Source organism: Triticum aestivum, chromosome 1A (assembly GCF_018294505.1).
Source record: "Triticum aestivum cultivar Chinese Spring chromosome 1A, IWGSC CS RefSeq v2.1, whole genome shotgun sequence".
NCBI classification, from domain to species: Eukaryota; Viridiplantae; Streptophyta; class Magnoliopsida; order Poales; family Poaceae; genus Triticum; species Triticum aestivum.
Window position 1 is genome coordinate 547,217,295 of NC_057794.1, and position 72,089 is coordinate 547,289,383.

The 72,089-nt window shown below is 41.6% G+C and overlaps 2 protein-coding genes and 1 long non-coding RNA gene across 5 annotated transcripts; 2 read left to right on the forward strand and 1 right to left on the reverse strand.

The window, feature by feature from the left end:
• The first annotated feature begins 25,194 nt into the window (after window positions 1-25,194).
• On the forward strand, window positions 25,195-31,715 carry LOC123065674 (phosphatidylinositol/phosphatidylcholine transfer protein SFH8). Of its 2 annotated transcripts, none has more exons than XM_044488914.1 (15): window positions 25,195-25,469; window positions 25,591-25,677; window positions 26,613-26,904; window positions 27,117-27,213; window positions 27,312-27,578; window positions 27,671-27,748; window positions 27,897-27,998; window positions 28,094-28,143; window positions 28,225-28,324; window positions 28,425-28,523; window positions 28,611-28,727; window positions 30,060-30,189; window positions 30,593-30,996; window positions 31,130-31,204; window positions 31,329-31,715. In XM_044488914.1, exons 1-15 carry the CDS (start codon window positions 25,250-25,252, stop codon window positions 31,347-31,349), a joined length of 2,139 nt encoding a protein of 712 aa, XP_044344849.1. In that variant the 5' UTR covers window positions 25,195-25,249; the 3' UTR covers window positions 31,350-31,715. The 2 variants fall into 2 exon arrangements, with proteins under 2 accessions (XP_044344849.1, XP_044344857.1); XM_044488922.1 differs by having other exon boundaries at window positions 28,614-28,727.
• Window positions 28,735-30,053, forward strand: LOC123065691 (uncharacterized). The gene is made up of 3 exons (XR_006431113.1): window positions 28,735-29,228; window positions 29,341-29,410; window positions 29,486-30,053. It is a non-coding gene; the product is annotated as an uncharacterized lncRNA (long non-coding RNA).
• A 497-nt stretch (window positions 31,716-32,212) lies between the features above and the next one.
• Window positions 32,213-38,430, reverse strand: LOC123065658 (PH, RCC1 and FYVE domains-containing protein 1). 2 transcript variants are annotated; one of them, XM_044488900.1, is made up of 11 exons: window positions 38,065-38,430; window positions 37,919-37,967; window positions 37,332-37,399; window positions 37,132-37,218; window positions 36,956-37,045; window positions 36,695-36,781; window positions 36,461-36,577; window positions 33,852-35,957; window positions 33,597-33,743; window positions 32,905-33,296; window positions 32,213-32,710 (listed from the first exon to the last, which is right to left on the reverse strand). In XM_044488900.1, exons 3-11 carry the CDS (start codon window positions 37,347-37,349, stop codon window positions 32,620-32,622), a joined length of 3,135 nt encoding a protein of 1,044 aa, XP_044344835.1. In that variant the 5' UTR covers window positions 37,350-37,399; window positions 37,919-37,967; window positions 38,065-38,430; the 3' UTR covers window positions 32,213-32,619. The 2 variants fall into 2 exon arrangements, with proteins under 2 accessions (XP_044344835.1, XP_044344841.1); XM_044488906.1 differs by having other exon boundaries at window positions 37,805-37,967.
• Between the last annotated feature and the right edge of the window lie 33,659 nt (window positions 38,431-72,089).

Genomic DNA, 72,089 nt, shown 5'->3' on the forward strand with positions numbered 1-72,089 from the left:
TGAGCAGGCTTTCGAATTAGGGGTATATCTGATTAGGTGGTTCGAGTTAGGGACAGAAATGCAAATGGCCCAAATATTTTTGGTATTTTTGTGGTATATATTGGAAAATAAAGATTGCAAAAGAAATAGTAAACTAGAATTGTAGATAGGAAACTTATATGATGTAAAGTAGACCCGAGGGCCATAGGTTTCACTAGTGGCTTCTCTCAAGATAGCATGAATTACGGTGGGTGAGCGAATTACTGCCGAGCAATTGATAGAAAAGCGCATAGTTATGATGATTGCTACCTCTTGAGCACTGCGTTGGTTTTCCCTTGAAGTGGAAAGGGTGATGCAGTAAAGTAGCGTAAGTATTTCCCTTAGTTTTTGAGAACCAAGGTATCAATCCAGTAGGAGATCACGCTCAAGTCCCACGCACCTACACAAACAAATAAGAACCTCGCAACCAACGTGGTAAAGGGGTTGTCAATCCCTTCACTGTCACTTACGAGAGTGAGATCTAATAGATATGATAAGATAATATTTTTGGTATTTTTATGATAAAGAGAAATAAATATGCAAATTAAAATAAACGGCAATAGAAATAACTAAGTATTGGAAGATTAATATGATGGAAGATAGACCCGGGGGCCATAGGTTTCACTAGTGGCTTCTCTCAAGAGCATAAGTATTACGGTGGGTAAACAAATTACTGTCGAGCAATTGATAGAATTGAGCATAGTTATGAGAATATCTAAGTATGATCATGTATATAGACATCACGTCCGAGACAAGTAGACCGAAACAATTCTGCATCTACTACTATTACTCCACACATCGACCTCTATCCAGCATGCATCTAGAGTATTAAGTTCATAAGAACAGAGTAATGCTTTAAGTAAGATGACATGATGTAGAGGGATAAACTCATGCAATATGATATAAACCCCATCTTTTTATCCTCGATGGCAACAATACACTACGTGTCGGTTCCCTTTCTGTCACTGGGATCGAGCACTGCAAGATTGAACCCAAAGCTAAGCACTTCTCCCATTGCAAGAAAGATCAATCTAGTAGGCCAAACCAAACTGATAATTCGAAGAGTGCAAAGATAAACCAATCATACATAAAAGAATTCGGAGGAGAATCAAATATTGTTCATAGATAATCTGGATCATAAACCCGCAATTCATCGGATCTCGACAAACACACCGCAAAAGAAGATTACATCGAATAGATCTCCAAGAAGATTGAGGAGAACTCTGTATTGAGATCCAAAGAGAGAGAAGAAGCCATCTAGCTAATAACTATGGACCCGAAGGTCTGAAGTAAACTACTCACACATCACTAGAGAGGCCATGGAGTTGGTGTAGAGGCCCTCCATGATCAATGCCCCCTCCTGCGGAGCTCCGGAAAAGGCCCCAAGATGGGATTTCTCGGGTACAGAAGGTTGCGGTGGTGGAATTAGGTTTTTGTGGTGCTCCTGGATGTTTGGGGGTACGTGTATATATATAGGAGGAAGAAGTACGCCGGTGGAGCAACGAGGGGCCCATGAGGGTGGAGGGCGCGCCCAGGGGGGTAGGCACGCCCCCTGCATCGTGCCCTCCTCGATCGTTTCTTGACGCACACTCCAAGTCTCCTAGATCACGTTTGTTGAGAAAATCACGTTCCCGAAGGTTTCATTCCGTTTGGACTCCGTTTGATATTCCTTTTCGGTGAAACTCTAAAATAGGCAAAAAAACAGCAATTTGGGTTGGGCCTCCGATTAGTAGGTTTGTCCCAAAAATGATATAGAAGTGTAAATTAAAGCCCATTAACATCCAAAATAAATAATATAATAGCATGGAGCAATCAAAAATTATAGATACGTTGGAGACGTATCAATGATATCTAAGGCAATGATCATGAATATAGGCATCACGTCTGTGACAAGTAGACCGAAACGATTCTGCATCTACTAATATTACTCCACACATCGACCGCTATCCAGCATGCATCTAGAGTATTAAGTTCATAAGAACGGAGTAACGCATGAGGCAAGATGACATGATGTAGAGGGATAAACTCAAGCAATATGATATAAACCCCATCTTTTTATCCTCGATGGCAACAATACAATACGTGTCGTTTCCCTTTCTACCACTGGGATCGAGCACCGCAAGACTGAACCCAAAGCTCATCACTTCTCCCATTGCAAGAAAGATCAATCTAGTAGGCCAAACTAAACCGATTATTCGAAGAGACTTGCAAAGATATAAAATCATGCATATAAGAATTCAGAGAAGAATCAAATAATATTCATAGATAATGAAGTTCATAAACCCACAATTCATTGGATCTCGGCAAACACACCGCAAAAGAGTTACATCGAATAGATCCCCAAGAAGATCAAGGAGAACTTTGTATTGAGATCCAAAGAGAGAGAAGTAGCCATCTAGCTAGTAACTATGGACCCGAAGGTCTATGGTAAACTACTCACACATCATCGGAGAGGCTATGGTGTTGATGTAGAAGCCCTCCGTGATCGAATCCCCCTCCGGCAGATCACTGAAAAAGGCCCCAAGATTGGATCTCACGGGTACAGAAAGTTGCGGCGGTGGAAAAGGTGTTTCGTGGCTCTCCCCAAAGGTTTCGGGGTATAAGAGTATATATAGGCGAAAGAAGTAGGTCGGTGGAGCTGTGAGGGGCCCACGAGGGTGGGGGTGTGCCCACTGCCCTGGGGCGTGCCCTCCTGCCTCGTGGCTTCCTTGCTGCTTCCTTGACGTCCACTCCAAGTCTCCTGGATTGCATTTGTTCCAAAAATGATCCTCGCGAAGGTTTCATTCCGTTTGGATTCCGCTTGATATTCCTTTTCTGCGAAACACTGAAATAGATAAAAAAACAGCAATTTGCACTGGGCTTTCGGTTAATAGGTTAGTCCAAAAAATAATATAAAAAGGTATATTAAAGCCCATTAAACATCCAAAACAGATAATATAATAGCATGGAACAATTAAAAATTATAGATACGTTGGAGACGTATCAATAGGTTTGTCCCAAAAATAATATAGCATATTAATACATATAAAACATCCAAATATAGATAATATAATAGCATGGAACAATAAAAATGTATAGATACATTGGAGACGTATCAAGCAACCCCAAGCTTAATTCTTGCTCGTCCTCGAGGAGGTAAATGATAAAAACAGATTTTTTTATGTGAAATGCTACCTAACATATTTATCCATGTATTCTCTTTATTGTGGCATGAATGTTTAGATCCGTATGATTCAAAATAAAAGTTTAATATTGACATAAAAACAATAAAGGTTCAGGCATACTAACAAGGCAATTATGTCTTCTCAAAATAACATGGCCAAAGAAAGCTTATCCCTACAAAATCATATAGCCTGACTATGCTCCATCTTCATCACACAAAGTATTCAAATAATGCACAACACCGATGACAAGCCAAGCAATTGTTTCATACTTTTGATGTTCTCAAACTTTTTCAACTTTCATGCAATACATGAGCGTGAGCCATGGACATAACACTATAGGTGGAATAGAAGGTGGTTGTGGAGAAGACGAAAAGAAGGAGATAGTCTCACATCAACTAGGCGTATCAACGGGCTATGGAGATGCCCATCAATAGATATCAATGTGAGTGAGTAGGGATTGTCATGCAATGGATGCACTAGAGCTATAAGTTTATGAAGCTCAAAAAGATACTAAGTGGGTGTGCATCCAACTCCCTTGCTCATGAAGACCTAGGGCAATTTGAGGAATCCCATCATTGGAATATACAATCCAAGTTCTTGAAGGAAATATGCCCTAGAGGCAATAATAAAGTTATTATTTATTTCCTTATATCATGATAAATGTTTATTATTCATGCTAGAATTGTATTAACCGAAAACATAATACTTGTGTGAATACATAGACAAACAAAGTGTCACTAGTATGCCTCTACTTGACTAGCTTGTTGATCAAAGATGGTTATGTTTCCTAGCCATAGACATGAGTTGTCATTTGATTAACGGGATCACATCATTAGGAGAATGATGTGATTGACTTGACCCATTCCGTTAGCTTAGCACTCGATCGTTTAGAATGTTGCTATTGCTTTCTTCATGACTTATACATGTTCCTATAACTATGAGATTATGTAACTCCCATTTACCGGAGGAACACTTTGTGTGCTACCAAACGTCACAACGTAACTATGTGATTATAAAGGTGCTCTACAGGTGTCTCCGAAGGTACTTGTTGGGTTGGCGTATTTCGAGATTAGGATTTGTCACTCCGATTGTCGGAGAGGTATCTCTGGGCCCACTCAGTAATCCACATCACTTAAGCCTTGCAAGCATTGCAACTAATGAGTTAGTTGCGGGCTGATGTATTACGGAACGAGTAAAGAGACTTGCCGGTAACGAGATTGAACTAGGTATTGAGATACCGACGATCGAATCTCGGGCAAGTAACATACCGATGACAAAGGGAACAACGTATGTTGTTATGCAGTCTGACCGATAAAGATCTTCGTAGAATATGTGGGAGCCAATATGAGCATCCAGGTTCCGCTATTGGTTATTGACCGGAGACGTGTCTCGGTCATGTCTACATAGTTCTCGAACTCGTAGGATCCGCACGCTTAAAGTTTCGATGACGGTTATATTATGAGTTTATGAGTTTTGATGTACCGAAGGTTGTTTGGAGTCCCGGATGTGATCACGGACATGACGAGGAGTCTTGAAATGGTCGAGACATGAAGATTGATATATTGGAAGCCTATATTTGGATATCGGAAATGTTCCGGGTGAAATCGGGATTTTACCAGAGTACCGAGGGGTTACCGGAACCCCCCGGGGGCTTAATGGGCCATAGTGGGCCTTAGTGGAGAAGAGGAGAGGCGGCTAGGGTAGGGCCGCGCGCCCCTCCCCCTCTAGTCTGAATAGGACAAGGAGAGGGGGGGTGCCCCCCCCCCTTTCCTTCCTCTCTCCCTCCTCTTTCCCCCCTTCTCCTAATCCAACAAGGGAGGGAGGGAGTCCTACTCCCGGTGGGAGTAGGACTCCTCCTGGCGCGCCTCCTCCTGGCCGGCCGCATCTCCCCCTTGCTCCTTTATATACGGGGGTAGGGGGCACCCCATAGACACAACAATTGATTTGATCTTTTAGCCGTGTGTGGTGCCCCCCTCCACCATAGTCCACCTCGATAATACTGTAGCGGTGCTTAGGCGAAGCCCTGCGTCGGTAGAACATCATCATCATCACCACGCCATCGTGCTGACGAAACTCTCCCTCAACACTTGGCTGGATCGGAGTTCGAGGGACGTCATCGGGCTGAACGTGTGCTGAACTCGGAGGTGCTGTGCGTTCAGTACTTGATCGGTCGGATCGTGAAGACGTACGACTACATCAACCGCATTGTGCTAACGCTTCCTCTTTCGGTCTATGAGGGTACGTGGACAACACTCTCCCCTCTCGTTGCTATGCATCACCATAATCTTGCGTGTGCGTAGGATTTTTTTTGAAATTACTACGTTCCCCAACAGTTCTATAATGAAAAATTCCCACTAGTATATGAAAGTTGTCACGGCTAAGTGGTCTATAGGCGCGCGGTGGCTGTCTCGCCTAGGCCCGGTCTCGGGGCGTGACAAAAGTGACAATATAGGAGACTCTCTATCATCAAGATCATGGTGCTACTTTGAAGCACAAGTGTGGTAAAAGGATAGTAACATTGCCCCTTTTCTCTTTTCTCTCATTTTTTCTTTTTTTTATTTGGGCCTTCTCTCATTTTTTGGCCTCCTTTTTTCGTCCGGAGTCTCATCCCTACTTGTGGGGGAATCATAGTCTCCATCAGCCTTTCCTCACATGGGACAATGCTCTAATAATGAAGATCATTACACTTTTATTTACTTACAACTAAAGAATTACAACTCGATACTTAGAACAAAATATGACTCTATATGAGTGCCTCCAACGGTGTACCGGGATGTGCAATGAATCAAGAGTGACATGTATGAAAGAATTATGAATGGTGGCTTTGCCACAAGTACGATGTCAACTACATGATCATGCAAAGCAATATGACAATGATGGAGCGTGTCATAATAAACGGAACGGTGGAAAGTTGCGTGGAAATATATCTCGGAATGGCTATGGAAATGCCATAATAGGTAGGTATGGTGGCTTTTTTGAGGAAGGTATATGGTGGGTTTATGGTATCGACGAAAGTTGCGCAGTACTAGAGAGGCTAGCAACGGTGGAAGGGTGAGAGTGCGTATAATCCATGGACTCAACATTAGTCATAAAGAATTCACATACTTATTGCAAAAATATATTAGTTATGGAAACGAAATACTATGCGCATGCTCCTAGGGGGTAGATTGGTAGGAAAAGACCATTGCTCGTCCCCGACCACCACTCATAAGGAAGACAATCAATAAATAAATCATGCTCTGACTTCATCACATATCGGTTTACCATACGTGCATGCTACGGGAATCACAAATTTTAACACAAGTATTTCTCGAATTCACAATTACTTACTAGCATGACTCTAATATCACCATCTTAATATCTCAAAACAATCATAAGGAATCTAACTTCTCATAGTATTCAATGCACTTTATATGAAAGTTTTTATTATATCCCTCTTGGATGCCTATCATACTAGGACTAAATTTATAACCAAAGCAAACTATAATGCTGTTTACAAACTCTCAAAATAATATAAGTAAAGCATGAGAGTTCAAAAACTTCTATAAAATAAAACCACCGCCATGCTCTAAAAAGATATAAGTGAAGCACTAGAGCAAAATTGCCTAGCTCAAAAGATATGAGTGAAGCACATAGAGTATTCTAATAAATCACGATTCATGTGTGTCTCTCCCAAAAGGTGTGTACAACAAGGATTATTGTGGTAAACTAAAAGGCAAAGACTCAAATCATACAAGACGCTCTAAGCAAAACACATATCATGTGGTGAATAAAAATATAGCCTCAAGTAAAGTTACCGATAGATGAAGATGAAAGAGGGGATGCCTTCCGGGGCATCCCCAAGCTTAGGATCTTGGTTGTCCTTGAATATTACCTTGGGGTGCCTTGGGCATCCCCAATCTTAGGCTATTGTCACTCATTATTCCATAGTCCATCAAATCCTTACCCAAAACTTGAAAACTTCACAACACAAAACTCAACAGAAAATTCGTTAGTATCAGAAAATAAATCACCACTTTTGGTACTATTGTGAACTCATTCTTTATTTATATTGGTGTAATATCTACTGTATTCCTACTTATCCATGGTTCATACCCCCCGATACTAGCCATAGAATCATCAAAATAAGCAAACAACACATAGAAAACAGAATATGTAAAAAAGAGAACAGTCTATAGCAATCTGTAACTATAGAATACTTCTGTAACTCCAAAAATTCTCAAAAATGAGGACGACCTAAGAATTTTTTATTAATCTTATTCAAAAAGAATCAGTATTTTAAAGCACATCTTCTAGAAATGAAAATTTATTTCTTACATGCAAAAGTTTCTGTTTTTGAGCAAGATCAAATCAACTATCACTTTAAGCTATCCCAAAGGTCTTACTTGGCACAAACACTAATTAAAACGCAAAACCACATCTAACCAGAGGCTAGATGAATTATTTAATGCAAAACAGGACCTAAAAAGTAAGAACAAAAATAAAATTGGGTTGCATCCCGACAAGCGCTATTGTTTAACGCCCCTAACTAGGCATAAAAACACGAATAGATCTAGGTGTAGTAGTAATAATGATACGACAAATCTCGAAAACTCATCTCACACTCTCTTCGTTTAGCAGCAAGTTTTCTTTATGGTAAGCAAAAGTAATCAAAAGGGCTAAATTTAATGGGATAAAAATCCCCAAGATCGATCTCGGGTGGAATTGGTTCCTCCTTCGGCCCTTCATATTGTATGACCAACTCATCATTATAAGCATTCTTTTGGAAAAAAGTCATGAGCTTGTGTCCAAGAGAGAAACCCAACCCGTTGTTTTGTATAGCGAAATTATCATTAAGCTCAGAAATCTTATCAACTAAAACATCAGTGGGGACTCTCTTTCTTAAATTTTCATTACAAGCAACATGATCTAGAGCTCGTAAACGCATTGTGCCCTCTTGATTAAAAAGAATTCCCTCTATGGGAGGACCACCACCATCTACTTTATAATGCGCAAAAATTTCACTAGCTTCTTTCATAATAAATCTAAACTCATGAGCTAGAAATATAGTGGCGGCACGCTTAACAGAAGAATGCTCAATATTAGAAAACTCTAGAAAGATCCTTTGTATTGAAGGATGCATATGAAAAAATTGTCTTTCAAGTTCAACTATGAGCAAAGATATAGCATCCGCAAGGATACTAGTTTTATGGAGAATAGATCCACCCAAAGTGGGAAGCGCACCGGCACAAGTAAAGAAATCTTGAAAAAAACATTTTCCAATAATATTGTCGCTACCTATGCGAAGCTTTTTAGTGTGCAGAATAGTAGATTCTTCATGATGATTAGTATTGGCAAAAGCATCAAAGTTTTCCTCATCGTTACTAATATCTTTTTCAGCAATAACCTCACCAATTTCAGACGTGGTGGCAGCAAGCAAATCTAGCAAACGAGCAACCAAAAGGAAAACGAAGAAGATGAACGAAAGAGGGGCAAAGAAAAGGCAAATCTTTTCGAAATTCGTTTTCGAGGTGGGGGAGAGGAAAACGAGAGGTGAACGGTGAATAATGTAATGCAAGGGACGAGAGTGTATGATGGGTACTTGGTATGGCTTGACTTGGTGTAGATCTCCCTGGCAACGACGCCAGAAATTCTTCCTGCTACTTCTTGAGCTTGCGTTGGTTTTTCCCTTGAAGAGGAAAGGGTGATGAAGCAAAGTAGAGATAAGTATTTCCCTCGGTTTGAGAACCAAGGTATCAATCCAGTAGGAGACAACGCACAAGTCACCGAATGCTTGCACAAACAAACAACAACTTGCACCCAACGCGATAAAGGGGTTGTCAATCCCTTCACGGTTACTTGTAAACATGAGATCTGATAGAGATAGATAAACGGTAAAGTAAATATTTTTGGTATTTTTGGTTTATAGATCAGAAAGTAAAAGATTGCAAAAATAGTAAATCGGAAACTAAAATTATAGATCGAAAACTTATATGATGGAAAATAGACCCGAGGGCCATAGGTTTCACTAGAGGCTTCTCTCAAGATAGCAAATAATACGGTGGGTGAACAAATTACTGTCGAGCAATTGATAGAAAAGCGCAGAGTTATGAAGATATCTAAGGCAATGATCATGAATATAGGCATCACTTCTGTGTCCAGTAGACCGAAATGATTCTGCATCTACTACTATTACTCCACACATCGACCACTATCCAGCATGCATCTAGAGTATTAAGTTCATAGAAAATGGAGTAACGCATTAAGCAAGATGACATGATGTAGAGGAATTAACTCAAGCAATATGATGAAAACCCCATATTTTTATCCTCGATGGCAACAATACAATATGTGCCTTGTTTCCCCTACTATCACTGGGAAAGGACACCGCAAGATTGAACCCAAAGCTAAGCACTTCTCCCATTGCAAGAAAAAACAATCTAGTTGGCCAAACCAAACCGATAGTTTGAAGAGAATTACAAAGATATCAAATCATGCATAAAATAATTCAGAGGAGATTCAAATAATAATCATAGATAAGCTGATCATAAATCCACAATTCATCAGATCTTGGCAAACACACCGCAAAAAAGTATTACATCGAATAGATCTCCAAGAACATCGAGGAGAACATGGTATTGAGAATCAAAGAGAGAGAACAAGCCATCTAGCTACTAGCTATGGACCCGTAGGTCTGAGGTAAACTACTCACACTCCATCGGAAGGGCAATATAGTTGATGTAGAAGCCCTCCATGATCGAATCCCCCTCCGGCAGGATGCCGGAAAAGGTCCCTAGATGTGATCTCACGGGTACAAAAGGTTGCGGCGGTGGAAAGGTGTTTTCATGGCTTGTTCTACTGGTTTTGGGATATAAGAGTATATATAGGCAAAAGAATTAGGTCAGTGGAGTCACGAGGGGCCCACAAGGGTGGGGGCGCGCCCTCCATCCTTGTGGTCGCCTCGTAGCTCTTCTGACTTCATCTCTAAGTCTCTTGGTTGTCTTCTGGTCCAAGAAAAAACATCGTGAAGGTTTTATTCTGTTTCGACTCCGTTTGGTATTCCTTTTCTGTGAAACTCAAAAACAGGGAAAAAACAGGAACTGGCACTGGCCTCTAGGTTATTAGGTTAGTCCCAAAAATAATATAAAATAGCATATTAATGCATATAAAACATCCAAAATAGATAATATAATAGCATGGAACAATCAAAAATTGTAGATACGTACGTTGGAGACTTATCAGGAGACACTATGGGAGCAATCGTAGATGCAATAGTTGGAGTTGAAACTATAACTCTGGAAGTGACTGGAACTGCAACTAATTTGGGCATAGTCTGAAACTAAGTGGTGGTGTGGAGGCCCGCACCCTAGTGCTCATCATCATCATCACTAGAAGACTATGCTCTGGCTTCATCCACATCTCTCTTCAAGTTCTCAACTTTGGTCTTGAACCTCTGTCACCTTGACATCCATATCGTGGAATTTTTTCTAAAGAATCCTCTCAATGGTGATATAGTGAACTTCTATACAAATGTTTTTAACCCCTTCTCGCAATGGCATTTTAAACCATCGCCCTAGTGAGTGTGTGCAATAGGGGTTCCTTACCACACGACCCAAAAACCATTGCGGATAGGGGAGACGTGATGCAAACGCCTTGCCAAATGTAATCGTATGCGATGCATCACACACCAAATTCTGTCACACGTGTGGGATTGGTGATTAAACGTTTCTAATGACGCAGTGAAACCAAATGGTATTTTGTACTGAACCGTTTGGGAAGCAGTATCTAAGGCACACGGGCGAACATATGAACTATGTGCGAGATGTGCCCCATCGCTCATGTTTCTGAACAATCACCGTGTGCGATACTGTTATATCACAAACGGTTCAAGAGCCCCTCTGCACACATATAAGTGCTGTAGATTGTTTATGATTTGTTGTGTATCACCAACGGTTGCGGTATGAGTGACGTGTGCTTTTCGTTTGGGATCCCACACATGCCCTGAAAAAATTATGAGTGGGATTGTATTTTACATTGGGAACGGTTTACTCTGAGCTCTCGTGTGTGATAATGTGGTAAGACAAACGGTTCCGAAGCCCCTACGCACGCGTATAGTGCTGCAAATCGTCTGCGATCTGTTGTGTATCACCGACGGTTCCGCTAAGATTGACGTATGCTTTCCGATGTGGATCGCACACACCCATTTAGTTGAACCATGTGTGCAGCAATTGCCAGTTAAAGCTAAAATATCCCATTTGAATCGACATGCAAAAAGCAAATTCGCCACAATATGCAATTGAACAAATAGTGTCCATAGGAAGAACATTCATCAGATTTCACAACAGTTGCAATTGAACAAATGGTAGCTAAATTCCAATGATTTGTTGACATATATATACATTACATAATTAATCATAGTGTATGAAATACGAAGACCTCATCACATGGAGAACAATGGATCCATGCGTATATCTTTAGCGACTAACTCTTACTCAATGTTTCAGGAGAAGGCATGCTGAAATCTTCATTATCACGAGTGGGATTGATGTAGTGATTCAGGAAGAAGGTGCTGATAAATTTCCGAACCATCAGCAATTCACCAGCGAGGAGCAGTTTAGGGGTCCTCTATTCTAAGATAAGCTGCAATATTTTTAAGATCAGAATATGCCATATGAATGGAGTAGAAGATATTAATTAAGACACACTTACTAGTACTAATTCACGAGAATCTTCACAATTATCAGCATATTTGCGGATGGAGATCACGTGTCTGCAAACATAGTATCCACAAAGGTTGGTCCCTGGTTGTTGCTAAGGCCACTGATATTCTTTATAGAGAATTAGTCATGTATTTGTCCTGTTAAAAACAACCTAACTGGTGTTAGATTTTTTTTCTTTGGACAGAAATAGAAATAGGTTTATTTAGAAGCTTGAACATTTGATTTGCGTAAGACAGGTATTTGCAGACTGTTGGATACATTTTCCGGAAATAATGGATTTTGGTGTGTTACCAGAGAAACGATCTCGTGATGCAGAGGTAGTTCCCTCTTGAACATGTTTCCTGGTTTAGTTTTCCACAATGAAAACACACTGCAAATGAAGATAAATTTTCACAACATCAATCCTTGAACCAGATATGAATGCAAATTAATTTCAACATCATAGAATGCAATAGCTATCCATTAATTGTTGAAGATGCGTCAGGTCCTGAGCCTTAATTGACTCTCTGAGAGAATCCAAGTAAATACCAAGATCCAGTGATTGCTACATATTAAGAAAACCAGGAACTTACGAATTATGTCGAAATCAATGTATGTTGATACGTCTCCAACCTATCTATAATTTTTTTATTTTTTCATGCTATTATATTATCTATCTTGGATGTTTTATATGCATTTATATGCTATTTTATATGATTTTTGGGACTAACCTATTAACCTAGAGCCCAGTGCTAGTTTCTGCTTTTTCCTTGTTTTTGAGTTTCGCAGAAAAGGAATATCAAACAGAGTCCAACTGACCTGAAACTTTACGACGATTCTTTATGGACCAAAAGAAGCCCACGAAGTATCGAAGATACACTAGAGGAGTCCCGAGGCCACCAGAAGGGTGGGGCGCCCCTCCCCCCCAGGGCGCGCCCTCTGACCTTGTGGGCTCCTCGTGGACTCCCCTGACTTGTTCTCAACACCAACACCTCTTATATATCCCCAAACCTCCAGAACAGAACCTAGATTAGGAGTACCGTTGCCGCAAGCCTCTGTATCCACAAAAAAAACAATCGGGAGCCCATTCCAGCACCCTACCGGAGGGGGAAATCATCACCGGTGGCCATCTTCATCATCCCGGTGCTCTCCATGACGAGGAAGGAGAAGTTCACCCTCGGAACCGAGGGTATGCACCAGTAGCTATGTGTTTGATCTCTCTCTCTCTCTCTCTCGTGTTCTTGATATGGCATGATCTTGATGTACCGCGAGTTTTGCTATTATAGTTGGATCTTATGATGTTTCTCCCCCTCTACCTTCTTGTAATGGATTGAGTTTTCCCTTTGAAGTTATCTTATATGATTGAGTCTTTAAGGATTTGAGAACACTTGATGTATGTCTTGCATGTGCTTATCTGTGGTGACAATGGGATATTCACGTGATCTACTTGATGTATGTTTTGGTGATCAACTTGTGGGTTCTGTGACCTTGTGAACTTATGCATAGGGGTTGGGACACGTTTTCTTCTTGACTCTCCGGTAGAAACTTTGGGGCACTCTTTGAAGTTTGTTGTGTTGGTTTGAGTAGGTGAAGATGAGACTGTGTGATGCATATCATATAATCAAACCCGCGGATACTTGTGGTGACATTGGAGTATCTAGGTGACATTAGGGTTTGGTTGATGTGTGTCTTAAGGTGTTAGTTTAGTACGAACTCTAGGGCTGTTTGTGACACTTATAGGAATAGCCCAATAGATCGATCAGAAAGAATAACTTTGAGGTGGTTTCGTACCCTACAATAATCTCTTCGTTTGTTCTCCACTATTAGTGACTTTGGAGTGACTCTTTGTTGCATGTTGAGGGATTGTTATATGATCTATTTATGTTATCATTGTTGAGAGAACTTACACTAGTGAAAGTATGAACCCTAGGCCTTGTTTCCAAGCATTGCAATACCATTTTCGCTCACTTTTGTTATTTGCTACCTTGCTGTTTTTACATTCTCAGATTACAAAAACTCATATCTACCATCCATATTGCACTTGTATCACCATATCTTCACCAAACTAGTGCACCTATACAATTTACCATTGTATTGAGTGTGTTGGGGACACAAGAGACTCTTTGTTATTTGGTTGCAGGGTTGTTTGAGAGAGACCATCTTCATCCTACGCCTCCTACGGATTGATAAACCTTAGGTCATCCACTTGAGGGAAATTTGCTACTGTCCTACAAAACTCTGCACATGAAGGCCCAACAACGTCTACAAGGATAAAGTTGCATCGTAGACATCAAGCTCTTTTCTGGCGCCGTTGCCGGGGAGGTTAGCACTTTAAGGTATATCTTTAGATCTTGCAATCAAAACTTTTAGTTTCTTGTTTTATCACTAGTTTAGTCTATAAAAGAAAACTACAAAAAAATGGAATTGAGTTTGCCTCATATGCTTCATCTTTTTAATGTATTTCATGAAAATAAGCATTCCGATAATTGTGCCAAAGTGTTAGAAGAAGAATGCATTAAAATGTTTGGCATAAAATCTTTGAATGATGAGCATGATTACAATGTTGTTAGTATGAATTCTTTGAATATCCATGATGCTAATGATATGCAAAGCCACAAGCTTGGGGATGCTATGTTTGATGAAGATGGTATTTTTCCTCCAAGTTTTGATGAGCAAATTTATTATGATGAAAGCATGCCTCCTATTTATGATGATTATATTGATGAAAGTGGATTTGGAGAGGTCATGACTTTATTTAGTGATGAATCCACTATTTTGGAAGAGGTTCCAATTGATTATGAGAACAAAGTTGCTATCTATGATGATTATTGTGATGACATGTATGCTATATAGAATAATGATAACCATGAAACTTGTCGTCATGACTTTAATTTTCAATTGGATTATGCCTCCCATGATAGTTATTTTGTTGAATTTGCTCCCACTATTATGGATGAGAAGAATTTTGCTTATGTGGAGAGCAGTAAACTTTCTATGCTTGTGCATCATGAAAATAATGCTTTATGTGATAGTTACATTGCTGAATTCATTCATGATGCTACTGAAAATTATTATGAGAGAGGAACATATGCTTTTACATATTGCAATAATATCAAGTTTCCTCTCTATGTGTTGAAAATCTTGAAGTTATGTTTGTTTTACCTTCCTATGCAAGTTGATTCTTGTTCCCATGAATTGTTTGCTCACAAAATCCCTATGCATAGGAAGTGGGTTAGACTTAAATGTGCTAGTCATATTATTCATGATGCTCCCATTATGTTTCATTTCTTATCTTTTATGTGAGCATCGTTGAAACCATCATGCCTAGCTAGAAAGGCATTAAAAAAAGCGCTTGTTGGGAGACAACCCAACATTCACCCCTACTGTTTTTGTGTGTTCACATGATTAGGCTACTACAGTAATCATGTTTTATAGATTTTATTTCAATAAAGTGCCAAGTAAGACGTTTGGGATGATCTGATTTGATCTTGCTGAAAAACAGAAACTTTTGCGCTTAGGAAAAAAATTCTCATTTTTAAAAGAAGTGTGGTAAAATACTGATTATTTTTGCATAAGATTAATAAATAAATTTCTCAAGTTTTCCTAATTTTTCAGAATTTTTGGAATCACAGAAGTACTCTATAGTTACAGATTACTACAGAATGTCCTGTTTTTGACAGATTCTGTTTTGATGCATAGTTTGCTTGTTTTCTAGTTTCTATGGCTTATATTGCTTAATATAAATTGTAGAAATGATAGGGTACAGTAGGAATCATTTGAGAAAAAATATGAATCTTGTCTTGACAGTACCTAAGTGGTGATTTGCTTTATTTTACTAACGGAGCTTACGAGTTTTCTGTTAAGTTTTGTGTTGTGAAGTTTAAGTTTTGGGTAAAGTTTTGATGGACTACGGAATAAGGAGTGGAAAGAACCTAAGCTTGGGGATGCCCAAGGCACCCCAAGGTAATATTTAAGGACAACCAAGAGCCTAAGCTTGGGGATGCCCCGTATGGCATCCCCTCTTTCGTCTTCGTTCATCGGTAACCTTACTTGGAGCTATATTTTTATTCACCACATGATATGAGTTTTGCTTGGAGCATCATTTTCTTTTATTAGGATTTGCTTGCTTTTATTTAGAATAATTTTTTGCATGTTTATTTTCAATAAAAAGTCAAGTATAGCCTTTACCATGCTTATTTTCCAAGCCTATATGTTGCTGTTTGAAAACAGAAAGTTTTCTGTTATGTTTTGAATATTGGTGAACAGTCAGAACATGATAAAATCTTGAAATTTTTACAAAATTAGTAACAACAAATTATCTACAGTGTGGTAATTTATCAGAATTTTTGGAGTTAAAGAAGTATGATTCCTCTTGCATTCTTTACAAACTGTTCTGTTTAGACAGATTGCTGTTATGATTGTATTGTTTGCATATGTTTGCTTGTTTAATGATTCTATTTGAGGATAGGAGTGTTAAATATGAAGATGCCTTTAGTATGCAATATCAAATTATAATTTTAGTAATTTTCTACAATAGAGAATGATAAGGTTTTGCATGGATTTATACTAACTTATCTTACGAATTCTTGTTGAGTTTTGTGTGGATGAAATTTTTAAGATTTAGGGAAACCACGAAATGAAAGGAATTAAGGAGACACAAAAGCTCAAGATTGGGGATGCCCAAGGCATACCAACTTAATATTTCAAGAAGTCTCAAGCATCAAAGCTTGGGGATGTCGCAGTAGGCATCCCACCTTTCTTCTTCAACAATGATCGATCAGTTTTGGTTGGACCTAAGTTTTTGCTTCTTCACATGATAAGTGCTATCCTTGCAATGCCATTTTATTTTGTTTTGCTTGCTGTTTGAATAAAGTACTTAAGATCTGAAATTTTATTTATGAGAAGGAGTCTTCACATAGTTACATAATTATTTAACTAGTCATTAATCTTCACTTATATCTTTTGGAGTAGTTTGTCATTTGCTCTAGTGCTTCACTTATATCTTTTTAGAGCACGGCGGTAGTTTTATTTTGAAGAAATTAATGAACTCTCATGCTTCACTTATATTATTTTGAAAGTCCTAAACAACATGGTAATTTGCTTAGGTTATGAATTTAGTCCTAATATGATGGGCATCCAAGAGGGATATAATAAAAACTTTCATATAAAGTGCATTGAATAATATGAGAAGTTTGATTCCTTATGATTGTTTTGAGATATAAAGATGGTGATATTAGAGTCATGCTAGTGAGTAATTGTGGATTCTAGAAATACTTGTGTTAAAGTTTGTGATTCCCGTAGCATGCACGTATGGTGAACCGTTATGTGAGGAAGTCGAAGCATGATTTATTTATTGATTGTCTTCCTTATGAATGGCGGTCGGGGACGAGCGATGGTCTTTTCCTACCAATCTATCCCCCTAGGAGCATGCACGTAGTACTTTGTTTCGATAACTAATAGATTTTTGCAATAAGTATGTGAGTTCTTTATGACTAATGTTGAGTCCATGGATTATACGCACTCTCACCCTTGCACCATTGCTAGCCTCTCTTGTGCCGCGCAATTTTCGCCGGTACCATACACTCACCTATTACCTTCCTCAAAACAGCCACCATACCTATCTATTATGGCATTTCCATAGCCATTCTGAGATATATTGCCATACAACTTTCCACCGTTCCGTTTATTATGACATGCTCCATCATTGTCATATTGCTTTGCATGATCATGTAGTTGACATCGTATTTGTGGTAAAGCCACCGTTCATAATTCTTTCATACATGTCACTCTTGATTCATTGCACATCCCGGCACACCGCCGGAGGCACTCATATAGAGTCATATTTTGTTCTAAGTATCGAGTTGTAATTCTTGAGTTGTAAGTAAATAAAAGTGTGATGATCTACATTATTAGAGCATTGTCCCATGTGAGGAAAGGATGATCGAGACTATGATTTCCCCACAAGTCGGGATGAGACTCCGGACGAAAAATAAAAAAGATATAAAAAAGAGGCCAAAAAAAGGAGAAGGCCAAAAAAACAAAAAAAAATGAGAGAAAAGAGAGAAGGGACAATGCTACTATCCTTTTACCACACTTGTGCTTCAAAGTAGCACCATGATCTTCATGACAGAGAGTCTCCTATGTTGTCACTTTCATATACTAGTGGGAATTTTTCATTATATAACTTGGCTTGTATATTCCAATGATGGGTTTTCTCAAATTGCCCTAGGTCTTCGTGGGCAAGCATGTTGGATGCACATCCACTTAGTTTCTTTTTGAGATTTCATACACTTATAGCTCTAGTGCATCCGTTGCATGGCAATCCCTACTCACACACATTGATATCTATTGATGGGCATCTCCATAGCCCGTTGATACGCCTAGTTGATGTGAGACTATCTCCTTCTTTTTGTCATCTCCGCAACTACCATATTCTATTCCACCTATAGTGCTATGCCCATGGCTCACACTCATGTATTGCGTGAAAGTTGAAAACGTTTAAGAACATCAAAAGTATGAAACAATTGCTTGGCTTGTCATCGGGGTTGTGCATGATTTAAATATTTTGTGTGATGAATATGGAGCATAGCCAGGCTATATGATTTTGTAGGGATAAGCTTTCTTTGGCCATGTTATTTTGAGAAGACATAATTACCTTGTTAGTATGCTTGAAGTATTATTTATTTTATGTCAATATTAAAGTTTTGTTTTGAATCTTATGGCTCTGAATATTCTTGCCACAATAAAGAAAAGTTACATGGATGAATATGTTAGGTAGCATTCCACATCAAAAATTCTGTTTTTATCATTTACCTACCCAATGACGAGCAGGAATTAAGCTTGGGGATGCTTGATACCTCTCCAATGTATCTATAATTTTTTTATTGTTCCATGCTATTATATTATCTATCTTGGATGTTTTGTATGCATTTATATGATTTTGGGGACTAGCCTATTAACCTAGAACCCAGTGTCAGTTTCTGTTTTTTCCTTGTTTTTGAGTTTCGCAGAAAAGGAATATCAAATGGAGTCCAATTGACCTGAAACTTTACGACGATTCTTTATGGACCAAAAGAAGCCCACGGAGTACCGGAGATGCACCAGAGGAGTCCCGCCCCCGACCTTGTGGGCCCCTCGTGGACTCCCCTGACTTGTTCTCGACACCAACACCTCTTATATATATCCCCAAACCTCCAAAACAGAACCTAGATCGGGAGTTCCGCCGCCGCATGCCTCTGTAGCCACGAAAATCCAATCGGGAGCCCGTTCCGGCACCCTGTAGGAGGGGGAAATCATCACCGGTGGCCATCTTCATCATCCCGGTGCTCTCCATGACGAGGAGGGAGTAGTTCACCCTCGGGGCTGAGGGTATGTACCAGTAGCTATGTGTTTGATCTCTCTCTCTCTCTCTCTCTCTCTCTCTCTCGTGTTCTTGATATGACACGATCTTGATATACCGCGAGCTTTGCTATTATAGTTGGATCTTATGATGTTTCTCCCCCACTACCTTCTTGTAATGGATTGAGTTTTCCCTTTGAAGTTATCTTATCGGATTGAGTCTTTAAGGATTTGAGAACACTTGATGTATGTTTTGCATGTGCTTATCTGTGGTGACAATGGGATATTCACGTGATCTACTTGATGTATATTTTGGTGATCAACTTGCGGGTTCTGTGACCTTGTGAACTTATCCATAGGGGTTGGCACACGTTTTTGTCTTGACTCTCGAGTAGAAACTTTGGGGCACTCTTTGAAGTTTGTTGTGCTGGTTTGAATAGATGAATCTGAGATTGTGTGATGCATATCGTATAATCAAACCCGTGGATACTTGTGGTGACATTGGAGTATCTAGGTGACTTAGGGTTTTGGTTGATGTGTGTCTTAAGGTTTTATTTTAGTATGAACTCTAGGGTTGTTTGTGACACTTATAGGAATAACCCAATAGATCGATCAGAAAGAATAACTTTGAGGTGGTTTCGTACCCTACGATAATCTCTTCGTTTGTTCCCCACTATAAGTGACTTTTGAGTGACTCTTTGTTGCATGTTGAGGGATTGTTATATGATCTATTTATGTTATCATTATTGAGAGAACTTGCACTAGTGAAAGTATGAACCCCAAGCCTTATTTCCAAGCATTGCAATACCGTTTCCGTTCACTTTTGCTATTTGCTATCTTACTATTTTTATATTTTTCAGATTACAAAAACTCATATCTACCATCCATATTGCACTTGTATCATCATCTCTTCACCGAACTAGTGCACCTATACAATTTACCATTGTATTGGGTGTGTTGGGAACACAAGAGACTCTTTGTTATTTAGTTGCAGAGTTGTTTAAGAGAGACCATCTTCATCCTACGCCTCTCACGGATTGATAAACCTTAGGTCATCCACTTGAGGCAAATTTGCTACTGTCCTACAAAACTATGCACTTGGAGGCCCAACAACGTCTACGAGGATAAAATTGCATAGTAGACATCATATGTATGGTTGTTTATTTGACTTACCTTTCATGATATGGCCAGAGAAATGATTTTGCATGGGACATGTTTACGAAGATATGGGCGAACGTGTTAATGGCCCACTCCCGTTTATCCTTACCATGTAATGTTGTGCCATTTGCTAATATAGGATCTATGAAATACACGCTCTCCCTTTTTCTTCTCTGCGCGGTTAATCCTCTGAGAGGAATAAAATGCAGTTAGTTGTTTATCATTTACAGTGTATGAAGAAGTTGATCGGAATTTGTTAAGTACTTACAAAATCAGGCATCTAACAAAAGTGGCATCGAGCACATTGAAGTTGAAGAAGAGATGTAAGTCCTCGAAATCCACACTGACGGAACCAGGATCGTGTCAGAAATGATCTCTGTTATAGTAGATTAGCAGAACATGATGACTTGCTAACATTAGATCCATGCAATATTTATGTAACTCGCGGCAACTGAAACTGCACTCATCAAAGTATTCGCCAACAAGAAGTGGCTGGCCATGTACGTAATTGCGTGCTTCAAGTACGTTTGCTTTATTTTTAGCAAGCGCCAATTCTATTTGTGCATCATTCATGTCGTCGGAAATAATATTACTCTATGATTCGAACAACTTGCTGTTAATTTGATTCTGGACGATGAGTGCCTTAAGTAAGAGGCAATCGTTCTCATTCCTCTTCGCTCTTGGGGGGCGCCTCCTCACGGGTGCAGCCTTTTTGGCCGCTTTCTTTTTGGTACTTGAAGCACTTCTGGTTCGAGGTCTGGATGCTGAAAGGCGGTCTGCCGAGCAGACGGTAAATCTTCGACGGACTGTTTAGTTGACGGTTTAGCTACGCCGGGCTGCTGAGCTGGCGGTGCTGCTGTGAGGGACTGCTGGGCTGTAGGAGCAGATGCATCGGACTACTGACAATGTGTTCAAGCTATGTCGGATTCTGCGTAGGTGGTGCTAACTTGTCGATGTGCTGAGAAGGACGTGTCAACGTGTTGGTTTACTGAGCAGGCAGTGCTGACATATTGGTGAATCCATGAAATTAACCAGAGTGGTTAATTGTCGCCCACAAGATTCAAACACGGGTGGGCAAAGAAGCACCACTGCGCTCTCATCACTGAGCTATGAGCCCATCCACAAGGTTACTTAATTTTTCTACAAACCAACTAATATAGAGGATTATGATTGATAATAAAAGGACCGGGGGCCCACACCAGTTAAATTTGGGGGATTGTAGTAAAACACGTATAGATTTTTGTAGGTGTAGCATTATTGCCGAACGAGCACGTAGTCCTGCGGGCGCGAGTCGCCCGTACCTTCCTCTACCGACCACTGAAAAGTTCTTGACCTTTCTTGCTTCCTTTCTTTGCGCGTCCATCCACGTAGGCATTCATGTGACAGAACTTCCATTTGAAATGTATTTGGTGGAACCGGTCGTGTGTGCAAGTCACTTTCTCCATGCAGGTGCAGCTAGCTACAGGCTACAGGATACAACCAGTAACCAATAGTATGAACATATTTTTGCAGCTGATTGTGGAGTAGTATAACAGAGAATTTTCCATCTGGATGTCTGATGATGCCGGCATTATTGCACGGCAGCGTATCTTCGAGCAGCTCAAATTGCAGCCAATTGGCGAATAAACTCTGTACATGACAAGGCAATTTTACCACATCCACATCACCACGAAGCAAGGACTAGAACAACTCAGCCCATTATATACCGTGCGCGTCTCCATCATCACTAACACCTAACCTATCGAGATTTATAAATATAACACCATGCGGTTGGTCGTCTCTTTCGCAATTCGTCGCATTATTTTCGATGAACAACCAAAGTGGTGTGTAAAAGCTGACCAGGTTTGGGCATATAACACATTGCTGAAGGAAGAAAAGGAGCAATTTCTTTACAGAAAATATTAGTGGTGCGTGCAAAAGTTAACCACGTTTGGTAATATGCACATGGGATGTAGCCGGGCATATGTTACTTGCCTGGTCCTATTATAAATCCCACACAACATAGCATCATTTTGGCCTTTCCTGTTCTAATCTTTGCTCGGATTACACCTCTACTTTTCCATTTGGGCTTTGTTAGTGCATCCACAACGAATACCAAATTTCTAGTGCCAAATGATAAAGTAGCTTTTGGCATCCATTCTCACCATTGTGGAGGTAGTGGTAAATTAGGGAAAAGTGGAAACCGGCGCTTCCACTTGCTCCGATGCTAATTCTTCTCATGGAACAATAAACTAGCGACAAGTATTATGAATGGAAGGGAGTGGCATTTGTTCTCCCAGCTTCCAACAAGAATCATGCAAGGCTCACGAGACGGTTGACATGCAAGGAGAGACAACACCAATTTTCTATTTTGCTTTACTCAATATCGAGCCCTACTGTACAAAGATTTTTGCAACTGATTGTGGATTAGTATAACGGAGAATTCTCCATTCGGATGCTTGATAATGCCGGAATTATTGCACGATAGCGTGTCCTGTAAGAGCTTAAATTGCAGCCAATTGGCGAATAGAATGACAAACCAATTTTACCACATCCATATCACCACGAAGCAAGGACTAGAACAACGCAGCCACTTATACACCGTGCGCGTCTCCATTATGAGTACTCCCTCTGTAAACTAATATAAGAACGTTTAGATCACTAAAATAGTAATCTAAATGCTTTTATATTAGTTTACAGAGGGAGTAACACCTAACCTACCGAGATTACAAATATAATGTCATGCGGTTGGTCGTCTCTTTCGCAATTCGTCTCATTATTTTCGACAAATAACGAAAGTGGTGTGTAAATCTTGACCGCGTTTGGGCATAGTACAACACAGGGCTGAATGTATGAAAAGAACAGTTCCTTTTTAACAAAAAAAAGTCAGTGGTGTGTGCAAAAGTTACCCACGTTTGGTCATATAGCACAGGGGAACATATTTCTTGCCCGGTCCTATTATAAATTCCACACGGCATGGCATAGCATCTTTTTTTGTCATTTTCTGCTCCAATCTTTGCTCAGATTACACCTTCACTTTTCCATCTGTGCTTTATTATTTATGATGATCTGGTCAGGTCAGCTTGCACTAAGATTATGTTCCTCGCAAAAAAGAAGAAGAAGACTTGTTTATGTTAGCCAGCGACCCTGTGCTCCCCGTGGTGAGAGCCGGGAGGGACGATCCAATGCCGGCAGACCACGGCCGGGGACGATGATGATTGCCAACGATTGCGACGGCCCAACTAATAAACTAATTGGAAGAGATTAGTTATTTTCAGAAGAAAAAATAATTAGCAGACAGGCACGGGCGGGCAGACTGTCAGCGGCACCGGCCGTAACCACGGACAAAAAGTTTGCCCCATGCCGACTTCATTGACGTGATGTGCTGCGCACGCCCGTACGTCTTTGGCCGTCTGCTCGTCTTGCTCCGCTGGATCCATGACAGTGAGCAAGCACTAATAATTCCATGGGGTCCTGTGGCTAGCTGCTTGTCATTAGCTCAAGAGGGAAGGAACAGTTGGTTAATGGTAAGGGAACAGTCCCTGAGATGCAGCTTAAACCGTTGTTTTCATAAATAAACGGTATAGTAAACTGCTGCTGCCATCTCATCTTAACAGGGCGCTTGTGGCTGTAAAATGTTCCAGACTGTGTTTCCGTTTAGGGACGTTGGACAGCCATAAATTACCACGGTGAAACCACCTATGAACAACCAGCACCCAAGTGTCTACCTAGCGGCTGGCTAACGTTAGCATCACTCGTTGGGCTCGAGGAGAGGATGGACCACCAGCTTAACATAAAGTAACATATTGTGCCGGCTTTCGTTCGATTCTTTTGTTAATTGTACTTGACAAATTTCTTCTTTTTAATGGATGATGAAGTAAATCTTTTGTGAAACTACTCCCTCCGTCCGAAAATACTTGTCATCGAAACGGATGAAAATGAATGTATCTAGAACTAAAATACATCTAGATACATCCATTTCAATGACAAGTATTTTTGGACGGAGGGAGTACTTTACAAATGACACGCTTCACGCACGATAGTTAATCCACGGGCCGTGTTGCACCTAGTCGTATGCCCGGATGGTCTGATTTGCGGTATCGCGCAACAATCGGTTGAAAAATGTCGTGCGCATAGGCAACACACATCTTTTGTCTCAATTTATGTGTGTGTGTGGGTGGGGAGGGGGGGGGGGGGCAACCACCCTAATCAAACCCTGCCTACATATTTTTGTTTCGTTTGTTTTGTTATAAACAAGACTGCTACTCCCTCTGTCACAGTTTAGAAAGCGCGTTTGAAAATTCTCTGCGACCTAGGTGGTTATCTATTGGTTGTGGAATGGGCTAAAAAATAACATTCACACTACGCATGCATATAGAAGTAGTACTAATTAGCTACTAGAAATAAATGCAATGCGCCCTAAACCTTGTCTATTGTGAAAACGCACGCAAATTTAACTGTGTCTTCTAAACTGTGATGGAGGGAGTAGATATTTGTAGTTTTATCTGTTTGTTTGATCAACTAGGAAGGCTGTATCATCATCAATGTATACTTGCATAAAAGTAGTCCATAAATTATAATTTTAGTAGAACAATTATAGCAGGATTAAAAAGTAGTGGACGAGGGAGCAGTTGCCCAACCAACCAAATCTGACTCGGCCAAAACCACCTTCCACGCGTCACGTCACGGGCGCGGCCTCCTGCACTCGGTCCATGGGCCGGAGCCCATCACCACCGTCCACTGCTCCGATCGGCGCGCATCAACGGCAGGCATCAGCGGCCCCGGGCCCCACGGCACCCTCAGATCTATCCTACAACTAGTAGTAGATTCCTATGTGGTGGGTACCCCGAGTGCGCCGGGTCCACGTACCGAACACGTCCACGTCGCCCAGGTCAACCGTTTCCGGCCCGGCCCATGGGCCGGGTCTACCCGCGCCGTGACGGAAACCCCCGTGCCGCTGCCCTCTGGCTTCTTCTCCCTGCCGGAGTCGCCCGCCCCATTAAAACGGTGGGAGAAGGAGAAGCTTCTCCTCCTCCTCCTCCCGCCCCGAAATCCGCACCCAAAATCCGAATTCTAGCGGTAAAAAATCGCCGCCGGGAACCAAATTCCCCGATTGTTCGCCTCGCACGCGCCTGTAAGTAATAAGAATCATTATCGATCGAACCCTTTCCCCCCTTATCCAAATTCGGCGTTCGAGCGTGGTAGGCGCTTTGCTGCCGTCTTGTTGGCTGAGTTTTTCCGCGCGGATTTTTCAGCGGATTCCGGGCCTGGAGCCTCGCTGGGGAGATCGAGTCCGGAGCCGGAGGGGATGTCAGGGCCCCTCGACCGATTAGCCAGGCCATGTGAGTACAAAAGTGTTTATTTATTTCCTTTTATGGATAATTGTTGTTGGTTAGGGTGTTTACTTCCTTTAGAACTTGGAGGAGGAACCAATTTCCTAGGGCTCAAAGTTTCTGGGTTCTCTCGCTCTTTCCTGCATGAACTTAAGTTTCTTTTTTCAATTTTCAATGTTTGGGATTAAATAGGCTCGTATTTTGATTATTGTGCTCCTGGAATAGTTATATGGATTGTGGGATTTGGGGCTACCTGGAGCATCTTCTTCATTTAACAGTAAAAGTCCACATGTAAAAATACCCAACTCCTGTGTGAAAAAAGGAAAAGTCTTCGAGCAGAAGTCTGCTCTGTTTTCAGTTGTTCTTACTTGGCATCACTAATGGATATTATATCCCCTATGCTCTTACAATGGGAATGACATCTTACCTAATGCGTGAAGGTTACCTTCCTTTAAAAAAGATTGTGTTATTATTATATCTAGTGCGTGAAGGTTAATAGGTAATCATTGTCAAAGATAGCTACACAAGACTAAATTGTAGAGTATAGAAAAATGCAGAGAATTAACATGTTGCGTTTTTTATGCCACGTGTATAAACCAACAAAGTTCTAAACCATCCAACTAATAATCAGTGCTACTGTGTTAAAAAAAACTAATAATCAGTGCAAGGTTCTTGCTGCTTGCACTCTGTATGGTGCTGAACAAAATTGACGACACTGTCCCTTTTTGCAAGTCACCCTTGCTGAATCTTCATACTAGCACCTGTAATCACAAAGTGTTGTTTCAGCATACGGGTAACTGTATTTGGCATGGGTTCTTGCTGTAGTTCCTTGCAGAACACTATTATCTAGCTAGCCCACTAATCTGTTTTTGTTACTAGAGTAACTGTATCTGCTTTTGCTTTGACTACAATATGGAATATTAACATATTATTACTGGGCGCAGCTTTTGAAGGATTTACACATAATGATGGAAAGAAAGAGAGCAGATCGGATGCAGACAACTCAGAAGGAGAGAAGAAGACTAAAATAGCCTCCTTCAAGAAAAAGGCAATTAACGCAGGGAACAAATTCAGACATTCCCTAAGGAGGAGAAGCAAAAAGAAGAATGAAAATCAGATTTCCATCGAGGACATAAGAGATGTTCAAGATCTACAGGCCGTTGAAGCATTTCGACAATGCTTGCATGATGAGGACTTGTTGCCACAACAACATGATGATTACCACATGATGCTGAGGTACAGAATCTGCTGATTTCAGGGTCTTAATCTGACTGTATGGTGTAGATTTCTTCCCAATAGCCCCACCTTAGGAAACCGTGTACCAATGTCAATTGCCTATGTGTGCTCAAGAGGCTATCATTATTACAGACATTGATAGTTGTTTTAATTTTCGAAAAAAAAGATAATTGTTTTACTATCTGATGTTTATTTATATCAATCATGTGTAGGTTCCTGAAGGCACGGAAGTTTGATGTTGAGAAGGCAAAGCTTATGTGGTCTGATATGCTTACATGGAGAAAGGAATTTGGGACCGACAATATAGAGGTAAAGCAGAAACTTGTAGAAATGTAGTATTACATGGATTTAGCATTTTTCTTGCTTAAGAGTAACTTCAGGATGTTGGCACTTTTTTTTTTACTCAGGAATTTGATTACGCTGAGTTAAACGAAGTTATGAAGTATTATCCACAGTTTTACCATGGGGTGGATAAAGATGGAAGACCTATCTATGTGGAGTTAATAGGAAAAGTTGATGCCAACAAGGTCCTGCAAGTAACAACTATAGACCGATATGTGAAATATCATGTCAAGGAGTTTGAGAAATGTTTCCAGATGAGATTTCCAGCTTGCTCAATAGCTGCAAAACGGCACCTGGACTCATGCACAACTATTCTGGATGTGCAAGGCGTGGTATGGCTCTTTACGAAACATTGCTGTCAAGTCTCAACCTTGAAATCACATTTTTTAAGACTTTGCAATTGACTACTTTTCTGTAATTCAAGGGACTGAAGAACTTCTCGAAATGTGCAAGGGAACTAATCACCCGACTGCAGAAGATTGACAGTGACAACTACCCAGAGGTAGGTGATCCTGTGATGGATGTTGGGTCACAAATTTCAGTTCTATCATTTACATTCTTAAAGATTTATTTCCTGTCATGCGGGCTTATCATTATACTTCTCATGGCCCAACAGTACAGTATCTAACATGTTCAGAATGCTGCTGCAGACATTATGCCGGATGTACATAATTAATGCTGGCCAAGGCTTCAAGATGTTATGGGGCACAATAAAGTCTTTTCTTGATCCGAAAACTGCTTCAAAGATTCATGTAAATATTTCTATTATGTAGGATTGATTTGATGCATAATTGTTAATCGATTTAGTACACAGATACTAACTATATTTCAATCTTTTCACTTGAAGGTTCTTGGAACCAAGTACCAAAATAAGCTACTTGAAATAATCGATGAGAGGTCAGAATCTTTAATCTTGTCTGTGCATGCCTATGTTCGTAGGTTTCCAGACTAATGCCTTTTTGGTTTCCATTCATGCAGTGAATTGCCAGAATTTTTTGGTGGCAAATGCAAGTGTGAAGAACATGGAGGTTGTCAGAGATCAGATAAAGGTCCTTGGAAGGATCCCACCACAATAAAGGTTGTGAGCTCCTCCTCCAGAAAGAGAGGATATTTCATGCACACTGCTATTTGCTGGGCGTCTTGTGTTTGCTAATCTGACACATCTTCATTTCTTCCAGAGGGTCCTGAATGGTGAGGCAAACTACGACAGACAAATCGTGACCATATCAGGCACTGATGGCAAGATCATCGGTTATGCTAGGCCACAGCGCCCAAATGTAAGTTATATAAGCTTGGTTGGACATGAAGAGTTGTTGAACCATCTGTTCAATCTGTAATGAATACTTACTATGTTACTATTAAAGCAGGGAAAGGGCAGTGATGCATCTGCTGAGTCTGGGTCTGAAGTGGAAGATGTTACATCTCCTACTGCACCAAAGACCCTCATAACGAACCCTTCTTTGACCCCTGTACATGAGGAGGCAAGTATATATCACATGTTGAGCGTACAATCAAGAAACCTGGCATTATCAGCAGTTCAGCATAGTCTGCATCAGTAACATTGTCAACTAAATATAGCGAATGATGTAAACAGGAAAAGTTTTTTTTTTGAAAAATGATCACCAAAGTATGATTATTCTTTTACAATTTTTTTACCTGAAACTGTTTTATAGGAATTTCTTCCCACGGTATATTTTTATATATTTTCTCAAAAGAAGCAAAGTCTAATTACAGTGAAGAAGTAAAAGTAAGGAAAAAAAACTAACCATCTATCTAAGAGCCTAGAAGCTAAAACTGTAAGCAGATATAACAACATATATAGCTGAAGGAAGCAAGAGCAAGAATGATGCTTATCTGAAGTTCTGCACCCAGTCTGGAAGTGACCCATATGATTTCCTCTTGGCCCTGAGCACCAGCCGTTGCAATTCCTCCTCGAAGTGTTTTCTATAAGCATAAAAACTTGGAGGAACAGCCCTAAAAATGTAAGCATTCCTATAGTATTCCAAATGGCCCAAGCAACTAGAATGATTATTTCCATAGCAAAGGGCAGATTCAGCAGATGCCTGATATTGCCAATTTGATCTTGAATCCCAGCTGACAAGGCTGTCCAACTGGGGCATATGTTCTTCCAACAGATTTCAGCAAATGGGCAATGGAAGAAGAGGTGATCCCTTGATTCCACAACATAGTGATCACACATGACACAAGTGTAATCTTGAATGAAGTTCTTCCTCTGTAGGAGTGTGTTCAGTCTATCATTCAGAAGTAGCCAGAAAAATATTGGGTGCTTGAGCTGATTACAAGTTCTCCAAAGCCAGGTGGTGGCAAGAATTGAAATGGAATCTCCAAGTAATAGCTTTTAAGCCTGATCCTGAATTGCTGGACATTTACTGGAAATTACCAAGAATCAGGCTCATCCCCAAGGATAAGGCCATCTAACAGAGCTTCCATTTGCTGAAACTGATCAAATGCTTCTACTAACAAAGGCAAATGGAATTATTCTTTTAACATTCATTTGAACTGAAACTGATCAAATGCTTCTACTAGCAAAGGCAAATGGAATTATTCTTTTAACACTCATTTGAACTGAAATTGATCAAATGCTTCTATTAACAAAGGCAAATGGAATTATTCTTTTAACATTCATTTGAACTGCAAAGGCCCTTGCATCCAAATACTCCAATGTTGAGTAATATAGAATTTGTATAAATATGCTATCCAGACAACCATGGAAGATACCCCATGGCTACTACTTAGTGCCACCTTTATTACTGCAATACATGTTTCTAACAGGTAACCTCTTACTATTTCAGTCAAAATTTGCAGCACATGCATCCACGTCTGCTGCTCACCCCACCATTGAAGACAGCATCCCTGTTGTTGACAAGGTTGTGGACGACGGATGGAGCAGCCCCAGAGCTAGTCCAGTGTCTTCTTCCTCTGGTATTTTATGTTGTTGCTTTACTTTTTACTTTCATGGAAAGCCCTTGTCAAGTTGTCCAAAATAACTAGACCTTTTCTTACTTTTATTTCAAAATAGTTATGAGTGTATTCCAGAAAAAAAATAGTTATCGACTCCAAGAGGTAGTCTGTGCATTCCTATGCACTGGTATACTTTTAAGTTTTAACTACATAGTAGATAGTTACATAAATTATCTATAGAGTTATTTTTTATCCACAAATACATGTACCACCATAACCCTTTGAGCTACTTCTATTTTATTAGTTTAGTCTAATCATGCTATTATTAGAGTGTAACCCTGAAAATAACCCTACCGCTTGATTGATATGCAAGCGTGTATTGTGTGTTTGTTGATTAACCTGTTTTCTTAACATGTTTACCCAGGTTCATTATCCTTGAGAAATCTGCCGACCACATTCAAAGGAATTCGGACCTTGGCTGTCGCATGGCTGACAGTCTTCATCGTGACCCTTTTCGCCATGCTTCGAAGTATCCCGAGCAGAATGGCCAAAAGGCTCTCGAACCAATCCAATGATCACGACCACTATTACGTGGACTGCCCTCAAGAGCAAGAGTACAAGGAGGAGTTCCGACCTCCGTCTCCTGCCCCGGCCTACACAGAGAAGGATATCCTTTCAACTCTGGTAAGACGGCTAGGTGAGCTGGAGGAGAAGGTGCAGGCGCTTGAAAAAAAGCCATCCGAGATGCCATTCGAGAAGGAAGAGCTGCTCAATGCGTCCGCCCGCCGCGTGGACGCCTTGGAAGCCGACTTGATTTCTACAAAGAAGGTAGTCTTTTTTTGGCTTAAAGCATATTAACTTTACGGATTTAGTCTGAATTTGCTATGTTTAAAGAGATATGTACTCCTGTAACAAATCAACAAGGTTATGATGAATTGTTTCTTCTGGTTTTCATCTACAGGCCCTCTACGAGGCGCTGATGCGTCAGGACGAGCTGCTCGCATTCATCGACAAGCAAGACATGCTCAAGTTCCGCGTATGTCGCAGTCAGCCCACGCCGTTATTTTTTCCAGACACCTGAAGATGGTACTACCATCTTTAAGGTCTTCTGCTACCTCTTCTGTACTAATGCGTGCCCTTCGTGCATATACACATTGCAGAAGAAGAAATTCTGCTTTTGAGGAGCTTAAACGACGATGAGGGGGAGGGAGACACTTCATCGGCGGAGCTGTTGGTGCGTAAATACTGGAATCGATCGGACGATCATGCTCTCCGTGCGCAGAGCTGACCCTTCGTACATATTTATGTATATGTCATGGGCGTAAATGCATGTAATTTGTGTATGGGAAAAGAAGGCGTGCTGTATATCTGTTTGTATATTGGGCTGCGGACTGCTGAGGCTGAGGATCCTGAAATCACCACGGTATATGATGTGTTGGAGTTGTCGTTGTTCCATGTACATGATCAAATTTGCATCATATGATTGAATGTGTGATGATTTTTTTGTAGCATGGTCAGTTTGTATAGTATATATATCATTGGATGAACCGATTGTGACCTTGTGCTATGTTTTGTGACGCTTGATTTTTTGTCCCATCTTTTTAATTCGACCGATTCATGGTGATGGAAATTTGAATTCCAAGGGAGGGCTTGTTTCCTGAAGCACGCGTGACATGTTCAAAAACCCAGATTCCGAATTAACGAAAAGGTGGAAAGTCGAAAAGGATTCTTCTGAGAGTATCCTTGTCTTGGTATTTAATGGTTTTCCTACTTTATTGTACTGCTGTTCAATGTTGAGATGAACGCCATGCGGCCTTATTAACTTTATGGATCTAGTCTGAATTTTCGCGATTACACTGTTACCAAGAATGAGGTTCAGCTTCATAATTTGCACAAGCAAAATTTTGACACTTTTGGATGGTTGCCAATGTTTTGATACGCATATGTTCCATAGCCAATTCTAGTTTGATTTTCTTACCAACAGTGACACGACCAAAACCAAAAATTCTGGTTGATTTGGCTTGGGCTTGAAGCAAACACAACATTAATTTCTAATTTGTTTACTACTACTGAAAAATGCCCTTCAGCTTCATAACTCGTGTGCGGACTTATTGCCTTACATTCATTTATACATACTTTCTCGAATAATATTTGTCCGCGAGGATTACACCGTTCGACACAAACTATTTTACCTCGCTGGGAAGCCACAAGCAAGTGTTCCCAACCTGAACACACGTTCCCAGCAAATAGGCTCAAGGGTATGGAAATGAAACAGATCTCCAAAAGAAGCAAAAAAACGAAGAAGAAAAAAAACACAAGATTGATCGTCAAAAGAACAAACAGTCGCCAGGATCTTCAGACTAAACGTCAGCTGGCAGTGGGGAACACGGAATCCCGAGCATCAACGGCGCGATTCGTCTCGCGTAGGTGGAAGATGCTGAGCCGAGGAGCCTAGGTAGGTGCGTGGTTGTATTTCCTGAACACCCTCTCCTGGTTCTCCCTCCACCACTCCTCGGCCTGCTGCTCGGCGAATCTCCTCTTGCTAACAAAGGTTTTCAAGAGAAAGAACCGTAAGTAAATATGCACTAGCACCTTGCCACCTTCAGAGTTTTGTTATTGGGTTGTTATGTGGTACAGATGCCTCGAACAAGTTGTTGAGATGTATGCCCCTCACTCTCAGAAAAAAAAAAGTTGAGATGTATACATAAAGCAGTAAAAGGGGTGGGAATGGAGTACCTGAACCGGACACGCTTGAATACTTTGGTGCCGTCTCTCAGCTGAATAAGTGTGACATGAACTCCTGGCTCAAACTGCTCGATCAGCTGCACCTCACCATGGGTGCCATACTTTGGTGCAAAGTCGCCTGGAGCCCTCCCATTGCTCTCCATGATTCGATGGCATGGAGATTCGCTTGTCAAGGAAGTGCCATCCAGGTTACCCATGCTAGCTGACCTGCCATGGTGTGTTATTTCATGCATCCCGCCAATGGGGAGGCGAGGCTGTTCATTTCCAGAAATGGCCTCCGGTGGATGACTACACTGTCCAGTGAGATACTTCTCTGATTGGCTTTGCAAGTCTTTGATACTGTCAGAGAATTCAGCAGGCACCTTGTCTGCAATCCCTTTGAGCTGAATATTGAAAGGATGTGAAGTTATGAGTATCCACTAATACAGATCGACAAAACATGGAACAACTCTTGCTATATGAGCCACTAAATACAAAAGTAATACCTCATTGCTCGTTTCATTTGATTATCCCTGAAGCACACCTCTTATTGTATTTTTATTGGATTAATTATATAGAGGTGTGAACACTTTAAGTGGTGTACCATAGAAGAAAGCACAATAAATATGGCAGCATGATAGGTACAAGAGGGCTCCAATAAAGTTCAAGTTGCGTACGTAGCTTGAAGTAGTAGTCTACTATACCTCTGTGTCAAGAAACCTAATAAAGTCCAACATGGAATTGCGTCTGGTAGATTCTTCTGCAGCTAGAGAGGCAGCGCTTTTAGCTCTTCTTTCTGTTTTCTGTAGTTGCTCATCCTGGACTTCACATTTCTGTTTTAGCTTATTAACCTATCAAAATTATATGATTTTATCAAAATCAGCTAACCGTGCTAAAGCCAAGAAGATACAGTAAAAAAAGAAAAAAAAAAGACCTAGACCTAGACTTCTAAATCATACCTGAGTTTGCAACTTTGAGATGTCTTGATTCAGCGTCTCATTAGTCTTCTTCAGGTTATCGATATCTTTGGTGTCACTTTTAACAGACAGAGCACTCGTCATTGCTGGAGATGGACTTGGCTTCTTATGAGATTGTGACACCACGGGCATGCCCATTCCCATTGGCGCCATGTTTACTCCCATTCCCATTCCCATTCCCATACCCATTCCGCCCATTCCCCCCATTCCTCCCATTCCTCCCATTCCCATAGGCTTTACAAAACTAGTTGGGACTGCCAAAGCTGTAGCAGGACCTTGGGGTGCCCTCGCATTGGACACAGGGTCAGGTTTCATCTCACTTCTAACTGATTTTGCATCCGCATACTTGACTGGCTCTGCTGTTGCTGCTGTTGCTAGCCTTGAAGGCCTTATGTCTGGCCTCTCTGACTTATCTTTGATATCAACAGATCGACGAGTCATGACACTCTTTTTGTTATTATATGGACTATTAGTGCCGCCGCTATCTGCAGCTTTCAGTTTCATGAAACATGAATCACATACACGATGTGGCTTGCCAGGAGTTGGTGCCAACGCAGCCTTTAGGACCTTCCTTGAACTACATGCATGGCAATGCACAAGCCCGCAATTGTAACAATTGTGCCGCTTTCTTGTGAAACCAAATGGTTGCCTACACCCTGAGCAGACAGACTGATCTGCGCCTGAAACCCACTTATGTATGCAAATGCATGTCGTAAAATTTGAACCACATGCTATACTTTTAACGTGACGGTCTTTTAACGCGTCCACGATAGTTGGTTTCTTTTTATCTTCAATACCACCATGTCCCAGCCTTCCATTGGCCCCCATACCCCAGGTATATACTTCGCTCCGTGAAGTCAAGACTGCAACATGGTTAGAGCCACATGAGATCTCTTCAACCAACTCACTGTTCAACTTGTCTTGTACTTGGCAAGGTAGTTTACCATCGGCTTTTGGATTCCCAAGTTGACCATTACTAGAGCTACCCATTGTGAAGACATGACCAGATGTGGCGAGTGCAACAGTCATACTATGTCCACAGGCTACCTGATGGAAATTATTATCAACAAGGGCTTGAACAACAGTGGGAACTAGCCGAGCCTCCTTGTCTCCATGACCCAAGCGATTCTTATCTCCATCACCCCAGGTGAATAGCTTCCTGGATACCACATTCATGCCTGTCTGACTATTGGTCTCCACAATTGCTGCGGAATGCCAAACACCACATGCAACTTTCATCGTTCTGAACCCACTCAAAGATTCAACTTCCTTTGGATAGGAAACACTATCACGATTTCCATGCCCAAGAGCACCAAATGTCCCATCACCAAAAGTGAATACTTTTCCACTTGACATGGCAAGTGCTGAATGCCACGAGCCACATGCAACAGACAACACTTGAAGCCCTTCTAAAGGTCCTGACACTCGCTTTGGAAGCCAGTGGCTAGCCCCAAGGCCATGTCCTAGCAATCCAGCATTGTAAGAACCATCACCCCAATTGTACAAATCACCAGAGGCAGTTACAGCACAAGTATGAAACTCTCCGCATGCAATATACTCCACGTTGGACACTGCTAAAGACTCAACAAGTTTGGGGCGACTAATATCTTCATCAGTTCCATGACCAAGCCGCCCACCAAGTTCTTCACCCCAAGTAAATACTTCTCCTTGTCTGGTAGTAAGAGCAATGTGCCTCGAACCACATGATATCTGCTGTACGTCCAAAACAACATCCGACTCAAGAGGTTTAGGAATCAAAACATCTGTTTTGGAGCACAAAAAGTTTGAGGATCCATCTGGGGGGAGCACATCAGTCCACACCTCACCCCATACATAAACATCACCAAGGGATTCTATATCATCTGGTCCAGAACCTTGACTGGAAGAACTAGGGACGCTGCTGGATATGCTAATCCGACTACTGTCTCCCGTACTTACTCTTAGCATATTTGCACGATCTGATCTAACATCTGCTCTTGAAGAATTCAATGGATAGGCTGCGCCATAACCAGCTGAGTAATAACTGCGGTTAATACTTGAGGCAATCTCTAGTCTTGTATCATACGCATCTTGATATTGGGACACTTCCTGAAAAAGCGATACGCGTGTTAAACAAAAACATTCTGAAATTTATGATCAAGTGTAAGCCACTCTCCAATCTTCGCCTGGTACAAGGAGCGGTAAGATGGATACATGATAGGGAATCAGATGGTAACTAATCCACACAACAAATAAGAATTAAATGGCTCCCAAGCATTGTTTTCTTAGCACAGGACTGTCGTAAATCACATCTGTGCGCAAGTATAAACTCTTCTAGTTTAACAGTTATAATCTTGTATGCTCAAATAAGATAAGTAACATAGTTTACGTGCAACATTATTGGGTAGCTTAGGGAAGTTGAAGCACCTCACAAGTCACTAGTAGTTTCTAAAAATTATGGCTTCTAAAGGAAGCAAGCCGTTGCAAAAGGACTTAACTAATTGATAGATGGATATCAGAATGATGTCTCAATTACTTTATAGAGGAATGCTTATAATATTTGTATTGATTGTAAATAATGAAATAGATTGTTTAGAAGACCAACAACTTACATCAGAAAATGATATTCTATCACTTTGGAAATCTGTTGGAAAATTTACACGGCATGAAGTAATCAGTGTCTCAAGTGTTGAAAACCACACTTCAACCTCTGCTTGATCCTTGCAAACCTGTTGATCAGCTAGAATTCCGTGTCATTATTGTCTTCGATAGATCATCGTACGAAGCATATCAAACATGAAGCATTTCACATCAGTTCAAACGAGTATAAAGAATTTATCTTTTACCAGATCAAGGGAACGCAGGCCGTTCTTGTATATCAGTGAAAATGACAGGTAATCCTTCTCAGGGCGTAGAAACCTCCTAAAAACAGCCTGTCAAAGAAAGGGCAAATGCATAAGATCCCAATTCCGGATGTCAAATAAAATTAAACTGAAATACTACATAAACTCATCTTAGTAAATTCTTGGATATAAAATTTGATCCTGTGAATGTAAACCAACAACGTAACCACCAACGGTTAACTGATCAATGGTAATTCAACTTACAGTTCTCTGTCCAGGTATGATTTTGGACACGGAAGACAGTCTGAGACACTTTTCCTTGTTGTGCGAGTACCAAACTAATGCTGTTTCGTCCTGTAATGAGAAAATAAGGACTTGTGTTCTCATCCTGTAATAAGAACATGGACACTGGTACCACACAAACACACACAAAAACTTACACTAGAAAGTCTGAACTCACGAATCTTGGGTTTTCCCTTCCGACTATACTTGATAAGCTTGCTGCCTTTCTTTAAAGTAATAAGGGCCTTTCGGACATGTAAAATATAGTGCAGATTAGCATTGCTGATTATTTCAATAAATAAATGTGTGTCCAACCAAAAAAGGCAAATGATACACAGCACAGTATGTGGAGTCTCACGTTATCATCTGGTGTCATCTAAACTGCAACAGGTCACCATTCTATTTTCACCTTTTGATTACTTGTGTCTGCACAGATAAGCTCATAATGGGGTACCGGCATCACAACAGGCAGATAAAAAATGAATATATATAGGCGAATGAATGTGATTTTGGTGCCTAAGTATTCCCCGCATCCCCATTGCGAGTGTGAAGGTGGTTATGAACTTATAATGCACTGTTCCAAAACTATTTAAAAAGGATTGTTTACACAATATATGTAAACATGGAAATGTCAACATGAAATTCAGCCTTGGTATCGCCAACAAAAAAAAAACATGGATAATGCAGGACTATGTTCCCGGTAATAGCAACGAATTCGGATATCAAAATTTGCAGGTCTACATGACTATCTATACGACATCTGTGATTTTTTCAGAACTCCTGAAACATTCTATCACGCACAAAAACTGTAAAAGGGGGACACGAGCTCGCCTGAACAATTTATGGTTCAGCTGCGCATTTCATTTGCAGATGTCACCAGGCACAGGTTCTCCCTTTAATCTACGGAATGTGCACTAAACTGTCGAAAATAAACCGCAGCCGCACCTTGGGCAGCGCCAACCGAGATCGATCTTGGGCGTTGAAGAGGGAGAATCTGATCGAACAACTAATGTGTTAGATTAATCAACAGGGTACCAACCAAGCAGGGACGGACTGGAACAACCGGCCCAATCAAAGCAAGGGTTCCTTACCAGCAGACGGAGGATCCAGTCCGAGTCGCTTATGCGAGGAGGCTTGGGCGGGTAGCTGCGTCCCGTCGCCGGCGGCGAGGTCGCCGATGGTGGGGCATTACGAGGTACGCGAGGCAGAAAAGGAGGAGAAATCTCCGCACGGACCAAAGCCAGCCGGTCTGGGCGGGTCTCCGATCCGCTCCGCGGCAATTCGGTGGATGGGAGGAGAGAGTGGCTCCCGCGAGGTGGCGGGGGGATGCATGGCGAGGAGCGGAGCGGCGGGTTCGGCGGCGCCGGACGCGGGAAACGGATGGATCCGACTCGCCGGGATTGCCGGGGAGGAGAGGACGAGGTGGGGAAAATATCAAATGACACTACCACCACACACATGCTCCCCATTTTTAGAAACTGCATGCATGTGGTTGAACGTCATAAAAAAAAAGACTACACCGGCACATACAACGGAGGATTTCTACCCCCATTAGTTTTACTAGCATATAGCATATCCGTGATTCGTGGACTCCGAAAAGATTAACTTATTATTTTTCGGGTCTCCCCCTCATAACAACAATCCCGAAATCTGGTCTTACTTACAAATATGTTTAACTTATATTCACGCAACCATTCATGCAAATCCAATAATTTTATTTATTTAACTAGACCAAATCCATTTAATTCATTCACTCTCTCTGTCCCTTGATTTTTGAAGTGGCTTCCTGATTTTCACACAATTTATAAATGTATATAAATTGATGTATTCTTATGCAAAGAGTATAGTGGAATTTTTTAATTAAATAATGAACATGTTTTTTAGCACAAGCACATACTAGGTCAACTGGGTGGGGCCTTTGGGGTCATGAGTTCCAATCCCACAAAGCACAAATATTTTTCGCTGCTCCTTAGTATGTAGAAAAAGGGCACAATACATGCCCTCCTAACATATTTTATTTAACATATCTAGCTAATTTAAATGGGGTGAAAACACATATATATATTCGCTACTTCTTAGTCTACCAAAAAAGGTGCATTGCAGGCCCTTCTAACATACTCTCTCCGTCTCAAAATAAGTGTCTCAACTTTGTATTAGCTCTTGTATAAAATTGTACTAAGGCTGGTCGTAATGGTAGTATCATAGGTAGTATCATGCATGCCAACTAAGCAATTTTAATGAGGTGGCATAGCATTAAATGAAGAAAGAGAGGATGTAGTATCATATCATGATACCGTATCATAATAAATTATATGCTACTTTGTGTCATGTATGGCAATAAATAGAGTACTACATGATACTAATATATAATACTATGCATTAGGGAGGTAGTATCACACACTAGTATCATATGCATGATACTAGTATATGATACTCCCCATTACAATCAGCCTAAGCTTGAGACACTTATTTTAGAACGGATGGACTACTTTATTCAACATGTGTAGCCAATTTAAATGAGGTAGAAGACATTTAATATTCCATGACAATTAATTAGGTTAATTAAGGTTATACCATAAAAAGATTTTTATATTAGTTAACAAGAACAACTAATAGCACAGTTGGATACTAAGCATTTTTTGGTGAAATTACATATATAAATCATTTTAATCCGAGTTACGCTTGCAAAGTTATAGCACAATCATTTTAACATATCCTTTGTACTCCCTCTGTCCCATAATGTAAGACTTTTTTGACTCTAGTGTTATGTAAAAAACCATCTTATATTATGGGACGAAGGGGGTAAATAATAACCAGGAACCTAAATGGGCTGAAAATAGAGTGAACTGGGTCTACTATAGCTCGACGTGGAATACTAGCCAGCGCTCAGGTGCGCGTGACAGTGGCTACAGAAGTTGGGCTGAAGCCCAACAGATAGAGAGAAAGAGGAGGGACTTAATACGGGACCGTGGGTTATTTAAAATGAACACCAGGGGGCTTTTATAAAACATACGGAAGAAGTACTCCATACTTTATTAGTAGGTATAGATTCACATGAGGTTTTGTTTGCCATGATTAAAACTCAAATTTAAATGTGTCAAAAGATGTGTGGTTTATTTTTTATGGATTGTTCACAGGACATGTGTACATCACCCAAACTTTTCAAAATACACGATGAAAAAACAAAAACAAAATGGCATGATAAGCGTCCAAGAGGACAAAAGAAAAAACTGACATTTTTCATGTTGAAACTGTCTTTTTTGTTTCTCTTTGTATATTTCAATTTTTATTTTATTTTGTAGAGGGGGTGGATATATGTCTTTTGAACATTCACAATTGTTTTGAGAATTTTTGAAACTTTTAAATTTGTTTTTTTTCTAAACTAGAAGCATGAGAGCATATGAATGGTGGTACTACTGGATATTCTTTTGGGGGTAGTGATAGGGTTTTTTTTTATCGTAGCACTCCCTCCATTCAGAAATACAATATGTTCTAACCTTTTTATGAATCGTTGTATGACACGTTTTAGTGTGTTTGTTCACTCATTTCAATCCGTATGTAGTCTATATTAAATATCTAAAACATCTTATATTTGTGAATGAAGGAAGTAGTTGTCTTGATGTTGATGTATGATTGTTTAGCGCATCAACTTGTGCTGCTAATCAGTAGGCCTTTGTCACTATTTTCTGATGTACGTATAAAATTTTGGAATGTTCTTGATACCCTCATGACACTTACTTCTTCGACCTAGCCCATCTGCAAAAACTAAACCAGCACATACAACGGAGGATTTCTACTCCCATTGTTCCTAGTTACATGATGGCGTTGTTTTCGATGATTTAAAACTTGAATTTAAATGTGTCAAAATATTTCTGATATTTTTTATGAATTGTTCACATGACATGTGTACATCCCCCAAAAAATTCAAATAACACGACGAAAAAAAGACGGCATGAGAAATGTCCAAGATGACAAAAGAAAAAACTGACATTATTCATGTTGAATCTGTCTTTTTTGTTTCTTGTATATTTCAAATTTTTATTTGATTCTTTTAGAGGGGGTGGACACATGTCTTTTGAACTTCCACAATTGTTTTGAGAATTTTTGAAACTTTTAAATTGTTTTTTCTAAACTAGAAGCATGAGAGCATATGAATGGTAGTATTATTGAACATTCATTTGGGGCGGTGATAGTTTTTTTTATCATAGTACTCGCTCCATTCACAAATATAATATGTTCTAAAAAATTATGAATCATTGTATGTAGACATGTTTTAGTGTGTTTGTTCACTTATTTCAATCCGTATGTAGTCTATATCAAATATCTAAAACATATATATTTGTGAACGAAGGAAGTACTTGTTTGGATGTTGATGTATAAGCTGAGCGTAGGAGGAACTATGCTCAAATTTTATGTGCGAAGGTGAGACTTGAAATCAGATTGTTTACCGCATCAACTTGTGCTGCTAACCGGTATGACTCTAGGCCTTTCTCACTATTTTCTAATGTACATGTAGAATTTTTCAAATGTTCTCGATACCCTCATGAAACTTACTTCTTCGAGCTAGCCCATCTGCAAAAATTACACCAGCACATGCAATGGAGGATTTCTATTCCCATTTTTCCTATTTACATGACGGCGTTGATTTTCATAATTAAAAATTCAAATTTAAATGTGTCAAAGACTTTTGATTTTTTTTATGAATTGTTCAAGGGACATGTGTACCCCCAAAAATTCAAAATACATGTTGAAAAACAAAAAAACGGCATGAAAAGTGCCCAATAGGACAAAAGAAAAACTGGCATTATCCATGTCGAATCTGTCTTTTTTGTTTCTCTTTGTATATTTCGTTTTATTTTATTTTTTTAGAGGCGGTGGGCACATGTCTTTTTTGAACATTCACAATTGTTTTGAGAATTTTTGAAACTTTTAAATTTGTTTTTTTCTAAACTAGAAGCATGAGAGCATACGAATAGTGGTATTACCGGATATTCTTTTTGGGGCAGTGATATATTTTTTATCATAGTACTCCCTCCATTCACAAATACAATATGTTCTAACTTTTTTGTGAATCGTTTTTGAAGGAAATATGCCCTAAAGGCAATAATAAAGTTGTTATTTATGTTTCCTTATATCATGATAAATGTTTATTATCCATGTTAAAATTGTATTAACCGGAAACTTAGTACATGTGTGAATACATGGACAAACAAAGTGTCACTAGTATGCCTCTACTTGACTAGCTAGTTGAATCAATGATGGTTATGTTTCCTAACCATGGACAAAGAGTTGTCACTTGATAAATGGGGTCACATCATTAGAGAATGATGTGATTGACTTGACCCATCCGTTAGCTTAGCACGATGATCGTTTAGTTTGTTGCTATTGCTTTTTCCATAACTTATACATGTTCCTATGACTATGAGATCATGCAACTCCCAAATACCGGAGGAACACTTAGTGTGCTATCAAACGTCACAACGTAACTGGGTGAGTATAAAGATGCTCTACAGGTGTCTTCGATGGTGTTTGTTGAGTTGGCATAGATCGAGATTAGGATTTGTCACTTCATGTACCGGAGAGGTATCTCTAGGCCCTCTCGGTAATGCGCATCACTATAAGCCTTGCAAGCAATGCGACTAATGAGTTAGTTACGGGATGATGCATTACAGAACGAGTAAAGAGACTTGCCGGTAACGAGATTGAACTAGATATTGAGATACCGACGATCGAATCTCGCGCAAGTAACATACCGATGACAAAGGGAACAACGTATGTTGTTATGCGGTTTGACCGATAAAGATCTTCGTAGAATATGTGGGAGCCAATATGAGCATCCAGGTTCCACTATTGGTTATTGACCGGAGATGAGTCTAGGTCATGTCTACATAGTTCTCGAACCCGTAGGGTCCGCACGCTTAAACGTTCGGTGACGATCGGTATTATGAGTTTATGTGTTTTGATGTACCGAAGGTTGTTCGGAGTCCCGGATGTGATCACGGACATGACGAGGAGTCTCAAAATGGTAGAGATGTAAAGATCAATATATTGGAAGCCTATGTTTGGACATCGAAATGGTTCTGGATGAGTTCATGCATTTTCCGGAGTACCGGGAGGTTACCGGAATCCCCCGGGAGTCAATGGGCCTTAATAGGCCATAATGGAAAGGAGAAGGAGGCGGCCAAGGTGGGGGCGCGCCCCCAAGCCCAATCTGAATTGGGAGGGGGGCGGGCCCCCTTTCCTTCTCTCCTTCCCCCCCTTCCTTCCCTCTCCTACTCCAACTAGGAAGGGGGAATCCTACTCCCACCGGGAGTAGGACTCCCCCCTTGGCCACGCCTAGGAGGCCGGCCCTCCCCCCTCCACTCCTTTATATACGAGGGAGGGGGCACCCCATAGACACACAAGTTGGTCATTGATCTCTTAGCCGTGTGCGGTGCCCCCCTCCACCATAATCCACCTCGGTCATATCATTGCAGTGCTTAGGCGAAGCCCTGCGCCGGTAGCTTCATCATCACCATCATCACGTCGTCGTGCTGACGAAGCTCTCCCTCGACACTCTGCTGGATCGTGAGTTCGTGGGACGTCACCGAGCCGAATGTGTGCATATCGCGGAGGTGTCGTACTTTCAGTACTAGGATCGGTCGGTCGTGAAGACGTATGACTACATCAACCGCATTGCCATAACGCTTCCGCTTACGGTCTACGAGGGTATGTAGACAACACTCTCCCTTCTCGTTGATATGCATCACCATGATTTTGCGTGTGCGTAGGAAAATTTTGAAATTACTATGTTCCCCAACAGTGGCATCCGAGCCAGGTCTATGCATAGATGTTATATGCATGAGTAGAACACAAAGGAGTTGTGGGCGTGGATATATACATATTGCTTGCCGTCACTAGTTGATTCTTGATTCAGCGGTATTGTTGGATGAAGTGGCTCAGACCGACATTACGCGTACGCTTACGCGAGACTAGTTCTACCGATGTGCTTCCCACACAGGTGGCTAGTGGGTGTCTGTTTCTCCAACTTTAGTTGAATCGGATTCAATGAACATGGTTTTTTTTTTTGAAGATCAAAAAACAATCACTATACCACATTGTGATTTTTGATGCGTAGGTAAGAACGGTTCTTGCTCAGCCCGTAGCAGCCACGTAAAACTTGCAACAACGAAGTAGAGGACTTCTAACTTGTTTTTTGTTGGGTAACGTAGTAATTTCAAAAAAATTCCTACGCACACGCAAGATCATGGTGATGCATAGCAACGAGAGGGGAAAGTGTTGTCTACATACCCTCGTAGACCGGAAGCGGAAGCGTTAGCACAACGCGGTTGATGTAGTCGTACGTCTTCACGGCCCGACCGATCAAGCACCGAAACTACGGCACCTCCGAGTTCTAGCACACGTTCAGCTTGATGACGATCCCCGGACTCCGATCCAGCAAAGTGTCGGGGATGAGTTCCGTCAGCACGACGGCGTGGTGACGATCTTGATGTTCTACCGTCGCAGGGCTTCGCCTAAGCACCGCTACAATATTATCGAGGATTATGGTGGAGGGGGGCACCGCACACGGCTAAGAGATCAATGATCAACTGTTGTGTCTATGGGGTGCCCCCTGCCCCCGTATATAAAGGAGTGGAGGAGGGGGCCAGCCAAGGAGGGTCGCGCGCCCAAGGGGGGAGTCCAACTCCCACCGGGAGTAGGACTCCCCTTTTTCCTATTAGGAGTAGGAGAGGGAAGGAAGAGGAAGGAGGGAGGAAGGAAAGGGGGGGCGGCCCCCTTCCCAATTCGGATTGGGCTTGGGGGGGCGCCCCTTCCCTTGCTCGTTTCCCCTCCTTTCCACTAAGGCCCAATAAGGCCCATATACCTCCCGAGGGGTTCCGATAACCTCCCGGTGATCCGGTATTGTCCCAATCTCACCCGGAACCTTTCCGGTGTCCAAATATAGTCGTCCAATATATTGATCTTTATGTCTCGACCATTTCGAGACTCCTCGTCAAGTCCGTGATCACATCCGGGACTCCGAACAACCTTCGGTACATCAAAATATATAAACTCATAATGAAACTGTCATCGTAACATTAAGCATGCGGACCCTACGGGTTCGAGAACAATGTAGACATGACCGAGACACGTCTCCGGTCAATAACCAATAGCGGAACCTGGATGCTCATATTGGCTCCTACATATTCTACGAAGATCTTTATCGGTCAGACCGCATAACAACATACGTTGTTCCCTTTGTCATCGGTATGTTACTTGCCCGAGGTTCGATCGTCGGTATCTCAATACCTAGTTCAATCTTGTTACCGACAAGTCTCTTTACTCGTTCTATAATACATCATCTTGCAACTAACTTATTAGTTGCATTGCTTGCAAGGCTTAAGTGATGTGCATTACAGAGAGGGCCCAGAGATACCTCTCCGACAATCGGAGCGACAAATCCTAATCTCGAAATACGCGAACCCAACATGTACCTTTGGAGACACCTGTAGAGCACCTTTATAATCACCCAGTTACGTTGTGACGTTTGGTAGCACACAAAGTGTTCCTCCGGTAAACGGGAGTTGCATAATCTCATAGTCATAGGAACATGTATAAGTCATGAAGAAAGCAATAGCAACATACTAAATGATCGGGTGCTAAGCTAATGGAATGGGTCATGTCAATCACATCATTCTCCTAATGATGTGATCCCGTTAATTAAATGACAACTCATGTCTATGGTTAGGAAACATAACCATCTTCGATTAACGAGCTAGTCAAGTAGAGGCATACTAGTGACACTTTGTTTGTCTATGTATTCACACAAGTATTACATTTCCGGTTAATACAATTCTAGCATGAATAATAAACATTTATCATGATATAAGGAAATAAATAATAACTTTAGTATTGCTTCTAAGGCATATTTCCTTCAGTCTCCCACTTGCACTAGAGTCAATAATCTAGATTACACAGTAATGATTCTAACACCCATGGAGCCTTGGTGCTGATCATGTTTTGCTCGTGGAAGAGGCTTAGTCAATGGGTCTGCTACATTCAGATCCGTATGTATCTTGCAAATCTCTATGTCTCCCACCTGGACTAGATCCCGGATGGAATTGAAGCGTCTCTTGATGTGCTTGGTTCTCTTGTGAAATCTAGATTTCTTTGCCAAGGCAATTGCACCAGTATTGTCACAAAAGATTTTCATTGGACCCGATGCACTAGGTATGACACCTAGATCGGATATGAACTCCTTCATCCAGACTCCTTCGTTTGCTGCTTCCGAAGCAGCTATGTACTCCGCTTCACATGTAGATCCCGCCACGACGCTTTGTTTAGAACTGCACCAACTGACAGCTCCACCGTTTAATGTAAATACGTATCCGGTTTGCGATTTAGAATCGTCCAGATCAGTGTCAAAGCTTGCATCAACGTAACCATTTACGATGAGCTCTTTGTCACCTCCATATACGAGAAACATATCCTTAGTCCTTTTCAGGTATTTCAGGATGTTTGTGACCGCTGTCCAGTGATCCACTCCTGGATTAATTTGGTACCTCCCTGCTAGACTTATAGCAAGGCACACATCAGGTCTGGTACACAGCATTGCATACATGATAGAGCCTATGGCTGAAGCATAGGGAACATCTTTCATTTTTCCTCTATCTTCTGCAGTGGTCGGGCATTGAGTCTTACTCAAATTCACACCTTGTAACATAGGCAAGAATCCTTTCTTTGCTTGATCCATTTTGAACTTCTTCAAAACTTTGTCAAGGTATGTGCTTTGTGAAAGTCCAATTAAGCGTCTTGATCTATCTCTATAGATCTTAATGCCCAATATGTAAGCAGCTTCACCGAGGTCTTTCATTGAAAAACTCTTATTCAAGTATCCCTTTATGCTATCCAGAAATTCTATACCATTCCTGATTAGCAATATGTCATCCACATATAATATCAGAAATGCTACAGAGCTCCCACTCACTTTCTTTTAAATACAGGCTTCTCCAAAAGTCTGTACAAAACCAAATGCTTTGATCACACTATCAAAGCGTTTATTCCAACTCCGAGATGCTTGCACCAGTCCATAAATGGATCGCTGGAGCTTGCACACTTTATTAGCTCCCTTTGGATCGACAAAACCTTCCGGTTGCATCATATACAACTCTTCTTCCAGAAATCCATTCAGGAATGCAGTTTTGACATCCATCTGCCAAATTTCATAATCATAAAATGCGGCAATTGCTAACATGATTCGGACAGACTTAAGCATCGCTACGGGTGAGAAGGTCTCATCATAGTCAATCCCTTGAACTTGTCGAAAACCTTTTGCGACAAGTCGAGCTTTGTAGACAGTAACATTACCGTCAGCGTCAGTCTTCTTCTTGAAGATCCATTTATTTTCAATTGCTTGCCGATCATTGGGCAAGTCAACCAAAGTCCACACTTTGTTCTCATACATGGATCCCATCTCAGATTTCATGGCTTCAAGCCATTTTGCGGAATCTGGGCTCACCATTGCTTCTTCATAGTTCGTAGGTTCATCATGATCTAGTAGCATGACTTCCAGAACAGGATTACCGTACCACTCTGGTGCGGATCTTACTCTGGTTGATCTACGAGGTTCAGTAGTAACTTGTTCTGAAGTTTCACGATCATCATCATTAGCTTCCTCACTAATTGGTGTAGGTGTCACAAAAACCGGTTTCTGTGATGTACTACTTTCCAATAAGGGAGCGGGTACAGTTACCTCATCAAGTTCTACTTTCCTCCCACTCACTTCTTTCGAGAGAAACTCCTTCTCTATAAAGGATCCATTCTTAGCAACAAATGTCTTGCCTTCGGATCTGTGATAGAAGGTGTACCCAACAGTCTCCTACGGGTATCCTATGAAGACACATTTCTCCGATTTGGGTTCGAGCTTATCAGGTTGAAGCTTTTTCACATAAGCATCGCAGCCCCAAACTTTCAGAAACGACAACTTTGGTTTCTTGCCAAACCATAGTTCATAAGGCGTCGTCTCAACGGATTTTGATGGTGCCCTATTTAACATGAATGCGACCGTCTCTAAAGCATAACCCCAAAACGATAGCGGTAAATCTGTAAGAGACATCATAGATCGCACCATATCAAGTAAAGTACGATTACGACGTTCGGACACACCATTACGCTGTGGTGTTCCGGGTGGTCTGAGTTGCGAAACTATTCTGCATTGTTTCAAATGTAAACCAAACTCGTAACGCAAATATTCTCCTCCACGATCAGATCGTAGAAACTTTATTTTCTTGTTACGATGATTTTCAACTTCACTCTGAAATTCTTTAAACTTTTCAAATGTTTCAGACTTATGTTTCATTAAGTAGATATACCCATATCTGCTTAAATCATCTGTGAAGGTGAGAAAATATCGATATCCGCCATGAGCTTCAACATTCATTGGACCACATACATTTGTATGTATGATTTCCAACAAATCTGTTGCTCTCTCCATAGTACTGGAGAACGGAGTTTTAGTCATCTTGCCCATGAGACACGATTCGCAAGTACCAAGTGATTCATAATTAAGTGGTTCCAAAAGTCCATCAGTATGGAGTTTCTTCATGCGCTTTACACTGATATGACCTAAACGGCAGTGCCACAAATAAGTTGCACTATCATTATCAACTCTGCATCTTTTGGCTTCAACATTATGAATATGTGTATCACTACTATCGAGATTCATCAAAAATAGACCACTCTTCAAGGGTGCATGGCCATAAAAATATTACTCATATAAATAGAACAACCATTATTCTCTGATTTAAATGAATAACCGTCTCGCATCAAACAAGATCCAGATATAATGTTCATGCTTAACGTTGGCACCAAATAACAATTATTTAGGTCTAATACTAATCCAGATGGTAGATGTAGAGGTAGCGTGCCGACCGCGATCACATCGACTTTGGAACCATTTCCCACGCGCATCATCACCTCGTCCTTCGCCAGTGTTCGCTTAATCTGTAGTCCCTGTTTCAAGTTGCAAATATTAGCAACATAACCAGTATCAAATACCCAGGTGCTACTGCGAGCTCTAGTAAGGTACACATCAATAACATGTATATCACATATACCTTTGTTCACCTTGCCATCCTTCTTATCCGCCAAATACTTGGGGCAGTTCCACTTCCAGTGACCAGTCTGCTTGCAGTAGAAGCACTCAGTTTCAGGCTTAGGTCCAGACTTGGGTTTCTTCTCCTGAGCAGCAACTTGCTTGCTGTTCTTCTTGAAGTTCCCCTTCTTCCCCTTGCCCTTTTCTTGAAACTAGTGGTCTTGTTGACCATCAACACTTGATGCTTGCTACGTCTCGAGCTAGCGTTGGTTTTCCCCGAAGAGGAGGGGGTGATGCAGCACAGTAGCGTAAGTATTTTCCCTCAGTTTTTGAGAACCAAGGTATCAATCCAGTAGGAGGTCACGCGCAAGTCCCTCGTACCTGCACAAAACGGTAGCAACTCGCAACCAACGCTTAGGGGTTGTCAATCCCTTCACGGTCACTTACGAGAGTGAGATCTGATAGAGATAATATTTTTGGTATTTTTGGTATAAAGATGCAAAGTGAAAAGTAAAAGCAAAACAAGTAAAATAAAGTAATGGAGATTGATATGATGAGAATAGACTCGGGGGCCATAGGTTTCACTAGTGGCTTCTCTCAAGAGCATAGATATTCTACGGTGGGTGAACAAATTACTGTTGAGCAATTAATAGAATTGAGCATAGTTATGAGGTTATCTAGGTATGATCATGTATATAGGCATCACGTCCGTGACAAGTAGACCGACTCCTGCCTGCATCTACTACTATTACTCCACTCATCGACCGCTATCCAGCATGCATCTAGAGTATTAAGTTAAAAACAGAGTAACGCCTTAAGCAAGATGACATGATGTAGAGGAATAAATTCATGCAATATGATAAATACCCCATCTTGTTATCCTCGATGGCAACAATACAATACGTGCCTTGCAACTCTTTCTGTCACTGAGTAAGGACACCGCAAGATTGAACCCAAAGCTAAGCACTTCTCCCATTGCAAGAACTACCAATCTAGTTGGCCAAACCAAACGGATTATTCGAAGAGACTTGCAAAGATAACTCAATCATACATAAAAGAATTCAGAGAAGATTCAAATATTATTCATAGATAAGTTGGATCATAAACCCACAATTCATCGGTCTCAACAAACACACCGCAAAAAGAAGATTACATCGAATAGATCTCCACAAGAGAGGGGGAGAACATTGTATTGAGATCCAAAAAGAGAGAAGAAGCCATCTAGCTACTAGCTATGGACCCGAAGGTCTGAAGTAAACTACTCACACTTCATCGGAAGGGCTATGGTGTTTATGTAGAAGCCCTCCGTGATGGATGCCCTCTCCGACGGAGCTCCGAAACAGGCCCCAAGATGGGATCTCGTGGATACAGGAAGTTGCGGCGGTGGAATTAGGTTTTTGGCTCCGTCTTTGGTCTAATGGGGGTACGTAGGTATATATAGAAGGAAGGAGCACGTCGGTGGAGCTCCAAGGGGCCCACGAGGCAGGGGGGCGCGCCCAGGGGGGCCCTCCACCCTCGTGACCTCCCCGGAAACTTCTTGGAGTAAGGTCCAAGTCTCCTGGATCACGTTCGGTGAGAAGATCACGTTCCCGAAGGTTTCATTCCGTTTGGACTCCGTTTGATATTATGTTTCCTCGAAATACTGAAATAGGCAAAAAACGGCAATTCTGGGTTGGGCCTCCGGTTAATAGGTTAGTCCCAAAAATAATATAAAAGTGGAAAATAAAGCCCAATATAGTCCAAAACAGTAGATAAAGTAGCATGGAGCAATCAAAAATTATAGATACGTTGGAGACGTATCAGGCATCCCCAAGCTTAATTCCTGCTCGTCCTCGAGTAGGTAAATGATAAAAAGAGAATTTTTGATGCGGAGTGATACTTTGGCATAATTTCAATGTAAATCTTCTTAATCATGGTATGAATATTCAGATCCGAAAGGTTCAAGACAAAAGTTCATATTGACATAAAAAATGATAATACTTCAAGCATACTAATCAAACAATTATGTCATCTCAAAATAACATGGCCAAAGGAAGTTCATCCCTACAAAATCATATAGTTAGGCTATGCTTCATTTTCGTCACACAAAGATGTTCCCAACTTCTATACCCCCGATGACAAGCCAAGCAATTGTTTCATACTCAAATAATCTCAAACTTTTTCAACCTTCACGCAATACATGAGCGCGAGCCTTGGACATAACACTATGGGTGGTATAGAATATGATGATGGGGATTGTGTGGAGAAGACAAAAAAGGAGAAAGTCTCACATCAACGAGGCTAATCAGTGAGCTATGGAGATGCCCATCAATTGATGTTAATGCAAGGAGTAGGGATTGCCATGCAACGGATGCACTAGAGCTAAGAATGCTCAACAAAAGAAAACTAGTGGGTGTGCATCCAACTTGCTTGCTCACGAAGACCTAGGGCATTTTGAGGAAGCCCGTCGTTGGAATATACAAGCCAAGTTCTATAATGAAAAATTCCCACTAGTATGAACAAGACAACTTATGAGACTCACTATATGAAAATCATGGTGCTACTTTGAAGCACAATATATGAGACTCACTACATGAAGAACAAGGTGCTACTTTGAAGCACAAGTGTGGAAAAAGAGATAGTAGCATTGCCCTTTTTATTTTCTCTCTTTTTTGGGCCTTTTTTGGCCTTTCTCTCTTTTTTTTTGATTGGGCAATGCTCTAATAATGATGATCATCACACTTCTATTGATTACAACATAATGATTACAACTCGATACTAGAACAAGATATGACTCTATATGAATGCCTCCGGCGGTGTACCGGGATGGTGCAATGAATCAAGAGTGACATGTATGAAAAATAATGCATGGTGGCTTTGCCACAAATACGATGTCAACTACAAGATCATGCAATGGCAATATGACAAAAGTAAAGCATGTCATGGTGATGATGATGGTGGAAGTTGCATGGCAATATATCTCGGAATGGCTATGGAAATGCCATGATAGGTAGGTATGGTGGCTGTTTTGAGGAAGATATAGGGAGGTTTATTTGTGAAAGAGCGTATCATATCATGGGGTTTGGATGCACCGGCGAAGTTTGCACCAACTCTCAATGTGAGAAAGGGCAATGCACGGTACCGAAGAGGCTAGCAAATGGCGGAAAGGTAAAAGTGCGTATAATCCATGGACTCAACATTAGTCAAAAGAACCCATATACTTATTGCAAAAATTTAGAAGTCATCAAAAATCAAGTACTATGCGCATGCTCCTAGGGGGATAGATTGGTAGGAAAAGACCATCACTCGTCCCCGACCGCCACTCATAAGGATGCACAAGCCAGGTACACTTCATGCTTCAAATTTGTTACACAACTTTAACCATACGTGCATGCTACGGGACTTGCTAACTTCAACACAAGTATTTCTCAAATTCACAACTACTCAACTAGCACGACTATGATATTATCACCTCCATATCTCAAAACAATTATCAAGCATCAAACTTATCTTAGTATTCAACCCACTAAAAAGAAAGTTTCACATATCTTGAATACCAAGTATATTAACATTAAGCAAATTACCATGCTATTAACGACTCTCAAAATAATCTAAGTGAAGCATGAGAGATCAAGTTTCTTTAAAACAAACCACCACCGTGCTCTAAAAGATCTAAGTGAAGCACTAGAGCAAAAATTATCACGCTCAAAAAGATATAAGTGAAGCACATAGAGTAAACTATCAAGCTCAAAAGATATAAGTGAAGCACATAGAGTATTCTAACAAATTTCAATTCATACATGGCTATCTCAAAAGGTGTGTACAGCAAGGATGATTGTGGTAGACTAACAAGCAAAGACACAAATAATACAAGACGCTCCAAGCAAAACACATATCATGTGGTGAATAAAAATATAGCTCCAAGTAAATTACCGATGGAAGTGGACGAAAGAGGGGATGCCTTCCGGGGCATCCCCAAGCTTTGACTTTTCGGTGTCCTTGGATTATCTTGGGGGTGCCATGGGCATCCCCAATCTTAGGCTCTTGCCACTCCTTGTTCCATAATCCATCAAAAGAATTCACCCAAAACTTGAAAACTTCACAACACAAAACTCAATAGAAATCTCGTGAGCTCCGTTAGAGAAAGAAAACAAAAGAATACTTTAAGGTACTGTAGTGAACTTGTTCTTTATTTGTATTGGTGTTAAACCTACTGTATTCCAACTTCTCTATGGTTTATAAACTATTTTACTAGCCATAGATTCATCAAAATAAGCAAACAACACACGCAAAACAGAATCTGTCAAAAACAGAACAGTCTGTAGTAATCTGTTACTAACGCAAACTTCTGGAACCCAAAAAATTCTACCAAAATTATACGACCTGGGAAATTTGTTTATTGATCAGAAGCAATTGGAATCACTATTTTATCATGTTCTGGTGATTTTTGACAATTCGGGCACTGAGCGCAAAGATTTTGGAAATTACAGCAAGATCAAATAACTATCTTCCAAGAAGATCTAATAGGTTTAACTTGGCACAAACACTAATTAAAAGATAAAACCACATCTAAACAGAATCTAGATGGATTATTTATTCCTAAATAGAACCAAAAACAAAAAACACAAAAAAAAATTGGGTTGCCTCCCAACAAGCGCTATCGTTTAATGCCCCTAGCTAGGCATAAAAGCAAGGATAGATCTAGGTATTGCCATCTTTGGTAGGCAATCCATAAGTGGCTCTCATGATAGATTCATATGGTAATTTTATTTTCTTTCTAGGAAAGTGTTCCATGCCCTTCTTTAAGGGAAATTGGAATTTAATATTCCCTTCCTTCATATCAATAATTGCACCAATCGTTCTAAGGAAAGGTCTACCAAGAATAATAGGACATGAAGGATTGCAATCTATATCAAGAACGATAAAGTCTACGGGCACATAATTCCTATTTGCAACAATAAGAACATCATTAATTCTTCCCATAGGCTTTTTAATAGTGGAATCCGCAAGATGCAAGTTTAGAGAGCAATCATCAAAGTCACGGAAATCTAGCAAATCACACAAAGCTTTGGGGATAGTAGAGACACTAGCACCAAAATCACACAAAGCATGAAACTCATAATTTTTAATTTTAATCTTAATTGTAGGTTCCCACTCATCATGGAGTTTTCTAGGGATAGAAACTTTCAACTCAAGCTTTTCTTCATAAGATTGCATTAAAGCGTCAACAATGTGTTCGGTAAAGGCCTTATTTCGACTATAAGCATGAGGAGAATTTAACACGGATTGCAACAAGGAAATACAATCAATTAAAGAGCAGTTTTCATAGTTGAAATCCTTGAGATCCAAAATAGTGGGTTTAGCAATATCTAGATTTTTATTTCTTTCAATCCCTTTTTTTATCAATTTCATCACTAGGATCTAAAACTCTGAATTCTTAGAACGCCTTCTAGGTAAGGGAAGATCATAATCAGAGTCATCAAGATTCACATTGCAAAACAACGATTTAATAGGGGACACATCAATAACTTTCAGATCTTCATCTTGATATTCATAGGAATTCGGTTTAGCGGCCATCTTATGGACTAAGTTGGCTTGCATATCCGAAATTTCAGCGGTCATTTTTTCAAGATGAGCAATTTGGGCTCTTACACCATCAAATTCTTTGGACATATCATCGAGCTCTTTATTCATATAACTCATAAAACTCTTTTGTTCCTTAAGCTCGTTTCTAAAGAAATTATTATGCTCAAATTGCAAGACCATAAACTTCCTAACATCGTTTTCGATATCTTCTAGCCTTTTAAGGTGAAGATCACCAAAATTAGGTAAGGCCATCATGACGAACAAGCAAGCAAACTAACACACGAGCAAACAAAAGGCAAAGGGAAAGAGAGGGCGAATAAAACGGCAAGGGTGAAGTGGGGGAGAGGAAAACGAGAGGCAAATGGAAAATAATGTAATGCGAGAGATAGAGATTGTGATGGGTACTTGGTATGTTGACTTTTGCGTAGGCTTCCCCGGCAACGGCGCCAGAAATGGCTCATTGACGAGAGAGTAAATCTTGACTTGACTTGGCGTAGGCCTCCCCGACAACGGCGCCAGAAATGGCTCATTGACGGGAGAGTAAATCTTGACTTGACTTGGCGTAGGCCTCCCCGACAACGGCGCCAGAAATGGCTCGTTGACGGGAGAGTAAATCTTGACTTGACTTGGCGTAGGCCTTCTCGGCAACGGCGCCAGAAATCCTTCTTGCTACATCTCGAGCTAGCGTTGATTTTCCCCGAAGAGGAGGGGGTGATGCAGCACAGTAGCGTAAGTATTTCCCTCAGTTTTTGAGAACCAAGGTATCAATCCAGTAGGAGGTCATGCGCAAGTCCCTCGTACCTGCACAAAACGGTAGCAACTCGCAACCAACGCTTAGGGGTTGTCAATCCCTTCACGGTCACTTACGAGAGTGAGATCTGATAGAGATAATATTTTTGGTATTTTTGGTATAAAGATGCAAAGTGAAAAGTAAAAGCAAAACAAGTAAAATAAAGTAATGGAGATTGATATGATGAGAATAGACCCGGGGGCCATAGGTTTCACTAGTGGCTTCTCTCAAGAGCATAGATATTCTACGGTGGGTGAACAAATTACTGTTGAGCAATTAATAGAATTGAGCATAGTTATGAGGTTATCTAGGTATGATCATGTATATAGACATCACGTCCGTGACAAGTAGACCGACTCCTGCCTGCATCTACTACTATTACTCCACTCATCGACCGCTATCCAGCATGCATCTAGAGTATTAAGTTAAAAACAGAGTAACGCCTTAAGCAAGATGACATGATGTAGAGGAATAAATTCATGCAATATGATAAATACCCCATCTTGTTATCCTCGATGGCAACAATACAATACGTGCCTTGCAAATTTTTCTGTCACTAAGTAAGGACACCGCAAGATTGAACCCAAAGCTAAGCACTTCTCCCATTGCAAGAACTACCAATCTAGTTGGCCAAACCAAACGGATAATTCGAAGAGACTTGCAAAGATAACTCAATCATACATAAAAGAATTCAGAGAAGATTCAAATATTATTCATAGATAAGTTGGATCATAAACCCACAATTCATCGGTCTCAACAAACACACCGCAAAAAGAAGATTACATCGAATAGATCTCCATGAGAGAGGGGGAGAACATTGTATTGAGATCCAAAAAGAGAGAAGAAGCCATCTAGCTACTAGCTATGGACCCGAAGGTCTGAAGTAAACTATTCACACTTCATCGGAAGGGCTATGGTGTTGATGTAGAAGCCCTCCGTGATGGATGCCCTCTCTGGCGGAGCTCCAGAATAGGCCCCAAGATGGGATCTCGTGGATACAGGAAGTTGCGGCGGTGGAATTAGGTTTTTGGCTCCGTCTTTGGTCTAATGGGGGTACGTAGGTATATATAGGAGGAAGGAGCACGTCGGTGGAGCTCCGAGGGGCCCATGAGGCAGGGGGGCGCGCCCTCCACCCTCGTGACCTCCCCGGAAACTTCTTGGAGTAAGGTCCAAGTCTCCTGGATCACGTTCGGTGAGAAGATCATGTTCCCGAAGGTTTCATTCCGTTTGGACTCCGTTTGATATTCTGTTTCCTCGAAATACCGAAATAGGCAAAAAACAACAATTCTGGGCTGGGCCTCCGGTTAATAGGTTAGTCCCAAAAATAATATAAAAGTGGAAAATAAAGCCCAATATAGTCCAAAACAGTAGATAAAGTAGCATGGAGCAATAAAAAATTATAGATACGTTGGAGACGTATCAATGCTCCTTCTTGATTTCTACCTCCGCAGCTTTTAGCATTGCGAAGAGCTCCGGAATTGTCTTATCCATCCCTTGCATATTATAGTTCATCACGAAGCTCTTGTAGCTAGGTGGAAGTGATTGGAGAATTCTGTCAATGACACAATCATCCGGAAGATTAACTCCCAGTTGAATAAAGTGATTATTATACTCAGACATTTTGAGTATATGCTCACTGACAGAACTGTTCTCCTCCATCTTGCAGCTATAGAACTTATTGGCGACTTCATATCTCTCAATCCAGGCATTTGCTTGAAATATTAGCTTCAACTCCTGGAACATCTCATATGCTCCATGACGTTCAAAACGTCGTTGAAGACCCGGTTCTAAGCCGTAAAGCATGGCACATTGAACTATCGAGTAGTCATCAGCTTTGCTCTGCCAGACGTTCTTAACGTCGTCAGTTGCATCAGCAGCAGGCCTAGCACCCAGCGGTGCTTCCAGGACGTAATTCTTCTGTGCAGCAATGAGGATAATCCTCAAGTTACGGACCCAGTCCGTATAATTGCTACCATCATCTTTCAACTTTACTTTCTCAAGGAACACATTAAAATTCAACGGAACAACAGCACGGGCCATCTATCTACAATCAAACATAAACAAGCAAGATACTATCAGGTACTAAGTTCATGATAAATTTAAGTTCAATTAATCATATTACTTAAGAACTCCCACTTAGAAAGACATCCCTCTAATCTTCTAAGTGATCACGTGATCCAAATCAACTAAACCATAACCGATCATCACGTGAAATGGAGTAGTTTTCAATGGTGAACATCACTATGTTGATCATATCTACTATATGATTCACGCTCGACCTTTCGGTCTCAGTGTTCCGAGGCCATATCTGCATATGCTAGGCTCGTCAAGTTTAACCTGAGTATTCTGCGTGTGCAAAACTGGCTTGCACCCGTTGTAGATGGACGTAGAGCTTATCACACCCGATCATCACGTGGTTTCTGGGCACGACGAACTTTGGCAACAGTGCATACTCAGGGAGAACACTTTTATCTTGAAATTTAGTGAGAGATCATCTTATAATGCTACCGTCAATCAAAGCAAGATAAGATGCATAAAAGATAAACATCACATGCAATCAATATAAGTGATATGATATGGCCATCATCATCTTGTGCTTGTGATCTCCATCTCCGAAGCATCGTCATGATCACCATCGTCACCGGCGCGACACCTTGATCTCCATCGTAACAACGTTGTCGTCTCGCCAATCTTATGCTTCTACGACTATCGCTACCGCTTAGTGATAAAGTAAAGCATTACAGGGCGATTGCATTTCATACAATAAAGCAACAACCATATGGCTCCTGCCAGTTGCCGATAACTTGGTTACAAAACATGATCATCTCATACAATAAAATTTAGCATCATGCCTTGACCATATCACATCACAACATGCCCTGCAAAAACAAGTTAGACGTCCTCTACTTTGTTTGTTGCAAGTTTTACGTGGCTGCTACGGGCTTAGGAAGAACCAATCTTACCTACGCATCAAAAACCACAATGATAGTTTGTCAAGTTGGTGCTGTTTTAACCTTCGCAAGGACCGGGCGTAGCCACACTCGGCTCAACTAAAGTTGGAGAAACTGACACCCGCCAGCACCTGTGTGCAAAGCACGTCAGTAGAACCAGTCTCGTGTAAGCGTATGCGTAATGTCGGTCCGGGCCGCTTCATCCAACAATACCGCCGAACCAAAGTATGACATGCTGGTAAGCAGTATGACTTATATCACCCACAACTCACTTGTGTTCCACTCGTGCATATAACATCAACACATAAAACCTGGCTCTGATAGCACTGTTGGGTAACGTAGTAATTTCAAAAAAAATCCTACGCACACGCAAGATCATGGTGATGCATAGCAACAAGAGGGGAGAGTGTTGTCTACGTACCCTCATAGACCGGAAGCGGAAGCGTTAGCACAACGCGGTTGATGTAGTCGTACGTCTTCACGGCCCGACCGATCAAGCACCGAAACTACGACACCTCCGAGTTCTAGCATACGTTCAGCTCGATGACGATCCCCGGACTCCGATCCAGCAAAGTGTCGGGGATGAGTTCCGTCAGCACGAAGGCGTGGTGACGATCTTGATGTTCTACCGTCGCAGGGCTTTGCCTAAGCACCGCTACAATATTATCGAGGATTATGGTGGAGGGGGGCACCGCACATGGCTAAGAGATCAATGATCAATTGTTGTGTCTATGGGGTGCCCCCTGCCCCTGTATATAAAGGAGTGGAGGGGGCCGGCCAAGGAGGGTGGCGCGCCCAAGGGGGGGGGGAGTCCAACTCCCACCGGGAGTAGGACTCCCCTTTTTCCTATTAGGAGTAGGAGAGGGAAGGAAGAGGAAGGAGGGAGGAAGGAAAGGGGGGCAGCCCCCTTTCCCAATTCGGTTTGGGCTTGGGGGGCGCGCCCCTTCCCTTGCTCCTTTCCCCTCCTTTCCACCAAGGCCCAATAAGGCCCATATACCTCCCGGGGGGTTCCGATAACCTCTCGGTGATCCGGTATTGTCCCAATCTCACCCGGAACCTTTCCGGTGTCCAAATATAGTTGTCCAATATATTGATCTTTATGTCTCGACCATTTCGAGACTCCTCGTCAAGTCCGTGATCACATCCGGGACTCCGAACAACCTTCGGTACATCAAAATATATAAACTCATAATGAAACTGTCATCATAACGTTAAGCGTGCGGACCCTACGGGTTCGAGAACAATGTAGACATGACTGAGACACGTCTCCGGTCAATAACCAATAGCGGAACCTGGATGCTCATATTGGCTCCTACATATTCTACGAAGATCTTTATTGGCCAGACCACATAACAACATACGTTGTTCCCTTTGTCATCGGTATGTTACTTGCCCGAGATTCGATCGTCGGTATCTCAATACCTAGTTCAATCTCGTTACCGGCAAGTCTCTTTACTCGTTCCATAATACATCATCTTGCAACTAACTTATTAGTTGCATTGCTTGCAAGGCTTAAGTGATGTGCATTACCGAGAGGGCCCAGAGATACCTCTCCGACAATCGGAGCAACAAATCCTAATCTCGAAATACGCCAACCCAACATGTACCTTTGGAGACACCTGTAGAGCACCTTTATAATCACCCAGTTACGTTGTGATGTTTGGTAGCACACAAAGTGTTCCTCCGGTAAATGGGAGTTGCATAATCTCATAGTCATAGGAACATGTATAAGTCATGAAGAAAGCAATAGCAACATACTAAACGATCGGGTGCTAAGCTAATGGAATGGGTCATGTCAATCACACCATTCTCCTAATGATGTGATCCCGTTAATTAAATGACAATTCATGTCTATGGTTAGGAAACATAACCATCTTCGATTAACGAGCTAGTCAAGTAGAGGCATACTAGTGACACTTTGTTTGTCTATGTATTCACACAAGTATTACGTTTCCGGTTAATATAATTCTAGCATGAATAATAAACATTTATCATGATATAAGGAAATAAATAATAACTTTATTATTGCCTCTAGGGCATATTTCCTTCATTTTTGTAGGGCATGTTGTGATGTGATATGGTCAAGACATGATGCTAAATTTTATTGTATAAGATGATCATGTTTTGTAACACAGTTATCGGCAACTGGCAGGAGCCATATGGTTGTCACTTTATTGTATGAAATGAAATCGCCATGTAATTGCTTTACTTTATCACTAAGCGGTAGCGATAGTCGTAGAAGCAATAGTTGGCGAGACGACAACGATGCTTCGATGGAGATCAAGGTATCAAGCCGGTGACAATGGTGATCATGATAGTGCTTTGGAGATGGAGATCAAAGGCACAAGATGATGATGGCCATATCATATCTGTTATATTGATTGCATGTGATGTTTATCATTTATGCATCTTATTTTGCTTAGTTCGGCAGTAGCACTACAAGATGATCTCTCACTAAATTTCAAGGTATATGTGTTCTCCCTGAGTATGCACCGTTGCTACAGTTCGTCGTGCTGAGACACCACGTGATGATCGGGTGTGATAAGCTCTACGTTCACATACAACGGGTGCAAATCAGTTTTGCACATGCAGAATACTCGGGTTAAACTTGACGAGCCTAGCATATGTAGATATGGCCTCGGAACACTGAGACCGAAAGGTCGGGCGTGGATCATATAGTAGATATGATCAACATAGTGATGTTCACCATTGAAAACTACTCCATCTCACGTGATGATCGGACATGGTTTAGTTCATATGGATCGCGTGATCACTTTGATGATTAGAGGGATGTCTATCCAAGTGGGAGTTCTTAAGTAATATGATTAATTGAACTTAAATTTATCATGAACTTAGTCCTGATAGTATTTGCATATCTATGTTGTAGATCAATTGCTCGCGTATAGCTTCCCTGTTTTATTTATGATATGTTACTAGAGAAAACTATGTTGAAAGATGATAGTAGCAATGATGCGGATTGGATCCGTGAACTGAGGATTATCCTCGTTGCTGCATAGAAGAATTATGTCCTTGATACACCGCTAGGTGACATAACTATTGCAGGAGCAAATGCAGACGTTATGAACGTTTGACAAAGCTCGTTATGATGACTACTTAATAGTTTAGTGCACCATGCTTTACGGCTTAGAACCGGAATTTCAAAAATGTTTTTGAACACCACAGAGCATATAAGATGTTCTAAGAGTTCAAATTGGTATTTCATACTCATGCCCCTGTCGAGAGATAGGAGACCTCTAACAGTAGTTTGCCTACACTACAAAAAAAAGACACATCCGTGACATTTTGGGCCGAACGAAAAAAAATTATGTCATACATATGACACTTCTATGATGATAATTGTGACAAAACCCGGTATCATCATAGATGTGGTGGGCTCCTACTTCTATGACAAAAAATCATGATAGAAAATGGGCTTTTCGTCCTGGGCGGGCCGGAGACGCAGTTGCATGACATTCTTTGGGCTGTCCATGATGGGAAAAACCGTGGTAGAAGCGAGGGCAAGGAAAATTTCTGGGAGTTCCCGGTTACGGTGGGAGGTCGGGGGCCGAGCGATGCGCGTTTCTCTCGTACACGTACGCGCGTGTGTGATACGTCTCCAACGTATCTATAATTTTTGATTGCTCCATGCTATATTATCTACTGTTTTGGACATTATTGGGCTTTATTATCCACTTTTATATTATTTTTGGGACTAACCTATTAACCGGAGGCCCGGCCCAGAATTGTTGTTTTTTGCCTGTTTTAGGGTTTCAAAGAAAAGGAATATCAAACGGAGTCCAAATGGAATGAAACCTTCGGGAACGTGATTTTCTCACCGAACACAACTCAGGAGACTTGGACCCTACGTCAAGCCATTTAACAGGAGGCCACGGGGTAGGGGGCGCGCCTGCCCCCCCAAGCTCGCCCTCCACCCTCGTGGGCCCCCTGTTGCTCCACTGACGTACTTCTTCCTCCTATATATATCCACGTACCCCCAAACGATCAGATGCGGAGCCAAAAACCTAATTCCACCGCCGCAACTTTTTGTATCCACGAGATCCCATCTTGGGGCCTGTTCCGGAGCTCCGTCGGAGGGGGCATCGATCACGGAGGGCTTCTACATCATCATCCAAGCCCCTCCTATGAAGCATGAGTAGTTTATTTCAGACCTATGGGTCCATAGTTAGTAGCTAGATGGCTTCTTCTCTATTTTTGGATCTCAATACAATGTTCTCCCCCTCTCTCGTGGAGATCTATTCGATGTAATCTTATTTTTGCGGTGTGTTTGTTGAGACCGATGAATTGTGGGCTTATGATCTAATCTATCTATGAATAATATTTGAATCTTCTCTGAATTATTTTATGTATGATTGGTTATCTTTGCAAGTCTCTTCGAATTATCATTTGGTTTGGCCTACTAGATTGGTTTTTCTTACCATGGGAGAAGTGCTTAGCGTTGGGTTCGATCTTGCAGTGTCCTTTCCTAGTGACAGAAGGGGCAGCAAGGCACGTATTGTATTGTTGCCATCACGGATAACAAGATGGGGTTTTTATCATACTGCATGAAACTATCCCTCTACATCATGTCATCTTGCTTAAGGCATTACTCTATTTTAAACTTAATACTCTACATGCATGCTGGATAGCGGTCAATGAGTGGAGTAATAGTAGTAGATGCAGGCAGGAGTCGGTCTACTTGTCTCGGAAGTGATGCCTATATACATGATCATACCTAGATATTCTCATAAATATGCTCAATTCTGTCAATTGCTCAACAGCAATTTGTTCACCCACCGTAGAATACTTATGCCCTTGAGAGAAGCCACTAGTGAAACTATGCTCAATTAAGTATTCATCCCAAGCTACAAATGAATTTTTCGATCTTATGCCTAAGAGTTTGATAATCACTAGAAAGAAAGAAATTCCTAAGGGAGATAGATGCCTCATTGAAGAATTGCCTACCAAAGATGGCAATACATAGATCTATTCTTACTTGTTATGCCTAGTTAGGGGCGTTAAACGATAGCGCTTGTTGGGAGGCAACCCAATTTTATTTTTATTCCTTGCTTTTTGCTCCTGTTTAGTAATAAATAAATTATTTAGCCTCTGTTTTGGTTGTGTTTTTTGTGTTTAATTAGTGTTTGTGCCAAGTAGAACCGTTGGGAAGACTTGGGGAAAGTCTTGTTGAACTTGCTGTAAAAAACAGAAACTTTAGCGCTCACGAGAACTGCTGTCATTTTTATTTGGAGAGTGATATTTAGTTAATTCTTTTTGCAGATGATTAATAGATACATTCCTCACGTCCAGAAATTTATTTTAGAATTTTTGGGACTCCAGATCTTGCTCTAGATACAGATTACTACAGACTGTTCTGTTTTTGACAGATTCTGTTTTTCGTGTGTTGTTTGCTTATTTTGATGAATCTATGGCTAGTAAAATAGTTTATAAACCATAGAGAAGTTGGAATACAGTAGGTTTAACACCAATATAAATAAATAATGAGTTCATTACAGTATCTTGAAGTGGTCTTTTGTTTTCTTTCGCTAACGGAGCTCACGAGATTTTCTACTTTGAGTTTTGTGTTGTGAAGTTTTCAAGTTTTGGGTAAAGATTTGATGGATTATGGAACAAGGAGTGGCAAGAGCCTAAGCTTGGGCATGCCCATGGCACCCCCAAGATAATCTAAGGATACCTAAAAGCCAAAGCTTGGGGATGCCCCGGAAGGCATCCCCTCTTTCGTCTACTTCTATCGGTAACTTTACTTGGAGCTATATTTTTATTCACCACATGATATGTGTTTTGCTTGGAGCGTCTTTTATGATTTGAGTCTTTGCTTGTTAGTCTACCACAATCATCCTTGCTGTACACACCTTTTGAGAGAGCCATACATAATTTGGAATTTGATAGAATACTATATGTGCTTCACTTATATCTTTTGAGTTATATAATTTTGCTCTAGTGCTTCACTTATATCTTTTAGAGCACGGTGGTGGATTTGATTTATAGAAACTATTGATCTCTCATGCTTCAATTAGATTATTTTGAGTCTTAATAGCATGGTAATTTTATTAATAATAATATGCTTTGTATTCAAGATTTGTAAAACTTTCTTTTGAGTGCGTTGAATACTAAGAAAAAAATTGATGCTTGATAATTGTTTTGAGATATGAGGATGGTGATATTAGAGTCATGCTAGTTGAGTAGTTGTGAATTTGAGAAATGCTTGTGTTAAAGTTTGTGATTCCCGTAGCATGCACGTATGGTGAACCGTTATGTGATGAAGTCGGAGCATGATTTATTTATTGATTGTCTTCCTTATGAGTGGCGGTCGGGGACGAGCGATGATCTTTTCCTACCAATCTATCCCCCTAGGAGCATGCGCGTAATACTTTGCTTTGATAACTTCTCGATTTTTGCAATAAGTACATGAGTTCTTTATGACTAATGTTGAGTCCATGGATTATACGCACTTTCCTTCCTTCCACCATTGCTAGCCTCTCTATTACCGCACACTTTTCGCCGGTATCATACACCCACCAAATACCTTCCTCAAAACAGCCACCATACCTACCTATCATGGCATTTCCATAGCCATTCCGAGATATATTGCCATGCAACTTTCCACCGTTCCGTTCATTATGACACGCTCCATCATTGTCATATTGCTAGCATGATCATGTAGTTGACATTGTAATTGTGGCAAAGCCACCATTCATAATTCTTTCATACATGTCACTCTTGATTCATTGCATATCCCGGTACACCGTTGGAGGCATTCATATAGAGTCATATTTTGTTCTAAGTATTGAGTTGTAATTGTTGAGTTATAAGAAAAAAATAAAAAGTGTGATGATCATCATTTTTAGAGCATTGTCCCAAGTGAGGAAAGGATGATGGAGACTATGATTTCCCCACAAGTCGGGATGAGACTCCGGACGAAAAATAAAAAAGAAAAAGAAAAAGAGGCCATAAATAAAGAGAAGGCCCAAAAAATGAGAGAAAAAGAGAGAAGGGACAATGTTACTATCCTTTTACCACACTTGTGCTTCAAAGTAGCACCATGATCTTCATGATAGAGAGTCTCTCATTCTGTCACTTTCATATACTAGTGGGAATTTTTCATTATAGAACTTGGCTTGTATATTCCAATGATGGGCTTCCTCAAAATGCCCTAGGTCTTCGTGAGCAAGCAAGTTGGATGCACACCCACTTAGTTTATTTTGTTGAGCTTTCATATACTTATAGCTCTAGTGCATCCGTTGCATGGCAATCCCTACTCACTCACATTGATATCTATTGATGGGCATCTCCATAGCTCATTGATACGCCTAGTTGATGTGAGACTATCTTCCCCTATTTTTGTCTTCTCCACAACCACCATTCTATTCCACATATAGTGCTATATCCATGGCTCACGCTCATGTATTGCGTGAAGATCGAAAAAGTTTTGAAAATGTCAAAAGTATGAAACAATTTCTTGGCTTGTCATCGAGGTTGTGCATGATTTAAATACTTTCTGTGGTGAAGATAGAGCATAGCCAGACTATATGATTTTGTAGGGATAGCTTTCTTTGGCCATGTTATTTTGAGAAGACATAATTGCTTTGTTAGTATGCTTGAAGTATTATTATTTTTATGTCAACATGAACTTTTGTCTTGAATCTTTTGAATCTGAATATTCATACCACAATTAAGAAGATTTACATTGAAATTATGCCAAGTAGCACTCCGCATCAAAAATTCTGTTTTTATCATTTACCTACTCGAGGACGAGCAGGAATTAAGCTTGGGGATGCTTGATACGTCTCCAACGTATCTATAATTTTTGATTGCTCCATGCTATATTATCTACTGTTTTGGACATTATTGGGCTTTATTATCCACTTTTATATTATTTTTGGGACTAACCTATTAACCGGAGGTCCAGCCCAGAATTGCTGTTTTTTGCCTGTTTTAGGGTTTCGAAGAAAAGGAATATCAAACGGAGTCCAAACGGAATGAAACCTTTGGGAACGTGATTTTCTCACCGAATACAACTCAGGAGACTTGGACCCTACGTCAAGCCAATTAACATGAGGCCACGAGGTAGGGGGGCGCGCCTGCCCCCCCCCCCAGGCGCGCCCTCCACCCTCGTGGGCCCCCTGTTGCTCCACCGATGTACTTCTTCCTCCTATATATATCCACGTACCCCCAAACGATCAGATACGGAGCCAAAAACCTAATCCCACCGCCGCAACTTTCTGTATCCACGAGATACCATCTTGGGGCCTGTTGCGGAGCTCCACCGGAGGGGGCATCGATCACGGAGGGCTTCTACATCATCATCCAAGCCCCTTGTATGAAGTGTGAGTGGTTTATTTCAGACCTATGGGTCCATAGTTAGTAGCTAGATGGCTTCTTCTCTATTTTTGGATCTCAATACAATGTTCTCTCCCTCTCTCGTGGAGATCTATTCGATGTAATCTTCTTTTTGCGGTGTGTTTGTTGAGATCGATGAATTGTGGGTTTATGATCCAGTCTATCTATGAATAATATTTGAATCTTCTCTGAATTCTTTTATGTATGATTGGTTATCTTTGCAAGTCTCTTCGAATTATCAGTTTGGTTTGACCTACTAGTTGGTTTTTCTTGCCATGGGAGAAGTGCTTAGCTTTGGGTTCGATCTTGCGGTGTCCTTTCCTAGTGACAGAAGGGGCAGCAAGGCACGTATTGTATTGTTGTCATCGAGGATAACAAGATGTTTTTTTTATCATATTGCATGAAACTATCCCTCTACATCATGTCATCTTGCTTAAGGCATTACTCTGTTTTTAACTTAATACTCTAGATGCATGCTGGATAGCGGTCGATGAGTGGAGTTTAGTAGTAGATGCAGGCAGGAGTCGGTCTACTTGTCTCGGACGTGATGCCTATATACATGATCATACCTAGATATTCTCATAACTATGCTCAATTCTGTCAATTGCTCAAAAGTAATTTGTTCACCCACCGTAGAATACTTATGCTCTTGAGAGAAGCCACTAGTGAAACCTATGGCCCCCGGGTCTCTTTCTCATCATATCAATCTCCATCACTTTATTATTGCTTTGCTTTTTTACTTTGCCTTTTACTTTTCACTTTGCATCTCTATACCAAAAATACCAAAAATATTATTTATCATCTCTATCAGATCTCACTTTCGTAAGTGACCGTGAAGGGATTGACAACCCCTAAGCGCGTTGGTTGCGTTGAGCTATTGTTTTTGTGTAGGTACGAGGGACTCACGCATAGCCTCCTACTGGACTGATACCTTGGTTCTCAAAAACTGAGAGAAATACTTACGCTACTTTGCTGCATCATCCTCTCCTCTTCGGGGAAATCCAACGCAGTGCTCAAGAGGTAGCAGTGTGTGCGAGTTGTTGGCTCTAACTGAACCCGGGCGAGGCGTTGGGCTCTAACTGAACCCGAGCGATTGCACTACAGGCTACGCGTTACTGAACCCGAGCGATCGATCGATGGCTGTTAACTGAACCCGATCAAGCGATTCCTTCGCTACTGCTGCTAACTGAAGCCGATCTATGCTGCCTCTGGGATGAACAGTGAGCGTTGCGCGCGGGGGGGGGGGGGGTTGGATGAACAGTGAGCGGTGGCGTTGCCTCTGGATGAACAGGACCCCGTGGTGTGGTGGAGGGCTGGATGAACAGTAGACGGTGGAGGGGTGCCCGTGGAGGGGTGGTTGAACAGGACCCCATGGTGTGGAGAGCTGGATGAACAATAGACGGTGGAGGGGTGCCCGCGGAGGGGTGGTTGAACAGTAGCCGGTGGAGTAGCACGCGGTGGAGGCTGGATGAACAGGAGCCCGTGGAGGCTGGAGGAGGTTGACGGTAGCCCGTGGAGGCTAGAGGAGGTCTACGGTGGAGATGAACAGTATCCCGTGGAGTCCCGTTTTGCGGTACGCCACACCCCTCCCGATGAACAGGACCCCCGTTTCGACCGTAGCGCTCCAACACAAGTCCGTTTCGTCCGTTTTGCGGTATGCCACACCCCTCCCGATCAATAGGACCCCGTTTCGACCGTAGGAGGTCCGTTTCGTCCGTTTTGCGGTACGCCACACCCCTCCTGATCAACAGGACCCCCGTATCGATCGTAGGAGGTCCGTTTCCTCCGTTTTGCGGTACGCCAGACCCCTCCCGATCAACAGGACCCCGTTCCGAACGTAGGAGGTCCGTTTCCTCCGTTGTGCGGTACGCCAGGCCTCATTTCCATCGCCTGTTCCGTCCAAGCCCTCCCGATGAACACGACCACGCATTCCGTTCCGACCCAGCCGGTTTGCTCCCACGCGTTTCGTTGCCTCCCGATGAACACGATGCATTCCGTTGCCTCCCCATGAACACGACGCATTCCGTTGCCTCCCCATGAACACGACGACGACGATGTTTCTCCGTTCCGACCCAGCCATGTACATGAGCCCTGGCCGTACGTATGCGCGAGTAGGCATTCGAGACCCCGCCCGTATGTACACATACGTGGCCATATTTTCTTTCTTGCACCCTGGCCGCTGTACATACGTGTACATGCTACATGCGCGCCTCTACTATGACACGTACACGCCTCTACTACGACACGTGCGTGCCTCTACATCCACTAGTATATATGTACGTACACGTTCGCAACCAGAATGACAACGCTATGTACGCTTCGACCAGGTGGGTCCCGACTGTCAGGAACTTCCTTGCGTGCGAAGATGTAGCTGGTGCGTCCCAACAGTCAGGGGGCGAATCATTTTTTTTGCCCAGACGCACTTCCTTGCGTGCGAAGATGTAGCTGGTGGGTCCCAACAGTCAGGGGGGCAAATCATTTTTTTTGCCCGGACGCACTTCCTTGCGTGCGAAGATGTAGCTGGTGGGTCCCAGCAGTCAGGGGGAAACGTTTTTTTCACGAAATACGGTGGCCCGTCCAGTGGGTCCCCACTGTCACGTGGAGGAATCATTATTTTGCGTGTAATAAGGAGGCACTTCCTTGCTGCGGCCATGGACCCAGCTGTCAGCCTCTCCACGTACAGTCCACGTCCGATGGAAGTCGTCCCTTGACCATGTTGACCACGCCGTGCTGAGAGCACCACGGCGGTGGACGATGGCGAGGACTAGGAAGGGGACGACTCGGAGCCGGGGAAGACGCAACAGTGGATGCCCACGCGAAGAGGAGTACGAGGGTTCACTGGTTCGGCTGCGGTGTGAGGCTACTGTCGCCGCAGAATAACAGGGGGTGTGGGTGAGTAGAGGGATGGCCTGGCCAGCAGTGGGAGTAGTAGGGGGCGGTGAGGCCTCCGCGGCATCACAGCCGGCCACGGGAGGCAGGAGCACGCGACACGACCGACGCTGATTTGGGCGGCTCGAGCAAGAAGACCAGAGGTTGAAGAAGCACTACGGTCGTTGGATGAACATCGTACGGTAATAGGAGCTAGAATCGTTCATATTGACTAAGTTGAGAAAGCCCTCCGTCCTCATCAACTTGGTAGGCCCACAAGTCACCCTCCCACTATGCTGGGTTCCAGCTGGCAGGGGGAATATTCATTTTTTGTGTGTAATAAGAAGGCACTTCCTTGCGTGTGAAGATAGCTGATGGGTCCGACATGTCAGCGGGGGGCACGTTATTTTCGCGAAATACAGAGACCCTTCCGATGGGTCCCAGATGTCAGGTGGAGGAATCATTATTCTGCGTGTAATAAGGAGGCATTTCCTTGTGTGCGACCATGGACCCAGCTGTCAGCCTCTCCACGCATAGTCTACTTCCGATGCTGTCGATCGTTGACCACGCCACGCCAAGCGCATCCAAGGTGGTGGACGACGGCGAGGCCCTGGACAGCAATGAGCCGGACATGGGAAGACACGGGATTAGAGTCGCAGACGGAGAGGTGTACGAGGGTTAACTGGTTCTAGTGCGGTGTGGTTCGGCAGTCGGTGGAGAAGAACAACAGGTGTGGAGGGGTGGAGGGATGGCCTGGCCAACGGTGGAGTAGCGCTTCATAGCGAAGCATGCTAAGCAGAGCTGCTAGCAGCAGGAGGCGGGAGGTGGTCCCGGCGGCGCTAGAGGAAGAAGACGAGAGATTGAAGATGGGTGCCGGTCGTTGGATGTAAATCCAACGGCTAACTTGTCAGAATCATTTGTTGACTAAATTGACAACGACTTGCGTTGGCTTTGACCTATTGGCCCACATTTCAGCCTCCAAAAATGTGGTACGTATTCAATCCATTTTTTTAGAATTTACAGTCCTTTTTTTGCGCGGTAGAATTTACAGTCAATTTGATCTTTTTTTTGAATTACAGCCATTAGCTGGGCTGGGTGAACAAATAATGTAGCGTCCATGCGACTCATTTATTTTATTTCCTAAAAAATTACAGACCATTTACACTTTCTCGAAATACACGATTTTGCTGGGCTGATTCTAATTATAATGTTGGGTTGGGCCAGCAATGTTATCAAAAAATAAAAAGGGGCCGAGCATTTTGTTATAAATATGTTTAAATAGTAAGTGATATTATTACATTTGTCCTTAAATCTTACCAAGCTTTTGTACACAATCACTAGGATTTTCGTGCCAAAACAATTCAAGATTTTATTTGTTAAGAAATTATTTTTATAAGTTAATAAGATGTGGGATATTGTTTTCTTACATATGTAAGTATCTGTTAAATATATGATGACAATAAAAATAATATATAATAACATATACAATAATTTAAATATATATAATATAGTTAGAAGGGAAACATAAGTTGGACCTGGCGTTCCTATTCTTATATAGAAAAATAGAACAGACCTCTGTGTTTTCTTCATAAAAATACATAAATTGGGCTGCCAAAAATAAAACCTCGGATGGGAGGTCCATAGGCCTGGGCCTATGGACCTCCCATCCGAGGTCGTGGGCTGCGCATGTTAGAAATGAAAGCCTAGACGGGGCAGCCCAAAACCATGTCCAACACTTGCCAAAACTTCGTCCCTCGTTTTCTCTGTGTTTCGCACACTCGACATTGTGTGGGCATTTTGGCTGTGCATCATATGAAGATGTGCTATGCATGAATGTTGATCAGCATGATGTTAACTGGCTGGTAGTTCCATTTTCGACCATGAATGAAACTTCCAACATGATGTTAACCCTGTTTGAAAAGGCCGTGTTAATATAAATGCTCTGCCTCTGAAAGTTGCAGTTTCTTATCTGAAACTGAACTTACAGTTTCTTATCTGAAACTGAAACTTGTAGTTTCTTCTCTGAGAATCACATTGTCTGCACTTTTATACTCCTATGAAACTACATTTTTTAAGTGCTAAAAATAGATCTCTAGAATTCATAAAATACTTCATATGCTCAATACTGCAAATCTGAAATTCAAAAGACATTCATATCTGAAAGTACTCTCAAAATACACAACACAAAACACAATTCACAACCTACAAATACTGACAACCCTAAGCTCCTCCTGACAATTCACAACCTGCCCGACTATTGGGCGGGGGGGGGGGGGCAGCCCCCTCCTATTCCTCGGTGGCAGATAGCCGCCCCGTGAGACGATGTGAACAGCGAGGGAGACGATGGCGGGGAAGCGTCATTGGGCCAACTGCTTTTCTCCTCTTGCAGTTGGGTTCGATCAATGAAGACTCCACCGGCTCGCTCTGGCAGGACACCCTCACAAACGGCACCCTGTAGATGCTTGATCCTTCAATCTCTGGTGGATGCTCCATCTGGGATCGATACTCCCA

Excerpts from the sequence above, each read along its gene's own strand:
- LOC123065674 (XM_044488914.1), top strand. The coding sequence starts at position 25,250 with ATGGGCCGGGTCTACCCGCGCCGTGACGGAAACCCCCGTGCCGCTGCC. Across the intron at positions 25,678-26,612 it reads CGACCGATTAGCCAGGCCAT|CTTTTGAAGGATTTACACAT; the intron begins GTGAGTACAAAA and ends TACTGGGCGCAG. Across the intron at positions 27,214-27,311 it reads TTGGGACCGACAATATAGAG|GAATTTGATTACGCTGAGTT; the intron begins GTAAAGCAGAAA and ends TTTTTTACTCAG.
- LOC123065658 (XM_044488900.1), bottom strand. Across the intron at positions 36,782-36,955 it reads TCATACCTGGACAGAGAACT|GCTGTTTTTAGGAGGTTTCT; the intron begins GTAAGTTGAATT and ends TTTCTTTGACAG. Across the intron at positions 33,297-33,596 it reads TTAGGTTTCTTGACACAGAG|CTCAAAGGGATTGCAGACAA; the intron begins GTATAGTAGACT and ends TTCAATATTCAG.